Genomic DNA, 57,263 nt, shown 5'->3' on the forward strand with positions numbered 1-57,263 from the left:
GGGACCTCAGGGCAGGCACACCCCTTTGCCTAGGCAGAGGCATAAGGGGTTTATGGACTTTGAATGCCTTTCACCCCTGCCTAAACCTGTGTGGGCACATTTCAACACCATAGGCCCTCGTAAGCATAGTAAAACAAGGTATATACATGAAGCCTATTTTCAACTGCAACAACTAACAGGGAGTGGTAGATCAATGACATTTGACACTACCCTGCCCATTAAGTGGGGTCCTCACCCAAATCAGGGGCCTGAGAGCTGATGGCTCTACCCACTCCACCTAGCTACCCATGACAGGTGTCCAAGAATAAGCAGTGCCTCCCAATCCTTATAGCCAATGGCACTGGGTGCTCAAAGTCCAGCTGGAAAGCCACCCACCTACGCACTCTAAGGAACAGGGGCACTCCTTCCGCCCAGGCACTCAGGGACGGCTGTAGGTCTCCTACCTTGCTCAGCACATAACTCCCTACTGCTTCCAGATATCTGTGCCTGCTCCAATCATCCCTATATACCCTGCCCATATAGGACTGTAGGTGAGAGCATGCACCACACACTCGGTGACTGACAACCTGGACACCTGAGCTGAATCCACACAAGAAAAGTATACAGACTCATGGGTTCATATACCTAGTAGCAGCTCTAACCACCTGGTGTCAAGATGTAATAGTTTCAAAGACACCAATAATAAAAGTAACTCACACAACCAGCCAATTTGGCCATATTAAAACAAAACAAAACAAGAAGCTAGGACACAGTAAGCAAACATAAAAAAAGTTAAAATAATAATTTATTGATGGTTTGAAGACAACGGTTAGTATCAAATAACATAAAGAGGCAGACCAAGGTGTCTTCAACAAGTGATCAAAACAAAGAACCAGGAAACCTCCCAGAACAAGACAAGCTCTTGGAATTACCAGAGGTAGAATTCAAAAGATTAATATACAGAGCTCTTCAAGAGATCGGGAAGGAGATCAGGTAAAATGCAGATCAAGCAAAGGAACACACAGATAGAGCAATGGAGGAACTTAAGAAGGTTATACAAAAGCATAATAACAAACTTAACAGGCTGAAAGAATCCATAGAGAGAAAGCAAATAGAAATCCAAAAGATTAACAATTAAACTTCAGAATTAGAAAACTCTATAGAAAGTCATAGGAGTAGAACAGAGGTAATGGAAGTCAGGATTAGTGAGACTGAAGATAAAGCACTTGACACCAATTTATGGGAGGAAAAATCAAATAATTTTTTTTTTTTTAATGAAGAAATCCTAAGAATTATGTGGGACTCTACCAAGAGGACTATCCTACGAGTGATTGGAGTACCAGAATGGGGGAGGAAGGATAACAGAAAATACAGAGTGAATTGTTGAAGATTTGTTGGCAGAAAACTTGACTGATATTGTGAAAGACCAGAAGATATCTATCCAGGAGCTCATCCACCCCCAAAGAGGGTAGATTCCAAAGAAAGGCACCAATACATATTATAATCAAACTTGCCAAAACCAAAGATTAAGAGAGAATTTTAAGAGCAGCTAGGGATAAACAGAAAGTCATCTACAAAGGAGAGTCAATAAGACTAAGCTGGGACTACTCAGCAGACACCATGCAGGCAAGAAGGCAATGGGATTATATACATAAAAACTTGAAGGAAAAAATTGCCAGCCAAGAATTACATATCCAGCAAAACTGTCTCTCAAATATGATGGTGAAATCTGGGCATTTCCAGCTAAACAGAAGTTAAGGGAATTTGCAAAAACCAAACAAAAATTTCAAGAAGTACCACAGGGAGTCCTCCACTTAGAGAATCAGTAATATCAGATAACAACAAAGGCTAAAGAGAGAAGAGACTAACCAGATATCAACTCAGATATAGGAGGAACAAAAATAAGTCAAAGCTAAAACACGGAAACAGAGAAACAGAGCCATCAATATATAAAAGATGACAACTTTAAACCACAAAAGAGGGACCAAGTAATGTACTCATAGAACTTTCACATGTACAGGAAGTTAAGGTGATATCAAGAACTAAAAGATTTGTTTAAAGTTAGAAAAATAGAGGTAAATTTTAAGGTAACCACAAAGGAAACTAACAATCCCACACATCGAAAGAAAAAACAAGAAAAATATAAAGACTCAGCAAATACAAAATCAACAACAACGAAAGGGAAGGAAAGAAAATATGCAAAGAAAAAGGACTTAGAACAGAAAATTAAGTGGAATGAAGAAACTGCCAATAACACAAAAAAAGATATCAAAATGACAGCACTCAACTCATACCTATTAAAAATTACACTGACTGAAATTGGACTAAATGTACCAATAAAGACACAGAGAGTGGCAGAATGGACTAAAAAAATCCATTTATATGCTGCCTACAACAGACACGCCTTAGACTTAAATACGCAAACAAACTAAACTGAAAGGATGGGAAAAAAAATCAAGTGAGCAACAATCAAAATAGAGAAGCAGTGGCAATATTAATCACTGACAAAAAAGACTTGAAAGCAAACCCACCACAAAGCATAAGCCAGGACACTGTATAGTGAATAAAAGGTCAAGAGTAGGAGGACATACCCATGGCAAATATTAATGCACCCCACAACAGGGCTCCAAAATACATAAAACAAACTCTAACAGCCTTGAAAAGAGAAATACACAGCTCCACAATAATAGTAGGAGACCACAACACATCACTTTCAGTGAAGGACAGAAGATCCGGAAAAAGGCTCAATAAAGACAGATCTAAATGCCACAATCAACCAGCTTGATTTCACAGACATATAAAGAACACTCCACCCAATGGCAGCCAAGTATACTTTCTTTTCCAATGCACATGGAACATTCTCCAGGATAGACCACCTATTAGGACATAAAGCAAGCCTTAACAGGATCCAAAACATTGAAATTTTATAAGCCAACTTTTCTGAACATAAAACCATAGAAGTAAAATTCAGTAACAGAAAAAATCGAGTAAATAGAAACTGAAGAACACCTTGCTCAAACACCACTGAGTTATAGAAGAAATCAAGGTCACAATAAAGAAATTCATAGAATCAAAGGAAAATGAAAACAGATCCTACCAGAACCTTTGGGATACAACAAAAGCAGTGCTCAGAGGTCAATTTGAGAAATAAATGCACACATCCAAAAAGTAAGAAGGGACAAAATCAAAATATTTACTCTACAATTCAAACAAATAGAAAGCAGCAAAAGAAGCCCTCAGGCACCAGAAGAAAGGAAATAACAAAAATTAGAGCAGAAATTAATGAAATAGAGAAGAGAAAAACAATTCAAAGAGTTAAGAAAACTGAAAGATAGTTCTTCAAAAAGATAAATAACGTCGATAAGCCACTGACCAAAGCGATAAAAGGAAAACAGTAGAGGAAGCAAATAAGCTGAAAAAGGAATGAGATGGGCCATATCACAACAGACTCAACTGAAATTAAAAGAACCATAAGAAAATACTATGAAATATTTTACTCCAACAAATTTGGAAACCTCAATAAAGTGGACAAATTTCTAGAAACAGAGTACCTACATAAACTAACACAAACAGAGGTAGAACCTCTAAATAAACGTAAAACAAAAGAGATTAAAGACGTAATTTTAAAAAGTTCCAAACAACAACAACGAAAAAGACCTGGCACAGAGAGCTTCACTGAAGAATTCTACCAAACTTTCAGTGAAGAGTTAACACCAGTACTACTAAAGGTATTTCAGAGCATAAAAGAGGACAGAATATTCCCAAAATCATTCTGTAAAGCCAGCAGAACCCTGACACCAAAACTAGGTAAAGACACCGCAAAAAAGAAAATTACAGACCAATATCTTTCATGAACATAGACGCAAATATGCTCAACAAAATTCTAGCTAATAGAATTCAATAACATACCCAAAAAATAATTTGCCATGACCAAGTGGGTTTCATACCAGGTATTCATGGATGGTTCAACATTAGAAAACAACATAATTCATCACATAAATAAAACAAAAGACAAGAACACATAATCTTATCAATTGATGCAGAAAAGGCATTTGACGATGCAAAAACCCATTCATGATAAAAAAAAAATCTCAGCAAAATAGGAATAGAAAGGAATTTCTTAACATAATATAGGACATTATACAAAGCCAACACCTTAACTAGAGAGAGCCTGAAAGCATTCCTTTGACAAAGGAACCAGACAAGGATTCCCTTTATCACCACTTCTATTCAATATTGTGCTAGACGTTCTATCCAGAGCAATAAGGCAAGAAACAGAAATAAAGGGCATCCAAATTGGTAAGTAAGAAGTATAAATATCCCTATTTGCTATGATCTCACCATAGAAAATCCCAAAGAATCCCTAAGAAAGCTACTGGAACTAGAAGATTTCAGAAAAGTATCGGGATACAAGATAAAAAAAAAAAAATCAGTTGGATTCCTCTTAAAAAAATAAAAGAGAACGCCAAAGAGGAAATTGACAAATCAATACCATTTACAATAGCCCCCAAGAAGATAAAATACTTAGGAATAAATCTACCCAGAGATGTAAAAGTCCTACACAAAGAAAATTACAAGACAGTACTGCAAGAAATCAAGAGACCTACGTAAGTGGAAAAACATTTTGATCATAGATACAAAGACTCAGCATTGTGAAAAGTTCAGTTCTATCCAAAGCGATCTACAATACAATGCAACCCCGATCCAAATTCCAAGAACATTTTTTAAGAAGATGGGGAAGAAAATCACCAACTTCCCATGTAAAGGAAAGAGGCCCTGGATAAGTAAAGCATAACTGAAGTAGAACAAAGTGGGAGGCCTCATACTACCTGATTTTTGAACCTATTATACCACCACAGTAGTCAAAACAGCCTGGTAGTGTTACAAAAACAGATACATAGACCAATGGAACAGAAATGAGAATCCAGACTTAAATTCATCCACCTATGAGCAGCTGATATTTGACAAAGGCCCAAATTCTATTAAATAGGGAAAACACACTCTCTTTAACAAATGGTGTGGACATAACTGGATATCCACTTGCAAAAAAAATTAGACAATGCCCATACCCCACGCCATGCACAAAAACTAACAAAAAATGGATCAAAGGCCTAAATACAAAATCTAAAGTGATAAAAATCATGGAAGAAAAAATAGGGACAATGCTAGGAGCCCTAATACCTGCCATAAACAGAATGCAAAACATTAACAATGCACAAACACCAGAACGGAAACCAGATAACTGGGAGTCCCTAAATATGAAACACTTATGCTCGTCAAAAGATGTCACCAAAAGGGTAAAAAGATAACCTACCGACTAATCTTTAAAATCTACAAGATACTATAAAACCTCAACAACAAAAAGAAAATCTGATTTTTAAAAAAGGGGCAAAGGATATGAACAGACACTTCACAAAAGAAGACATTTAGTCGACTACCAGATAAATGAAAGAATGCTCAGGATCATTAGCCTTTAGCGAAATGCAAATCAAAACTACAATAGTATACTGTCTCACCCCAACAAGGCTGGCATTAACCCCCAAAACACAAAATAATAAATGTTGGAGAGATTGTAGAAAGACTAGAACACTTATACACTGCTGGTGGCAATGTAAAATGGTACACGCACTTTGGAAATCCATTTGGTGCTTCCTTTAAAAGGTAAAAATAGAAGTACCATATGATCCAGGAATCCCACCCCTTTGAGTATATCCTAGAGAGAGAAGAGCCATCACATGAATAAATACAAGCACACCAATGTTCATTGCAGCACTGTTCACAATAACAAAAAGATGGAAACAACCTAGGTGCCCATCAACAGATTAATGCATAAAAAATTATGGTACATACATACAATGGAATACTATGCAACAATAGACCAATGATGAATCCGCAAAATATCTTACAACATGGAAGAATATGGAAAATATTTTCCTAAGTGAAAGTCACTAGCAAAAAGGATAAATATCGTATGACCAATAATATAAGAACTCAAGAAATGGTTTAAACACAGATGAAAATATTCTTTGATGGTCACAGTATGGGGAGGGAGGGAGGGAGAAGGGAATTCACCAACTAGATATTAGACAAGAATTGTCTTAGGTGAAGGGAAGGACAGAACACAATACAGGGGAAGCCAGAACAACTGGCCTAAATCCAAAGGTAAGAAGTTTCCTGAACACAACCGAACACTTTAAGGGAAAGAGTAGCAGGGGTGGGGGTTTGTTGACCATGATTTCCAGAGACATCTAGGTCAATTGGCATAAGGAAGTTTGTTGAGAAAATATTCTGCATCCCACTTTGGTGAGTGGCATCTGGGGTCTTAAAAGCTTGTGAGTGGCCATCTAAGATGCATCATTTGGTCCCAAATCACGTGGAGCAAAAGAGAATGAAGAACACCAAAGACACGAGGAAGATATTAGCCCAAGAGACAGAAAGGGCTGCATAAACCAGACTCCATCAGCCTATAGACCAGAAGAACTAGATGGTGCCTGATTATCACCGATGATCACCCTGACAGGGAACACAACAGAGAGTCCCTGATGGAGCAGGAGAAAAGTTTGGTGCGGAACTCCAATTCATGTAAAAAGACCCCACTTAATGGCCTGACTGAGACTGAAGGAACCCTCGAAGACGTGGCCCCCAGATGCTCAGTTAACCCAGAACTAAAACCATTCCAAAGCCAACTCTTCAGACAGAGACTGGAGTAAAAACATAAAATAAGACTTGAGGAGAGTGTGCTTCTTAGTCCAAGCAGATACACAAGACTAAATGGGTGGCTTCTGTCCGGAGGCAGGATGAGAAGGCAGAAAGGGACAGGAGCTGGCTGGAGGGACACAGGAAACCAGGGGTGGAAATGGTGAGTGTGCTGTCACACTACAGGGATTGAAACTAGTGTCACAGAACAATATGTGTATAAATTTTTGTATGAGAAATTAGCTTGAGCTGTAAACTCTTACCTAAAGCACAATAAAAAAAAAAAAAAAGAAGAAGAGGTAATTAATTACAGCTAAGTCTCCTTAAAGCAAATATTAAAGCAGCTTCTTCAGCACAAGACATGCTTGGGCCATATGAAGGTTTTGATACATAGAAAGGCAAGAAGAAGTGAAGAAAACAAAATTAGTGAATATATCTAAATGAGTATGGACTATATATTGACTGGATAATATCCAGGATAAAACATAAGTATATAGATTCCAATTTGAAAATGCATATTTGTATTAGAATACAGAAGCCCTGGTGGCACAGCCTTTAAGAGATCCACCGCTAACCAAAAGTTTGGCAGTTCGAATCCAACAGCTGCTCCTTGGAAACCCTTTAGGGCAGTTCTACTCTGTTGCTATGAATCAGAGTTGACTCAGTGACACGTGTACTGGTACAGGACTACAAAGGAGCAAATGTAGCAACAAGGACTAAGTAAAAGTAGAAAGTAATTGGATCCTCTCATTGTTTGAGAAATTATAAAAATAATAATTTGTTAGAATTTAACGAGTAAAATGTGAGTGTTGTAAAATGTAGAGCACCACTACAAGAATAGTTAAAACACATTGAAATAAAAAGCTTTAGAGAGAAAAGTGGAACAATAAAAATATATATAATAAAAATATAATAAAACAAGGAAAAAGTAATGTATATTTACAGCTACAAACAAAAGAAAATAGTCAACAGTAGAGTACAATCTGAATTAAATACTTTTTAAATATAAATAAATTTTGAATTCAAACACTGATTTTTAAGTCCATGCAGAAGACTTTTCCCAAAATACACTATACACTTATATTTCAAATAATATAAATATAAAATGTATAGAACTGTGTTGTTGATGAAGTAGTCCCTAGGCAAATCACCAGGTGACACTTGAAATTAATTGAATTAAATTCAACACTGTTAGAATGCATTAAAAATAAGCATTAGCTAATTTAATGAGGAATACCTTAAATATATGCATAAAGGAAAGATGAAAGTAAAAAGATTAAAAAGAAAGACCACGCAACACAAACCAGTCGAAAAATGCTACAGTTAAAGGGCTGTGATTATAAGGCCAGAAGTATGACTGGAAATAAAGAGGCATGTTTCACAATGATAACCTGTCCAAACCATTAATAACATAGTGTTTAAAATTTATATATACTTAATAACACAGGCGGATCACAGAAATTAAAGGAGAAATGAACAATCATAAAACGAAATTTAAATACTCCCACTGCTTATCAAAAAAAGCAGATCTAACATTAAGGCTATGGAAGGACTTAAACCAGACAATTAACAACACTTACACATACATGGACACAATACATACAAGTACAGAATTCACAGAATTTGAAAGTCCACATAGAACTTTTCCAAAAAAATGCTATGTATTCATATTTCAAAGGATATAAATATAAAAATGTATAGAATGGTGTTGTTGATGCAGTAGTTCCTAGCCAGTTTATCAAGTGGTCACATGAAATGTGATACTCAAATTTAAATTTAAATTAACTAAAAGCACATGAAATTTAAAATTCAGTTCCTCATTCACAAAACCATTTTAACCACAGATTTAGAAAGTTTCCAGCATCACGGCAAGTTTTCTAACCACAGTGTACTTAAAATAGAAATCAGCTACAAAATTTTGAAAATCCTTATGATTTTTCATTCAACAATATATTATAATTACATATGGGTCAAAGGAGTGATCACAGTGCATATTCATAATCTTTATATGCATTAAAATAAAAATGAACACATCAAAATTGTCTTGTAAAATTGATTGCCTTAAATATATACATTAGAAGAGAAGAAAGCATAAAATCAATCACCTTAGCATGTATCCAAAAAGCTAGAAATTGAAAAGCAAATTATATCAAAATGTGGTAGAAGGGAGAAAACAAAAAAAGTGGAAATAAATGAAAAAGTATGAAAATTACAATAGAGGGGCTCAGCAAGAGAAGTTTTTTACATTGAAAAGACATTAAAATTTATACGAGACTGTCAAGGAAAAAAGTGGAGAAAATTCAAATTACATAAGGATATTAAATAGATAAAAAAATACTATGAATATATTTTAATGTTTATATGAAATAGAGAATTTTTAGAAACTGAAAATTGCCAAAACACAGTATGACAAATAGAAAATTGAATACTCCTACATACATATATTAATGTGTATATGTATGTAGGAGTATTAATATTAACCCCTACGTGTCTATCAGTTTGTCATACTGTGGGGGCTTTTGTGTTGCTGTGATGCTGGGAGCTATGACACTGGTATTCAGATACCAGCAGGGTCACCCATGGAGGACCGGTTTCAGCTGAGCTTCGAGACTAAGGCAGGCTAGGAAGAAGGACCCGGCAGTCTACTTCTGAAAAGCATTAGCCAGTGAAAACCTTATGAGTAGCAGCGGAACATTGTCTGATGTAGTGCTGGAAGATGAGCCCCCCAGGTTGGAAGTCACTCCAAAGATGACTGGGGAAGAGCTGCCTCCTCAAAGTAGAGTTGACCTTAATGACGTGGATGGAATAAAGCTTTTGGGACCTTCATTTGCTGATGTGGCACGACTCAAAATGAGAAGAAATAGCTGCAAACATCCATTAAAAATCAGAACCTGGAATGTACAAAGTATGAATCAAGGAAAATTGGAAATCATGAAAATGAAATGGAATGCATAAACATCGATATCCTAGGCATTAGTGAGCTGAAATGGACTGGTATTGGCCATTTTGAATCAGACAGTCATATAGTCTACTATACTGGGAATGACAACTCGAACAGGAATGGTGTTGCATTCACTGTCAAAAAGAACATTTCAAGATCTATCATGAAGTACAACGCTGTCAGTGATAGGATAATATCCGTACACCTACAAGGAAAACCAGTTAATATGACCATTATTCAAATTTACGCACCAACCACTAGGGCCAAAGATGAAGAAATAGAAGATTTTTATCAGCTGCTGCAGTCTGAAATTGACTGAACATGCAATCAAGATGCATCGATAATTACTGGCGATTGGAATGCGAAAGTTGGAAACAAAGAAGAAGGATCAGTAGTTGGAAAATATGGCCTTGGTGATAGAAACAATACCGGAGATCGAATGATAGAATTTTGCCAGACCAACGACTTTTTATTCCAAATACCTTCTTTCACCAACATTAATGGTGACTATATACACATGGGCCTCACCAGATGGAACACACAGAAATCAAATTGACAACATCTGTGGAAAGAGATGATGGAAAAGCTCAATATCATCAGTCAGAACAAGGCCAGGGGCCGACTGTGGAACAGACCACCAACTGCTCCTATGCAAGTTCATGCTGAAACAAGAAAATCAGAGCAAGTCCAAGAGAGCCAAAATATGACCTTAAGTATATCCCACCTGAATTTAGAGACCATCTCAAGAATAGATTTGACACATTGAATGCTAATGACCAAAGACCAGATGAGTTGTGGAATGACATCAAGGACATCATCCATGAAGAAAGCAACAGGTCACTGAAAAGAAAGAAAAGACCAAGATGGATGTCAGAGGAGACTCTGAAACTTGCTGTTGAGCGTCAAGCAGCTAAAGCAAAAGGAAAAATCGATGAAGTAAAAGAACTGAAGAGAAGATTTCAAAGGGCTTCTCGAGAAGACAAAGTAAAGTATTATAATGACATGTGCAAACAGCTGGAGATGAAAACCAAAAGGAAAAAACAAGCTCAGCGTTTCTCAAGCGGAAAAAACTAAAGAAATAATTCAAGCCTCGAGTTACAATAGTGAAGGATTCCATGGGGAAAATATTAAACGATGCAGGAAGCATCAAAAGAAGATGGAAGGAATACACAGAGTCATTATACCAAAAAGAATTAGTCGATATTCAACCATTTCAAGAGGTGGCATATGATCAGGAAGTGATGGTACTGAAGGAAGAAGTCCAAGCTGCTTTGAAGGCACTGGCGAAAAACAAGGCTCCAGGAATTGATGGAATATCAGTTGAGATGTTTCAACAAACAGATGCAGCACTGGAGGTGCTCACTTCTCTAGTCCAAGAAATATGGAAGACAGCTTCCTGGCCAACTGACTGGAAGAGATCCATATTTATGCCTATTCCCATGAAAGGTGATCCAACTGAATGTGGAAATTATAGAACAATATCATTAATATCACACGGAAGCAAAATTTTGCTGAAGATCATTCAAAAACGGCTGCAGCAGTTTATTGACAGGAAACTGCCAGAAATTCAGGTTGGATTCAGAAGAGGACGTGGAACCAGGGATATCATTGCTGATGTCAGATGGATCCTGGCTGAAAGCAGAGAATATCAGAAGGATGTTTACCTGTGTTTTATTGACTATGCAAAGACATTCGACTGTGTGGATCATAACAAACTATGAATATCACTGCGAAGAATGGGAATTCCAGAACACTTAATTGTGCTCATGAGGAACCTTTACATAGATCAAGAGGCAGTTGTTCGGACAGAACAAGGGGATACTGATTGGCTTAAAGTCAGGAAAGGTGTGCGTCAGGATTGTATTCTTTCACCATACCAATTTAATCTGTATGCCGAACAAATAATCCAAGAAGCTGGACCCTATGAAGAAGAACGGAGCATCAGGATTGGAGGAAGACTCATTAACAACCTGTGTTATGCAGGTGACACAACCTTGCTTGCTGAAAGTGAAGAGGACTTGAAGCACTTACTAATGAAGATCAAAGACCACAGCCTTCACTATGGATTACACCTCAACATAAAGAAAACAAAAATCCTCACAACTGGGCCAATGAGCAACATCATGATAAATGGAGAAAAGATTGAAGTTGTCAAGGATTTCATTTTCCTTGGATCCACAATCAACAGCCACGGAAGCAGCAGTCAAGAAATCAAAAGATGCATTGCATTGGGCCAATCTGCTGCAAAGGACCTCTTCAAAGTGTTGAAGAGCATAGTCACCCTGAAGACTAACGTACGCCTGACCCAAGCCATGGTATTTTCACTCACATCATATGCAGGTGAAAGCTGGACAATGAATAAGGAGGACCGAAGAAGAGTTGACGCCTTTGAATTGTGGTGGCAAAGAATATTGAATATCCCACGGACTGCCAAAAAAACGAACGAATCTGTCTGGGAAGAAGTGTGGCCAGAATGGTCCTTAGAGTCAAGGATGGTGAGACAGCGTCTTAAATACTTTGGACATGTTGTCAGGAGCCATCAGTCCCTGGAGAAGGACATCATGCGGGGCAGAGTACAGGGTCAGCGTAAAAGAAGAAGACCCCCAACGAGGTGGATTGACACAGAGGCTGCAACAATGAGCTCAAGCATAACAATGATTGTAAGGATGGCTCAGGACCGGGCAGCGTTTCGTTCTGTTGTGCATAGGGTGGCTAGGAGTCGGAACCGACTCTACGGCGCCAACAACAACAACGTATATTAAAGGTTCTTTCTGGGTAATGCAAAAGATTAAGCATTGGACCACTAGACAAATGGTTGGAGTTTCAAACTCACCCACAGGTGCCTCGAAAGACAGGCCTGGCGATGTGCTTCTGAATGGTCACAGCCTTGAAAACTCTACGGAGCAGTTCTGCTCTGCACACATGAGGGCGCCATGAGTCAGAATCTATTCGATGAAAACTAGCAACACATGTATTAAAAAAAATTAAGTCTTTATTACGCACTTTCTAACAAAAAAAATCTACAAGCTTAGTAGCGAACAGTAACATTTAAGAATATAATTGTGCTCCTATATAAAAACTAGGTAATAGAAAAAGTGGAATGCTTCCCTACAGAACTTTGATAGAAAAACCAGTCAAGAGCACGGCAATAAAAGGAAACTCAAATGAATTTCTCTTGCGATCAATGAAGGAAAAAAAATTCTTATACTAAATATAATGTGTGCAATAATTTAAAAAAAAAAAAGGACACTACGGCATGATAATAGAGCTTTATTTCAGAAATATAAGACTGATTTAACATTTGAGAAAACATACATGCAAGTTACTTCATAAACATTACACAGAAAAACATACAATAATCTCCTCCCTATAGATGCAAAAATGATAGAAATGCAACATTCATTTATTTGAAAAAAAAACTGTAAGGAAAATAGAATTACAAGGAAACTGCTTTGATCTGAAAAAGGTATGCTGGAAAAAACTCACAACATTTAATGAATGAAATGTTAAAATCTTTTCCTCTAAAATTGTTAATTATACATATAGAACCATTACTGTAGCCTCTGTTCATAATTGAAAATAAAATAATGAGTAGAAATAATGCAAGAAAAAAGTCATTACATTCAGAAGAAACAAAGTGATTATTTACAGATGAAATAGCTGTTTGTGTCAAAAGTCCAGAATCATTATGTATAAAATGATAGAAATAATACATAAAATTGGCAAAGTCAGGATATAAGATCAATATGCAAATATCAATTGTCCTTCCATTTTCAGTAACAAAAAATTATGAAATGAAATTTAAAATAAGGATGCCATTGACAAAAGCATAGAATATGAAATACTTATATTTCTGTAAGATTCAAGGTAGAAAAACTGTAAAATATAATAGACTTTGAAAAAAACCTACACAAACAGAGGGATACACCATGTTATTGATTAGAAAGTCAATACTGTAAGGATGCCAAATCATTACAAATAATTTCATGACAAAGTCCTATACAAAATCCCAGCAGAATTATTAACAGCTTTTTGAGGTATAATTCACATGGTATAAAATGTACCCATTTAAAGTGCATAATTCAGTGCGTTTTACTATACTTACAGAGTTTGCAGTCATCACCACTATCTAATTTTAGAAAAATGTCAACACTCCAAAAAGCAATTTTGTAACCATTAGTACTCACTCTTCACTTCTGCCTCCCCTTGGTCCTTGGCAACCTCTAGCCCACTTTCTGTCCCTATGAATTTGCCTCCTGTGGCAAATTCGATAATATAATATGTGTTTTTTTGTGATTGCCTTCTTTCACTTGTGTTATGGCTTGAATTGTGTCCCTGCTAAAGAAATATTCAAGGCCTAACTTCTAGTACTTCTGAATGTGATCTCGTTTGGAAATAGAGCCTTTGATGATGTTATCAGTTAAACTAATTCATAGTCATAGGAGAGGTGGGTGGATCCTAATCCCATCTGAGTGCTCTATTAAAGAGAACAGGCTCAGAAAGACAGAGGAAGGAGGGCATGTGACCCTGTGGTGTAAGCCAAGGAACACCTGGAGCTACCAGAAGCCAGGAGAGAGGCGAGGAACAGATACTCCCCCAAAGCTTCAGAAGGAATCGGCATGGCCATCATCCTTATCTCAGACTTCCAGTCTTCAGAACTCTGAGACAATAAATTTCCCTTCATGTAAGTTGCTTATGGCAACCCTTGGTTCAGTCATGTTATCACATGTATCAATACTACATTCTTTTTTGGCCAAATAATATTCCGTTCTATGGATATACCTCATTTTTTAACCATTCATGAGTTGATGGGATATTTGGGTGGTTTCCAATCTTTGGCTATAAATAGTCATGCAAAAGTTTCTGTATGGACATATGTTTTCAATTCTCTTGAGTATATACCTAGGAAGAAATTACTTGGGCATATGGCAACTCTAATGTTTAACATTTTGATGAATTTCCTGTTTTCCAAAGTGACTGTACCATTTTACACAACAGGATGGCTTTCCAGCAAAGCAATGGTTCCAATATCTGCATATGCTCACCAATGCTTGCTGTTGTCTGTCATTTTTATTTTAGTAATCCTATTAGATATGAGGAGACTTGGTGACAGAGTGATGGAGAGCTCCAATGTTAACCAAAACGTCAGTGGGTCGGCTCTACCAGCTGCTCCTTGGAAACCCTGTGGGGCAGTTCTACTCTGTCCTATAGGGTCACTGTGAGCTGGAACTGACTGGACGGCAATGGGCTTGGTTTTCATTAGGTATGACTGATGTCTTCTTTTTTTTTGATTTGCATTTCCCTAATAATTAGTGATGTTGAGTATTTTTCCACGTGCTTATTAGCCATTTATATATATATTTTTGAAGAAATGTCTATTCAAAACCCATTTTTGCACTGAGTTATTAGTCTTTTTATTACTGAGTTTTTAAGAGTTCTTTTAATAGTCTGCATACAACTTCCTTATCATTTATCTGATTTGGAAATATTTTATGTCATCCTATCAGTTGTCTTTTCAGTTCTGCAAGTATTCTTCAAACAACAATAATAATAATACTTTTGATGAAATCCAATTTATCTATTTTCTCTTTTAGCATTTGTGCTTCTAATGTAATATCTAAGAAACTAGTGCCCAACATGGAGTCACAAAGGTTCAGTTTGGTTATTTCTTCTAAACGGCTTATATAATTGGAACTTATATGTAGATCTATTACATATTTTGAGAAAAATTGTGTCCTTGGTGAGTTTTCTTTCATCATAGCAAGACAGATAACTGGCCACAGGGAAGTATATGGTGCTGTGTCTCCCATAGCCAGGATTCATCAATCCAGGAATCAAGGGATGAAAATGTTACCCCTAGTGACACAGTTACAAAATTTTTGCTTCCTCCCCCTGTGATCCTGTGCTCTGGGGGTCTAGAGGCGTTAGTTACAAAGGGAGAAATGGTCCCATCAGGAGACACACCACTGATTCCATTGAACTGGAAGTTAAGAATGCCACCTGGCCACATAGGGCTCCTCATCCCTCTGGATTAACAGGCAAAGAAGGGAGTTACTGTATTGGCAGGTGTGATTGATCCTGACTACCAAGAAGAAATCCATTATTACAAAAAGGAGGTAAAGAAGAGTATGTCTGGAATACAGGAGATCCCCTAGGATGTCTCTTAGTCCTTCCATGCCCTGTGATTAAAGTTAATGGAAAACTACAGCCACCCAATTCCAACATGACTGCTAATGGCCCAGACCCTTCAGGAATGAAGGTTTGGGTCACCCCGAAAGGCAAATATTCATGACCAGCTGAGGCACTTGTTAAGGATAAAAGGAATCCAAAATGGCTGGTGGTAGAAGGCAGTTCTAAATTCCAGTTACAACCACAAGAACTAGTTGCAGAAATGAGGAGTGTAATTGTGTATTCTTCTGTAATATGTATTCATCAAATGATTTATTTTCCTCATTTATAAAATATAAGGTATAAACAGGACTAGTGTGTTTTCAGTTGTAAGCATGTTAGTTGTATCACATTAGACACAAGTATGACTTTGTAATTGTCTTTATTTAAGATTGTGGTTTAAGGAGATATGTAGAGTTGTCAAGTCAGCAGGGATGGAGTCTCATGTTTAAGGTTCTGCATCGACTTGACTGGGCTATGATTCTCATTGGCTTGAAAGTTATGTAATGGTGTACTTTGTCAGTTATGTAATGAAGTAGTTATTGCTCATTTTGTTATACAATATAATCACCTCCATGTTGTGATGAGATATGATCAGCCAATCAGTTGTAAGGGGTGCAGCCTGCATTCAATATATGTGGATGTTCTGGCAAAGCTCAGTGGCTTTTGCTTGCTCTGAATACTCCATCATCTGACCTTCTATTCTTGGGAATTGAGCCAGTGGCCTGTCGTATGGCCTGCTGATTTGGGATTTCACAGCCTTTGCTGCCTGTGGGCCAGCAGCCTTCCATCTTACTTGCTAATCTTTGATTCACTAGCTTCTGCAGGCTATGAGCCAGCAGCCCGCAGTCTGACCTGTGGTCTTGGGGTCATCAGCCCCTGAATCTATGTGAGTCCAAAAAGCATCCAGCCTGAGGTCTGACCCAGGGATTGAGATTTGCCAGTGTCTACAATCGCATGGACTCTTTCCTTGAGATAAATCTCTCTCTTAATATATACATAACCAAAACCAAACCCATGCTGTCGAGTCGATTCCGACTCATAGTGACCCTATAGAACAGAGTAGAACCAACCCATAGAGTTTCCAAGGAGCGCCTGGTGTATTCGAGCTGCCAATGCTTTGGTTAGCAGCCGTAGCACTTAGCCACTATACCACCAGGGTTTCCTAATATATACATACACACACACATATATATATATTATTTTTTTATCTATATATGTGCATTGATCTCGTTTCTTTAGGTAACTAAAATACTAAGAAAAACTTTGACATGATTTTCATTAATTTCTTCATCTATAACAGATGCATGTGTCTTGGCTTTTGTGACAATGTTAATACATTAAACCTGCAAAAAAAAAAAAAAAGCCAGAACCTATGTAAGGGATTGAGAAGGAAAACTCAAATATTTTCCAATATATCAATTACTTCAGCCTAATAAATATTCTCTGAAAGCCAGAATCTGCAAGACAGGAACAGAATCAGAAAATCTTTGGTACTGCAACCCAAATATGAGGTAGTACAGATGCAAAAGTCAGAAACAATCCCGTGAAGTACAAGAGTCAGAGATGAAGGCTCAGTCTTCATTTCCTTTTGTGTTGTTACTATGCATGAGTGTGTACTGTACTTTGCTACTGTTCTCTGAGTATGTCTATTCTTTACAGTTTTCACTTTTCTGTTTATTTATTTATTTGCTTTTGCCTGTAAATTCTTTCCAGTAAAGAACCACATCTACAAGTTTGGAAGAAGGTAAGAGATACTAATAAATTCATTTATATTCATTAAAATCTAGCAAAACACACATTTCCCCTTGTCTTGAGAGGTTTTATTCTTCTTACCTCTAATTTTTAGTTTTTGCCTTAGCTGTTTGTAATTTTGATACATATTATTCCAATTTTCAAAATCCACTCTTCATTTCCCTGAAATTCTTTCCTTTAAAATTTCTTGTTTTCCAAAAAAAATAGAGAAGCATTTCCTCATTTAACACATTCAATATGTGTACAAAAGAAAAACATTCTTCTCATGCATTTTTTCTTAAATATTTTACCGAAGTCTGCTAGCTTTATTACATAATGATATTGATAGTTTTCTGTTTTGTTTGAGATATTCACATTTTTGAGAAAATAAGATCATAAATTCCTTAATTTTTGTAAGAACTTATTTCCTTTTTTGTTTTCTTAAAAAAAAAAAAAAAATTCTTTACAGCCATGGACAAGAGAGTGAAAAATTCATCTTTGAAATAAAGGTTTAATATTGCCAAAATGATAACCAAAGAGAACAACCACCATCAAGGAAGCCGTAAATAAGTTAAAGTGCAGCAAAATGAGAGTTTATTCAATTATGAAAGAAAAGGATAAAATAATTGAAAAATACATGATCAGCACCAACATAAATGCCAAGAAAGGAAGCAACTGAAATTATGCAGAAATCAACAAAACTGTTTTTGAGTGGTTTCTTGAAGCCTCTGCCAATAATGTTCCCATTTCAAGACATATCTTTCCAGCAAAAGGAAAGGAAACAACCAAATTTTCAAAGCTGATGGATTCTCATCATCTAACTGGTGGCGTCAGAGCTTAAAAATAATAATAAAAAAAAAAACATGGAGTCACCTGCAATGTATCTTTTTGGGAGCCAAAGAAGTTTGACATACAGAATCAGGATGTAATAAATGACATTTACACTGATGCTTCAGAAAATAGGGTAAGTGGCACACCTTACATTGGTGTTGACAAAGAAATTGCCACAGAAATGGATGACATAAACCTGCAAGAAATTGTGGACTCGCTGTCTAAAGATGATGATGATGAAGATAATGAAGACCTACCGTTAGAAGAGCCTGACCTTTAAGTCAAACAAGTTTTCAGCTATACAAAGGCTTTGAAGAAATTTGAAAAAGTTAAAAGAAACCAAGAGTTATTTGATAAGGCTATGGTCTGTTTTTATTTGTCTCAAAAATTTCATCGAAAAACCAAAACAAACTAAATAGTTGACATTACATGTTTTTACGCAACATCTTTGATTAGTATATGCACATATCTGTACATAATTTTAATAAAATCATAAAAATTTATTTAATTTCTGTTCCACTCCCATAAAATTGAAAAGATACACTTTCTGGGTGTTTACGAAGTTCTTGTTAAGTGCTGTGGAGTTGATTCTGACTCATAGTGAGCCCATGACCAACAGAACTAAACACCCCCGCTCCTGCACCATATTCACAATCCTTGCTATGTTTGAGCTCATTGTTGCAGCCACTGTGTCAATCCATCTTGTTGAAGGTCTTCCTCCTTTTCTCTGACCCTCTACCAGCATGATGTCCTTCTCCAGGGACTGATCCCTCCAGATAACATGTTCGAAGTATGTGAGATGAAAATTTGCCATCTTCAATTCTAAAGAGCAATCTGGCTGTGCTTCTTCCACGAGAGTGATAGGAAAGTGGTAAGACCATACCTTGTCAAAGGCAGAAATTTTGTGTCACTTGGAAAAACAGATGTCACTGTAAAAGAAGTGAGGTAGGAGTCCAACTTAATACTTTGTATGTGCGTATTCAATTGTACCACCACCATTTGTTGTTTAAAAAGCTATTCTTTCTCCATTGAATTGTCTTGTCACCTTGTTCTTTTTGAATGTTTGTTAGACTTCATCAGTGAACCCACCTGGATCTGGAGCTTGATTTGTGGAAAGCTTTTTAATTGCTAATTCATCATCTTTGCTTTTAACAGGTTTGTTCAGATTTTGTATTTCTTCTTCTGTCAGTTTCTGTAATTTGTGTCTTTCCAAGAATTTGTCTATTTCTTCTCAGTTATCAAATTGATTAGCATATTCCTGTTCACAGTATTCTCTTATAACCTTTTTTATTTCTATAAGGTGAACTATAATATCCACATTTTTATTCCTGACTTTTGTCATTTGAGGATTCTCTATTTTTCTTTCCACCAGTCTAGCTAAATATTGTCAGTATTGTTCATATTGTTAAGGTATCCACATTTTGGGTCATTTCTTTTCTGTATTGTTATTCTATTATCCATTTTATTTATTTCTACTCTAATCTTTTTTGTTTTCTTCAGATGCTTGCCTTGGGTTAGTTTTATTCTTTTTTTTTATACTTTCCTGTCCATATATGATAGATAGTTATAGATAGCTGCCATTGAGTGGACTGGGACTCATGGTGACCTTATGTACAGAACAAGCTTTCCTCAATCCTGCATTATTCTCAGGATTGCCAACAGTATGTTCAAGATCATTGTTGTTGCTACCATGCCAATCCTTCTCACTGAGGTGTCCCTTGCACTTACTAGGCCTCTGCTTCGCCAAACACATTCTCCTTTAGCAATAGATCTCACCTGATGATGTGTAGAAAGCAAGTGAGTTGGACAATAATGTTATGATCCATAAGGATTGCATTGGGTAATTTTCATAAATAGATCACAAGGTCTTTCTTCATAATCTGTCTTATTCTGAAAGTCCCACTGAAACCTGTCCACCATGGGTGACCCTGCTGATATTTGAAATATGAGGGGCATAGCTTCCAACATTATAGCAACACACAAGCCACCACAGTGTGACAAACTGACAGATGATGGCAAGTACATACATAACATGCAATAAATGTCATTAACTTTCCTTAAAGTGCATGTATCCTTGACATATCTGCCTGAATTAGTTCAATCAGGGTACTTTGTTGATACCTGTCTAAAACCACTTTATTGAAGAAACAGAGATTTGCGGAATGAAAGATGGAGGACAAACTGTTAGAGATTATGGCCTCTAGAGAATCAGGTTTGGTTGGATATTTGGAGGAAAAAGAACTAAGAAAAGGCACACATAACAAGAACTTAATTTGGTTAGGCTTTGATAATCATTAGGTATTATATTATTAATTCTTCATAGCAGCTGTTAGGTTGCTATAATTATAGTCATCATGTTACAGGTGATAGAACTGAAGCATAAAAATTTCAGATAAAAATCACTGATTACGTACATGCCAGTAGCTATTGTAAAGCATTTTTCAAATAACCTGTGAATAATACGCTATTTCTATTACATTTTACAAGAAAGAAGGCTGATTCGAAATCACTGTGTAACTAGATCACATAGCTAATAAGGTAGAATTAGAATTTATACCCAAGTTGTCTGGCTCCATTGCACATTGCTCATGTCATTAAACTTTATGTTATACCACTTCCTCCGCATCTGTACATTGATAAATGATACAAATGCATCCATCTGATACTCTTCATCACTATACAAGACTACCTTGCGGTATATTTTGGAATAAAGGAAAAAAAGAAAAAAAAAACCTAGGAAGAAAAATTAATAAAGTACCGAAAATCTTTATATTTCCCGAAGTTTTCTTCTGAAAATGAACTCCTGGTGGCTTGGCCATGTGACTTGTTTTGACAAGGATTGTGGATGAGGAAGTAAAAACAGGTGAGTTCTGTGCCCAGGCATTGAGAAGTACATTTCTGCTTGTCCCTCTGAGAACTGATGACCTCTGCTATGAGAAGGACGTGCACCCAAGTTCTGAGTCCATTGTTCTGAGAATAAGATACATGAAAAAATTGGAACTAATTTAGTGGACTGGAGCTAAACCCATCTAAGCCCAAACTATAACAATGAAATCCATCCAAACAACAAAAGGGTGAATGAGAAAATATTCTTATTTTTTTGAATCTCAGTGCAGTCTTGTGGTTCCTTATTATATACAACTTCAAAGATCTGATACAGCTACAGTTCATGTATTATGTAAAATGAAATTTAATCTATTTAGAGAGATAAATGTATATATTGGTTTATTTTTCTAATAATAGTCCATTATAAGCACCCTTCCTCTTTTAATTGAATGATGGTGGAAAGGTCTCTGAATGATTGATAAATTACTAGTCTATTTTGAATTCTCCAATAAGTAGCTGTTTAAATCAAACAAATGCTTTTATCCTTTTGATTCTTTTTTTCTCCATCATTTAACATTTTAGTTTTTCAGCAAATGTTTTTCTTAGCATGATGATAAAGTGTGAGAGGAAGAGAAAAGAGAATTGAATAAAATACCTTCGAAAATGTCTGCAATCCACTAAACAACAAACATGTGGCAATTATCAAAGAAGACTGGACATTACAGAAGGAAAATATCAATCTCTACCAAACATGGAACTAAGTAGTGATAATGTTGCTCTAAAATGGAATTTGGAGATATATGTTTGTTCTATTCTCTGAGAAAGTGGAGCAAATACAAAGGTCTGTTATACTGCAATTCTGTCGTGTGTCACAAGGGTGACTCTGTGCACCAATTAACAATTTATTCTCTCTCGTCTCTAAATCTATCCTATCCTTCTCCCTGTTTCATAATAATGAAGCTATATCTTATAAACTTTTCTCCCTTGCAGCTGGCATGATGTTAAGCTTTGTCAGTAGAAGCCATTGCGGAGACACTGCAGGAGGAAGGGCTCTTCTTCCTAGATTTGTGATGCTTCTTCTCCCTTTGCTCCCATGGTGGAGGCGGGGGCTATCAGCTAGATGCATGCAGGACATCTGTGATATTCACACGCCAGCAAGTTTTTGTTGCTTGTCTCAGTCATAGTACCATGACCCCAGCCTCTGCCCACTAGCTCTCTGGTAGGGGGTCTTTTGCTTGCCAGTCTGACTGAGAATCCATCCTCACCAATTCCAGCCTTCTGGCTTACACCTGTTCTGTCCCGGGAAAACCCAGTAAACACCTCTGCCATTCAGTGAGCTGCAGCCACAAAGGGTTGTTTTGAAGTCTGAAACCCAACTATCAAGCTTGTTCCTTCTTTGGGTATTCTCCCTCAGCACTAAGGTATTCTTTATAGTTTTCTTTTATCCCATTTTAGTTACCTATCCCCTACAAATAGTTAATAATTATTTACATAAACTTTCTCTGGTTTCTGTCTCCTAACTGGACTCAGATTTATACACCTTACCATTAGGGACGGTGTGTCCTCATTTTAAACAACCTCAAGGGCTAGGAGACACCAACTCAATTGAAAATTGAATTAATTTATTCATTTTATTGATGACATGAACATAACAGTTCTTGATAATACTGTGATTTGCAGTTTACACATAATTTCAACAAATAGCAGAAGCATAATAAAGTATAATATGTGCCTGTATATATGAGTAAAATAATTTAGTCACAAAAGGACAAACTTATGATCCTACTTATATGAAATATGTAGATTAGGCAAATGTATAAAGATCAGAATTGGTTAGTGGTTATAAAGTCAGGAGAGAAGGGAGAAAGGGGGGGGTTATTGCTTAGGAGATATTGAGCTTCTGTTAAAGGTGGTGGAAACACTTGGAAATGGAGAGTGGTGATGGATACACAACATGATGAACATAACTAATGTCACTAAATTGTACGTGTAAAAATGGCAAATTTCTTATTTTGTATATATATAATTTTTTAAGCTAATATGAATTAAAATTGTACTAAAAAAATTGTATGCCTGTAGAAGAATCTAGAAATATCCACTCATAGATAGGGAATAGCATCATACCAAACTTAGGGAAATGATCGTGCCTGGTGCTTACAAACATATGTTTTTAATTCTAAGCAGTATTCAGAAGAAATCTTGTTATGATAAGTATTAAAAAATGTGCAATTCTTGTCCCTCTCTGGAAATATTGAAATCCTGTAATACAGAGAATAACATTAGTTTTAAGAACAGATATATGTATATTTAAATATATATATGAAAATATTCATGGAGTTATCCTTTTTAATAATGTATTAATATTGATAATATATAACTTAATAATATAATATTTCAATATTAAATAATTTATGCAGACCTACAGTTGTATATCTAAACTTGAGTATTTCCTCTACTATTTGTCAATGAAAACTTAAATAATTGTAGTTTTATAATTGTTCATATATTGCTTATTCTCAAGTTATAAAATAGAGGAATTTCAAAACTCTTACAGTTTGGAGGAGAAAGTTGAATTGCCACTAAATTCCATCCATATTAAGACACCGAAATACCTCAGGAAATTCTAGGAGAAAACAATTTTAAGAGAAATCAAATATATTAAATTTTTTGGTGTATCAAATAAAGTGAATCCTTTCTTGCTATACAAAGCCCCTCAATTTGTTCACATAGTGAGTGTTTCACACCAGAAACTTTACAGACATTAATTGGTGTGACTGAGTAAAAGGATCAGATTGACAAAAACAATACTTCCAGGGCTCTGGAAATTCATCAAAGTCCAACAATAATTTGAAAAAGACTTATTCCTGGAAAGCTGGTAGATATTGAAGTAAGAATTGCACACATCTGCACTATTCCTGCCCAGGCTGCTCCCAATCCTTTCCCCACCCCAGCTAAGTGAGAACACTTTCAGATTTTACAGCATGGGGAAGCCTGCAAAAGTCAGCAGTGTGACTGCCAGAAGGGGCAGATTTGACTGCAGGCGAGAAGTGGGGATAAAAACCCACAGGATTTGCAGCTCGAAGTACTGAAATCTATAGCAAATGAATTAGTAAAACCCACAAATTCTCTAGCCTGAGTGTGGTCTTCATGCGAGTGAGCAGAGTACCAGCCATATTTTTTTTTCCCAGCCGTAAATTTAACACAAAGATCCTAAAAATGAGAGTCCAATACAAGAGATGACATTAGCTCTCTACACATTCTTGGCTAACTGAATAAATATTACATTTTCAAAGGACACCTAGAAGTTCCCAATAAAAAGTAAAAGCCGATGGAGACCTGAGAGCTTGCTGCAAAGTTATGAGCACTTCCCAACACATACACACAGATACACACACCATATCAAAAGACAGAGGAAGGAAGTTCTATAGAGCTGAAGTCTTTGAATATGACCTCTGCTTGAAGCATTGGCTAACAACAAAGCTATGCAGTCACAAGGAAAACTCCTAGGAAGCCAGGCTGAAAAATATAAATAAAACATAATAGAAAATTGGCAAAGGACTTGAATAGATATTTCATCAAAAAAGAAATACACAGAGGCGGGGCCAAGATGGCGGACTAGGTGGACGCTACCGCGGATCCCTCTTGCAACAAAGACTCAGAAAAACAAGGAAATCGATCACGTACATAACAATCTACGAACTCTGAACAACAAGCACAGACTTAGAGACGGAAAACGAACAAATACGGGCAGACAGCGACCGTTTTCAGAACCAGGAGCCAGCGTACCAGCCGACTACCTGGAAAATCTAGTTTCCCGGTGATGGCTCGGAGACAGCAGTCCATATCAAACCACATAAAGAAACAGACCATGACAGCATCTCCAACGCCATAAACAACAGAATCTAAATCTTTCCCAAATGAAGATACAATCCTGGAATTATCAGATACAGAATATAAAAAACTAATTTACAGAATGCTTAAAGATATCACAAATGAAATTAGGATAAATGCAGAAAAAGCCAAGGAACACACTGATAAAACTGTTGAAGAACTCAAAAAGATTATTCAAGAACATAATGGAAAAATTAACAAGTTGCAAGAATCCATAGAGAGACAGCATGTAGAAATCCAAAAGATTAACAATAAAATTACAGAATTTGACAACGCAATAGGAAGTCAGAGGAGCAGACTCGAGCAATTAGAATCTAGACTGGGACTTCTGGAGGACCAGGGAATTGACACCGATATAGCTGCAAAAAAAATCAGATAAAAGAATTAAAAAAAATGAAGAAACCGTAAGAATCATGTGGGACTCTATCAAGAAGGATAACTTGCGAGTGATTGGAGTCCCAGAACAGGGAGGGGGGACAGAAAACACAGAGAAAATAGTTGAAGAACTCCTGACACAAAACTTCCCTGACATCATGAAAGACGAAAGGATATCTATCCAAGATGCTCATCGAACCCCATTTAAGATTGATCCAAAAAGAAAAACACCAAGACATATTATCATCAAACTTGCCAAAACCAAAGACAAACAGAAAATTTTAAAAGCAGCCAGGGAGAAAAGAAAGGTTTCCTTCAAGGGAGAATCAATAAGAATATGTTCAGACTACTCAGCAGAAACCATGCAGGCAAGAAGGGAATGGGACGAAGTATACAGAGCACTGAAGGAGAAAAACTGCGAACCAAGGATCATAAATCCAGCAAAACTCTCTCTGAAATATGAAGGAGAAATTAAGATATTTACAGATAAACACTAGTTTAGAGAATTTGCAAAAACTAAACCAAGACTGCAAGAAATGCTGAAGGAGATTGTTTGGCCGGATGACCAATGATATCAAGTACCAGCACAATACAAGGTCACAAAACAGAACGTCCTGATATCAACGCAACTCAAATAGGGAAAGCACAAAAACAAACAAATTAAGACTAATTCTAAAAAATAAATAAATAAACAATATAATACACATAACAGGAAATCATGGAAATCAATAGATAAACGATCACAATAATCAAAAAGAGGGACTAAATATAGGAGGCATTGAACTGCCAGATGGAGAGTGATACAAGGCGATATAGAAGGATACAAGGTAGGTTTTTACTTAGAAAAATAGGGGTAAATAAAAAGGTAACAACAAAAAGGAATATCAATTCCATAACTCAAGAAAAAAGCCAAGAAAAACGTAACGACTCAACAAACACAAAGTTAAACATTATGAAAATGAAGATCTCACAAGCTACTAAGAAAAACGTCTCAGCACAAAAAACTATGTGGAAAAATGAAATGGCCAACAACACACATGAAAAGGCATCAAAATGACAGCACTAAAAACTTACTTATCTATAATTACGCTGAATGTAAAAGGACTAAATGCACCAATAAAGAGACAGAGAGTCACGGACTGGATAAAAAAACACGATCCATCTATATGCTGCCTACAAGAGACACACCTTAGACTTAGAGACACAAACAAACTAAAACTCAAAGGATGGAAAAAAATATATCAAGCAAACAATAAGCAAAAAATAAGAGGAGTAGCAATATTAATTTCTGATAAAATAGACTTTAGACTTAAATCCGCCACAAAGGATAAAGAAGGACACTATATAATGATAAAAGGGACAATTGATCAGGAAGACATAACCATATTAAATATTTATGCAACTAATGACAGGACTGCAAGATGCATAAATCAAATTTTAACAGAATTGAAAAGTGAGGTAGACACCTCCACGTATATAGTAGGAGACTTCAACACACCACTTTCGGAGAAGGACAGGACATCCAGTAAGAAGCTCAATAGAGACACGGAAGACCTACTTACAACAATCAAACAACTTGACCTCATTGACTTATGCAGAACTCTCCACCCAACTGCTGCAAAGTATACTTTTTTTTCTAGTGCACATGGAACATTCTCTAGAATAGACCACATATTAGGTCATAAAACAAACCTTTGCAGAATCCAAAACATCGAAATATTACAAAGCATCTTCTCAGACTACAAGGCAATGAAGCTAGAAATCAATAACAGAAAAACTAGGGAAAAGAAATCAAATACTTGGAAAATGAACAATACCCTCCTGAAAAAAGACTGGGGTATAGAAGACATCAAGGAGGGAATAAGGAAATTCTTAGAAAGCAACGAGAATGAAAATACTTCCTATCAAAACCTCTGGGACACAGCAAAAGCAGTGCTCAGAGGCCAATTTATATCGATAAATGCACACATACAAAAAGAAGAAAGAGCCAAAATCAGAGAACTGTCCCGACAACTTGAACAAATAGAAAGTGAGCAACAAAAGAACCCATCAGGCACCAGAAGAAAACAAATCATAAAAATTAGAGCTGAACTAAATGAATTAGAGAACAGAAAAACAATTGAAACAATTAACAAAGCCAAAAGCTGGTTCTTTGAAAAAATTAACAAAATTGATAAACCATTGGCTAGACTGACTAAAGAAAAACAGGAAAGGAAACAAATAACCCGAATAAGAAACAAGAAGGACCACATCACAACAGAACCAAATGAAATCAAAAGAATCATATCAGATTACTACATAAAATTGTACTCTAACAAATTTGAAAACCTAGAAGAAATGGATAAATTCTTGGAACAACACTACCTACCTAAACTAACACATTCAGAAGTAGAACAACTAAATAGACCCATAACAAAAAAAGAGATTGAAACGGTAATCAAAAAACTTCCAACATAAAAAAGTCCTGGCCCACACGGCTTCACTGCAGAGTTCTACCAAACCTTCAGAGAAGACTTAACACCACTACTACTGAAGGTATTTCAAAGTATAGAAAAAGATGGAATACTACCCAACTCATTCTATGAAGCTACCATCTCCCTGATACCAAAACCAGGTAAAGACATTACAAAAAAAGAAAATTTTAGACCTATATCCCTCATGAACATAGATGCAAAAATCCTCAACAAAATTCTAGCCAATAGAATCCAACAACACATCAAAAAAATAATACACCCTGATCAAGTGGGATTTATACCAGGTACACAAGGCTGGTTTAATATCAGAAAAACCATTAATGTAATCCATCACATAAATAAAACAAAAGACAAAAACCAAATGATCTTATCAATAGATGCAGAAAAGGCATTTGACAAAGTTCAACACCCATTTATGATAAAAACTCTTACCAAAATAGGAATTGAAGGAAAATTCCTCAACATAATAAAGGGCATATATGCAAAGCCAACGGCCAATATCACTCTAAATGGAGAGAACCTGAAAGGATTTCCCTTGAGAACGGGAACCAGACAAGGATGCCCTTTATCACCGCTCTTATTCAACATCGTACTTGAAGTCCTAGCCAGGGCAATTAGGCTAAACAAAGAAATAAAGTGTATCCAGATTGGTAAGGAGGAAGTAAAGCTATCACTATTTGCAGATGACATGATCGTATACACGGAAAACCCTAAGGAATCCTCCAGAAAACTACTGAAACTAATAGAAGAGTTTGGAAGAGTCTCAGGATATAAAACAAACATACAAAAATCACTTGGATTCCTCTACATCAACGAAAAGAACACCGAAGAGGAAATAACCAAATCAATACCATTCACAGTAGCCCCCAAGAAGATAAAATACTTAGGAATAAATCTTACCAAGGATGTAAAAGACCTATACAAAGAAAACTATAAGACTCTGCTATAAGAAATTCAAAAGGACATACTTAAGTGGAAAAACATACCCTGCTCATGGATAGGAAGACTTAACATAGTAAAAATGTCTATTCTACCAAAAGCCATTTATACATATAACGCACTTCCAATCCAAATACCAATGTCATACTTTAAGGGGATAGAGAAACAAATCACTAATTTCATATGGAAAGGAAAGAACCCCCGGATAAGTAAAGCAATACTGAAAAAGAAGAAGAAAGTGGGAGGTCTCACCCTACCTGATTTCAGAACCTATTATATAGCTACAGTAGTCAAAACAACCTGGTACTGGTACAACAACAGGCACATAGACCAATGGAACAGAATTGAGAACCCAGATATAAATCCATCCACGTATGAGCAGCTGATATTTGACAAAGGACCAGTGTCAGTCAATTGGGGAAATGATAGTCTTTTTAACAAATGGTGCTGGCATAACTGGATATCCATTTGCAAAAGAATGAAACAGGACCCATACCTCACACCATGCACAAAAACTAACTCCAAGTGGATCAAAGACCTAAACATAAAGACTAAAACGATAAAAATCATGGAAGAAAAAATAGGGACAACCCTAGGAGCCCTAATACAAGGCATAAACAGAATACAAAACATTACCAAAAATGATGAAGAGAAACCAGATAACTGGGAGCTCCTAAAAATCAAACACCTATGCTCATCTAAAGACTTCACCAAAAGAGTAAAAAGACCACCTACAGACTGGGAAAGAATATTCAGCTATGACATCTCAGACCAGCGCCTGATCTCTAAAATCTACATGATTCTGTCAAAACTCAACCACAAAAAGACAAACAACCCAATCAAGAAGTGGGCAAAGGATATGAACACACATTTCACTAAAGAAGATATTCAGGCAGCCAACAGATACATGAGAAAATGCTCTCGATCATTAGCCATTAGAGAAATGCAAATTAAAACTACGATGAGATTCCATCTGACTGGCATTAATTCAAAAAACACAAAATAATAAATGTTGGAGAGGCTGCGGAGAGATTGGAACTCTCATACACTGCTGGTGGGATTGTAAGATGGTACAACCACTTTGGAAATCCATCTGGCGTTATCTTAAACAGTTAGAAATAGAACTACCATACAACCCAGAAATCCCACTCCTCGGAATATACCCTAAAGATACAAGAGCCTTCACACAAACAGATATATGCACACCCATGTTTATTGCAGCTCTGTTTACAATAGCAAAAAGCTAGAAGCAACCAAGATGTCCATCAACGGACGAATGGGTAAATAAATTGTGGTATATTCACACAATGGAATACTATGCATCGATAAAGAACAGTGACGAATCACTGAAACATTTCATAACATGGAGGAATCTGGAAGGCATTATGCTGAGCGTAATGAGTCAGTTGCAAAAGGACAAATATTGTATAAGACCACTATTATAAGATCTTGAGAAATAGAAAAAACGGAGAAGAACACAGACTTATGTGGTTACAAAGGGGGGAGGGAGGGAGGGAGGGAGAGGGCTTTTTATTGATCAATCTGTAGATAAGAACTGCTTTGGGTGAAGGGAAAGACAACACTCAAAACAAGGAAGGTCAGCCTAATTGGACTGGATTAAAAGTAAAGAGGTTTCCGGGATAAAATGAAAGCTTCAAAGGTCAGCGAAGCAGGGGCTGGGGTCTGGGGAACTTGGTTTGAGGGGACTTCTAAGTCAATGGGCAAAACAATTCTATTATGAAAACACTCTGCATCCCACTTTGAATTGTGGCGCCTGGGGTCCTAAATGCCAACAAGCGGCCATCTAAAATACATTAATTGGTCTCAACCCACCTGGAGCAAAGGCAAAGGAAGAACACCAAGGTCACATGACAACTAAGAACCCAAGAGACAGAAAGGGCCACATGAACCAGAGACCTACATTATCGTGAGACCAGAAGAACTAGTTGGTGCCTGGCCACAATCGATGTCTGTCCTGTCAGGGAGCACAACAGACAACTCCTGAGGGAACAGGAGACCAATGGGATACAGACCCCAAATTCTCATTAAAAGACCACACCTAATGGTATGATTGCGACTAGAGGAATCCCAGAGACAATGCTCCCCAGAGCTTCTGATGGCACAGGACAGGAACCATCCCCGAAGACAACTCATCAGGCATGAAAAGGACTGGTCAGTGGGGGGGAGAGAGATGCTGATGAAGAGTGAGCTAATTAAATCAGGTGGACACTGGAGAGTGTGTTGGCAACTCTTAACTGGAGGGGGGATGGGAAGATAGGGAGAGAGGGAAGATGGCAAAATTGGCACGAAACGAGAGACTGTAAGGGCTGACTCAATAGGGGGAGAGCAAGTGGGAGAAGGGAGTAAGATGTACGTAAACCTACATGTGACAGACTGATTGGAATGGTAAATGTTCACTTGAAGCTTAATAAAAATTAAAAAAAAAAAAAAAGAAATACACTTTTTTTTCTAGCGCACATGGAACATTCTCTAGAATAGACCACATATTAGGTCATAAAACAAACCTTTGCAAAATCCAAAACATCGACATACTACAAAGCATCTTCTCAGACCACAAGGCCATAAAAGTGGAAATCAATAACAGAAAAATTAGGGAAGAGAAATCAAATACTTGGAAACTGAACAATACCCTCCTGAAAAAAGCCTGAGTTATAGAAGACATTAAGGAGGGAATAAGGAAATTCGTAGAATGCAACGAGAATGAAAATATTTCCTATCAAAACCTCCGGGATACAGCAAAAGCAGTGCTCAGAGGCCAATTTATATCGATAAATGCACACATACAAAAAGAAGAAAGAGCCAAAATCAGAGAACTGTCCCGACAACTTGAACAAATAGAAAGTGAGCAACAAAAGAATCCATCAGGCACCAGAAGAAAACAAATAATAAAACTTAGAGCTGAACTAAATGAAATAGAGAACAGAAAAACAATTGAAAGAATTAACAAAGCCAAAAGCTGGTTCTTTGAAAAAATTAACAAAATTGATAAACCATTGGCCAGACTGACTAAAGAAATACAGGAAAGGAAACAAATAACCCGAATTAGAAACGTGATGGGCCACATCACAACAGACCCAACTGAAATTAAAAGAATTATATCAGATTATTATGAAAAATTGTACTCTAACAAATTTGAAAACCTAGAAGAAATGGATGAATTCCTGGAAAAACACTACCTACCTAAACTAACACAATCCGAAGTAGAACAACTAATTAGACCCATAACAAAAAAAGAGATTGAAACGGTAATCAAAAAACTCTCAACAAAAAAAAAGCCCTGGCCCGGATGGCTTTACTGCAGAGTTCTACCAAACCTTCAGAGAAGAGTTAACACCACTACCACTAAAGGTATTTCAAAGCATAGGAAATGACGGAATACTACCCAACTCATTCTATGAATCCACCATTTCCCTGATACCAAAACCAGGTAAGGACATCACAAAAAAAGAAAATTACAGACCGATATCCCTCATGAACATAGATGCAAAAATCCTCAACAAAATTCTAGCCAATAGAATTCAACAACATATCAAAAAATTAATCCACCATGACCAAGTGGGATTTATAACAGGTATGCAAGGCTGGTTTAATATTAGAAAAATCATTAATGTAATCCACCGTATAAATAAAACAAAACAACAAAAACCACATGATCTTATCAATTGATGCAGAAAAGGCATTTGACAAAGTCCAACACCCATTTATGATAAAAACTCTCACCAAAATAGGAATTGAAGGAAAATTCCTCAACATAATAAAGGGCATCTATGCAAAGCCAACAGCCAACATCACTCTAAATGGAGAGAGCCTGAAAGCATTTCCCTTGAGAACAGGAACCAGACAAGGATGCCCTTTAACACCGCTCTTAGTCAACATTGTGCTAGAGATCCTAGCCGGAGCAATCGGGCTAGACAAAGAAATAAAGGGCATCCAGATTGGCAAGGAGGAAGTAAAATTATCTCTATTTGCAGATGACATGATCTTATACACAGAAAACCTGAAGGACTCCTCCAGAAAACTACTGAAACTAATAGAAGAGTTTGGCAGAGTCTCAGGTTATAAGATAAACATACAAAAATCACTTGGATTCCTCTACATCAACAAAAAGAACATCGAAGAGGAAATCACCAAATCAATACCATTCACAGGAGCCCCCAGGAAGATAAAATACTTAGGAATAAATCTTACCAAGGGTGTAAAAGACCTATACAAAGAAAACTACAAAGCTCTACTACAAGAACCTAAAAAGGACCTACTTAAGTGGAAAAACATACCTTGCTCATGGATAGGAAGACTTAACATAGTAAAAATGTCTATTCTACTAAAAGCCATCTATACATACAATGCACTTCCGATCCAAATTCCAATGTCATTTTTTAATGTGATGGAGAAACAAATCACCAACTTCATATGGAAGGGAAAGAAGCCTCGGAGAAGCAAAGCATTACTGAAAAAGAAGAAGAAAGTGGGAGGCCTCACTCTACCTGATTTTAGAACCTATTATACAGCCACAGTAGTCAAAACAGCCTGGTACTGGTACAACAAGAGGCACATAGACCAATGGAACAGAATTGAGAACCCAGATATAAATCCATCCACATATGAGCAGCTGATATTTGACAAAGGCCCAGTGTCTGTTAATTGGGGAAAAGATAGTCTTTTTAACAAATGGTGCTGGCATAACTGGATATCCATTTGCAAAAGAATGAAACAGGACCCATACCTCACACCATGCACAAAAACTAACTCCAAGTGGATCAAAGACCTAAACATAAAGACTAAAACGATAAAGATCATGGAAGAAAAAATAGGGACAACCTTAGGAGCCCTAATACAAGGCAAAAACAGAATACAAAACATTACCAAAAATGACGAAGAGAAACTAGATAACTGGGAGCTCCTAAAAATCAAACACCTATGCTCATCTAAAGACTTCACCAAAAGAGTAAAAAGACCACCTACAGACTGGGAAAGAATTTTCAGCTATGACATCTCTGACCAGCGCCTGATCTCTAAAATCTATATGATTCTGTCAAAACTCAACCACAAAAAGACAGACAACCCAATCAAGAAGTGGGCAAAGGATATGAACACGCACTTCACTAAAGAAGATATTCAGGCAGCTAACAGATACATGAGAAAATGCTCTCGATCATTAGCCATTAGAGAAATGCAAATTAAAACTACGATGAGATTCCATCTTACTCCAACAAGGCTGGCATTAATCCAAAAAACACAAAATAATCAATGTTGGACAGGCTGCGGAGAGATTGGAACTCTTATACACTGCTGGTGGGAATGTAAATTGGTACAACCATTTTGGAAATCTATCTGGCGTTATCTTAAACAGTTAGAAATAGAACTACCATACAACCCAGAAATCCCACTCCTCAGAATATACCCTAGAGAAATAAGAGCCTTCACAAGAACAGATATATGCGCACCCATGTTTATTGCAGCTCTGTTTACAATAGCAAAAAGCTGGAAGCAACCAAGGTGTCCATCAACGGATGAATGGGTAAATAAATTGTGGTATATTCACACAATGGAATACTACCCATCGATAAAGAACAGTGACGAATCTGTGAAACATTTCATAACATGGAGGAACCTGGAAGGCATTATGCTGAGCAAAATTAGTCAGAGGCAAAAGGACAAATATTGTATAAGACCACTATTATAAGATCTTGAGAATAGTATAAACTGAGAAGAACACATACTTTTGTGGTTACGAGGGAGGGAGGGAGGGAAGATGGGAGAGGGTTATTTACTGATTAGTTAGTAGATAAGAACTGCTTTAGGTGAAGGGAGGACAATACTCAATACATGGAAGGTCAGCTCAACTGGACTGGACCAAAAGCAAAGAAGTTTCCAGGATAAACCGAATGCTTCACAGGTCAGCGGAGCAAGGGCAGGTGTTTGGGGACCAAGGTTTAATACATTATTTCTATTACGTTTTACAGGAAAGAAGATGGATTCAAAACAACTATGTAACTAGGGCACATAGCTAATAGGGTAGAATTAGTATTTATACCCAGGTAGTCTGGCTCCATTGGACATTGCTCATGTCACTAAACGTTACACTATACTGCTTCTTCCCCACCTGAACTTTGATAAAGAATGCTCACAAACGCATCCATCTGATACTCTTCATCACTATATAAGACTACCTTGCAGTATATTTTGGAGTAAAGGTAGCAAAAACCTAGCAAGAAAAATTAATAAAGTACTGAAAATCTTTATATTTCACATTTTCTTATTTAAATACACTCCTGGTGGCTTGGCCATGTGACTTGTTTTGACAAGGATTTGGGGTGAGACAGTGAAAATATGTGAGTTCTGTGCCCAGGCATCGAGAAGTACATTTCTGCTTGCCCCTCTGAGAACTGACGACCTCTGCTATGAGAAGGGCGTGCACCCATATTCTGAGCCCACTGTTCTGAGAATAAGATATATAGAAAAATCTGAACTAAATTAGTGGACTGGAGCTAAACCCATCTAAGCGCAACGTATAACAACTGCAACCCATCCAGACAACAACTGGGTGAATGAGAAAATAATCTTAATTTCTTTTTTTGATTCTCAGTGCTATCTTGTGGTTGCTTATTATACAACTTCGATATCTGATACAGCTATAGTTCAGGGATTATATGGAATGAAATTTTAGTCTATATAAAGAGATAAATGTATATATTGGTTTATTTTGCTGATAATAGTCAGTGATAAGCACCCTTCCTCTTTTAATTGAATGATGGTGGAAAGGTCTCTGAATGATTGATAAATTACTAGTCTATTTTGAATCTTGCAAATAAGTAGCTGTTTATATCAAACAAACACTTTTATCCTTTTGATTCTTTTTTGTCTTCAACATTTAACATTTAAGTTTTTTATCAAAGCATTTTTCTTAGCCTGATGGTAAAGTGTGAGAGAAGGAGGAGGATAGAGAATTGAATAAAATACCTTCCAAAATGTCTGAAGTCCAGTAACAGAAACTGCAGACGTGTGACAATTATCAAGGGAGACTGGACATTACCCAAGGAAAATATCAATCTCTACAAAAAATGGAACTTAGTAGTGACAATGTTGCACTAAAATGGAATTTGGAGATACGCCTTGGTTCTATTCTCTGAGGGAGAGGAGGAAATACAAAGGTCCGTTACACTGCAATTCTGTCCTGTGTCACAATGGTGACTTTGTGTGCCAATTAACAATTTATTCTCTCTCATCTCCAAATCTATCCTATCCTTTGCTCTGTTTCATAATAATGAAGCTATATCCTATAAACTTTTCTCCCTTGCAGCTGGCATGATGTTAAGCTTTGTCAGCAGAAGCCATTGGAGAGACACTGCAGGAGGAAGGGCTCTTCTTCCTGGATTTGTGATGCTTCTTCTCCTTTTGCTCCTGTGGTGGGGGGTTGGGGCTGTCAGCTAGATGCATGCAGGACATGCGTGGTATTCAGCCATCAGCAAGTTTTTGTTGCCAGTCCCAGTCATAGTTCCTGTTCCCCTTCTGCTGCCCAAATGCTCTCTGGTAAGGGGGTCTTTCTGCTTGCCAGTCTGGCTGAGATTCCATCCTCACCAATTCCAGCCTTCTGGCTTGGACCTGTTCTGTCTGTCCCAGGACATCCCAGTGAACACCTCTGCCATTCAGTAAGCGGCAGCCACACAGTTTTGAAGTCTGAAACCCAACTATCGAGTTTGTTCCTTCTTTGGGTGTTCTCCCTCAGCATTAAGGTATTCTTCATAGTTTTCTTTTATCCCATCTTAGTTACCTATCCCGTACAAATAGTTAATAATTATTTACATGAACTTTCTCTGGTATCTGTCTCCTAACCGGGCTCTGATTTACACACCTTACCACTAGGGATGGTGTGTCCTCATTTTAAACAACTTCAAGGGCTAGGAGACACCAACTCATTTGAAAATTGAATGAATTTATTCATTTTATTGATGACATGAAAATAACAGCTCGTGATAATTTTGTGATTTGTAATTTATACATAATTTATTTAAACAAATAGCAGAAGCATAATAAATGTATAATATTTCTCTCTTCTGAGTAAAATAATTCAGTCACAAAAAGACAAACATATGATCCTACTTATATGATATATCTAGATTAGACAAATGTATAAAGATCAAAGTTGATTAGTGGTTATAAAGTCAAGAGGGAAGGGAGAAAAGGGGGGTTATTGTCTAGGAGACATTGAGCTTCTGCTAAGGGTGATGGAAACATGGGGCAACAGATAGTGGTGATGGATGCATAACATGATGAACGTAACTAATGTCACTAAATTGTACATGCAAAAATGTCAAAATGGCAAATTTCTTATTTTATATATATATAATTTTTTAAAGTTTATATAAATTAAAATTGTACTAAAAAACAATTGTATGGTTATAGAAGAAACTAGAAATACATGTTAATAGATGGGGAATAGCATCATACCTAACTTAGGGAAATGATCTTGCCTGGTGCTTACAAACATATGTTTTTAATTCTAAGCAGGATCCACAAGAAATCTTGTTACTGTAAATATTAAAATATGTGCAAATCTTGTCCTTCTCTGGACATATTGACATCCTGTAATACAGAGAATAAAATTATTTTTCAGAACAGATATATGCATATTTAAATATGTATGCAAATAATATTCATGGAGTTATCCTTTAATAATGTATTAGTATTGATAATATATAACTTAATAATACAATAAATATTTCAATCTTAAATCATTTATGTAGACCTACAGTTATATATGTGAACCTGAGTATTTCCTCTACTATTTGTCAATGAAGACTTAAATAATTATAGTTTTATAGTTGTTCATATATTGCTTTTTCTCAAGTTCTAAAATAGAGGAATTTCAAAACTCACACTTTGGAGGAGAAAGTTGAATTGCCACTAAAGTCAATCCATGTAAAGACACCGAAACGCCTCAGGAAATTCTAGAAGAAAACAATTTTAAGAGAAATCAAATATAAATTATAATACTAAATTTTTTGTTGTATCAAATAAAGTGTATCCTTTCTTACTGTACAGAGCCCCTCAATTTGCTCACCTAGTGAGTGTTTCACACCAGACACGTTACAGACGTTAATTAATGTGACTGAGTAAAGGAATCGATTGCCAGAAGAGTACTTTCAGGGCTCTAGAAATTAATCAAAGTCCAATAATAATTTGAAAAAGATTTATTCCTGGAAAGCTGGTAGATATTGAAGTAAGAATTGCACACATCTGCACTCTTCCTGCCCAGGCTGCCCCCAATCTCTTCCCCTCCCCAGCTCAGTGAGAACAACTACAGATTTTACAGCATGGGGCAGGCTGCAAAAGTCAGCAGTGTTACTGCCAGAAGGGGCAGATTTGACTGCAGGTGAGAGGTGGGGATAAAAAACCACAGGATTTGCATCTCAAAGTACTGAAATCTATGCCAAATTGAATGAGTAAAATCCACAAATTCTCTAGCCTGATTTTGTGGTCTCCCTGGGAGTGAGGAGAGTACCAGCCATAATTATTTTTTTCCCAACCATAAATTTAACACAAAGATCCTAAAAATGAGAGTTCAATAAAAGGGATGACATTAGCTCTGTACACATTCTTGGCTAACTGAATAAATATTACATTTTCAAGGGACACCTAGAAGTTCCCATTAAAAAGTAAAAGCCAGCGGAGTCCTGAGAACTTGCTACAAACTTACGAGCACTTCCCAATACACACACACACACAGACACACACACACCACATCAAATGACAAGGGGAGGAAGTCCTGTAGAGCTGAAGTCTTTGAATATGACCTCTACTTAAATCACTGGCTAACGACAAAGCTATGCAGTCACAAGGAAAACTGCTAGGAAGGCAGGCAAAAAAATAAAACGTAACAGAAAATCAGCAAAGGATTTGAATAGATATTTCATCAAAAAAAAAAATACAAATGGCCAACAAGTACATGAAAAGATATTCAAAGTCATTAGTCATTACAGAATGCAAATGAAAATTGCAACGTGCTATCACTTTACAACCCTAAGATGGTGCTGATTTAAACAACAATAACAACAGGTGTAGTTGAGGAGGTAGAAATATCAGAAATGTCATCCATTGCGGGTGGGATTATAAAAAGGTGTGGCCAAGGTAGAAAACAGTTTCATTGCTTACTCAATAATTTAAATATAGAATCACCATCCGATCCAGCAATTCCACTCCTAGGTACACACCCAAAACATTGATAGCGGGAACACAAACAGGTACTTGCACACCAATGTTCACTGCAGCACTATTCACAGTGTAGCCAAAAAACTGGGAACAAACTGAATGTCCATCAACAGATGAATGAATAAATAAAATAAGGTACATACATACAATGGAATATTACTCAGCCATAAAGAGAAATGAAGTCCTGTAACATGCTACAGCATGGATGAACTTTGAAAACATAATGCTGAATGAAATCAGAAAAGGAAAATATCGTATGATTACATTGCTGTGAAATTTCTAGCATAGGCAAGTGTGTAGAGACCAAAGCTTATTGTGGTTTATACGTGTAGAGGCAGGAGGAAGATAATGGAACAGGGGAACGCAATGCTCAGGGGACACTAAATTTCTGTTTAGGGTGATGAGGATATTTGAGAATGGATAATGGTGATGGTTAAACAACACAATAAACATAATTAACGTCACCAAGTTATACCCGTGAAGAATGTTGAATTGGCAAATGTTTTGTTACAAATATATTCACTCACACAAAAATATTGAAAGGAACTAGGGAGAAATCATGCATTATTACTGCTTCTCTTTCTCTGGTGGAACCCTGACTAAAATAATGAATTAAGCAAGATTGCTGAAAATAAGTTCAATAGACAAATATACATAAATTTATTGTGCTATATTAATGACATCAGAAAAAGAAAGATAAAAGATAAGCAGAGTTAAACTAAATAAAATTGTCCAAGACTTTAACCAAAAAATATAAAACTGTTTTGAGGACATAAACACAGGATTAAGGCATGCTAAGGATCCCTGGTGATGCAAGGGTTAAGCACTCCCCTACTAACTGAAAGGTCAGAAGTTCAACTTCACCAACAGCTCCACAAAAGACCTGGCAGTATACTCCCATAAAGATTACAGCCAAGGAAACCCTATGGGGCAGTTCTACTCTGCCCTGTGGGATAGCTATGAGTCGAATGGATTTGATGGCACACAAAAACAACACAGGCACGTTTAAGCATAATATTATATAGATATCAATTTTGAACAATTAATCTATTGATTAAATATAATTTCAATAAAGCCACCTCCTGGTTTTGTGAAAATATTTATAGAAGGACTAAAAGGGCCAGTGTAACAGGATACTCCTGAAGAAGACTGGGATGAAGTTATCTGTTGCACTGAATATCAAAGCTTAACATAAAGCTTTAGTAATATTTACCATGTGGTACTGGTGCAAGAAAAAAATAGAAAAACGGAACATGGTAGTCTCCCTAAATACATCAAATGTAGACACACCCATGAAATTGATTTATGACAAAGCTGGCAGAGTGAAGAATGGAGAAACAGTCATCTTTGGTAAAAGTTACACTTCATCAATTAAATAATGATGTAGAAAAGTATAAACTTCACTTTTACCTCACTTCATCCAAAACCCAGCATCACAAAAAATAAATTCCTAATAAATTGGTGATCAAAAAAAAAGAAAGAAAGAAAGAATTCCTATAAATAAATACAAGGGAATACCTTTATAGACTTTTAGTAATTTCTGAAATAGATCCAAAATGAGCACTTACACCCACAAAAATTCTGAATCGGACTATCATAACATTATTTTTTTTTTTTTTATCATTAATACGTTTTCACTTGCTTTGACTGTGTGGATCATATCAAACTATGGATAACACTGAGAAGAATGGGAATTCCAGAACGCTTAATTGTGCTCATGAGGAAACTTTACATAGATCAAGAGGCATAGATCAAGATCAGACAGAACAAGGGAATGCTGATTGGCTTAAAGTCAGGAAAGGTGTGTGTCAGGGTTGTATTCTTTCACCATACCTATTTAATCTGTATGCTGAACAAATAATCCCAGAAGATGGACTATATGAAGAAGAACGGGGCATCAGGATTGGAGGAAGACTCATTAACAACCTGCGTTATGCAGATGACATAACCTTGCTTGCTGAAAGTGAAGAGGACTTGAAGCGCTTACTAATGAATATTAAAGACCACAGCCTTCAGTATGGATTACACCTCAACATAAAGAAAACAAAAATCCTCACAACTGGACCAATGAGCAACATCATGATAAACAGAGAAAAGATTGAAGTTGTCAAGGATTTCATTGTCCTTGGATCCACAATCAACAGCCATGGAAGCAGCAGTCAAGAAATCAAAAGATGCATTGCATTCGGCCAATCTGCTGCAAAGGACCTCTTCTAAGTGTTGAAGAGCAAAGATGTCACCCTGAAGACTAAGGTGCACCTGACCCAAGCCATAGTATTTTCAATCACATCATATGTATGTGAAAGCTGGACAATGAATAAGGAAGACCAAAGAAGAGTTGACACCTTTGAATTGTGGTGTTGGCGAAGAATATTGAATATCCCATGGACTGCCAAAAGAACAAACAGATCTGTCTTAGAAGAAGTACAACCAGAATGCTCCTTAGAAGCAAGGATGGCAAGACTGCATCTTACATACTTGGACATGTTTTCAGGAAGGATCAGTCCCTGGAGAAGGACATCATGCTTGGCAGAGTACAGGGTAAGCAGAAAAGAAGAAGACCCTCAACGAGGTGGATTGACACAGTGGCTGCAACGATGAGCTCAAGCATAACAACGATTATAAGGATGGCTCAGGACTGGGCAGTGTTTCGTTCTGTTGTGCATAGGGTGGCTATGAGTCGGAACCGACTCTACAGCACCTAACAACAACACTGGTGCAAGAAAAAAATAGAAAAATGAGACACGGTAGTCTCCCTAAATACATCAAACGCAGATACACACACAGACACACATATGAAATTGATTTATGACAAAGGTGGCAGAGAGAAGAGTGGAGAAAAGGTCACCTTTGTTATAAGTTACACTTCATCAATAAAATAATGATGTAGAAAAGTATGAACCTCACTTCTTCCTCACTTCATCAAAAACACACACAAAAAAATTCCCAAGGAACTGTTGTATCTAAATGTAAAAGGTCAAGAAAAGAAATGAAGAAACAATTTCTACAAATAAATATAAGAGAATATCTTTACAGACTTGTAGTAATTTCTGAAATAGATCCAAAACAAGCAGTAACACCCACAAAAATGCTTAATTGGACTATGGTAACATTAACAAACGTTGTTTCATCAAAAGACTCAAAAGAAGCTATTTAAATCTCGTAACATCAAGAAAGAGCTCATATTCAAAACATGTTAACAACTTATTGGAAGGAAAAAAAACCACTTAGGAAAAATGGACAAGAAACATGAATAGGCACTTCACAAAGAGGTATCCTAATGCCAGCAGCACATAGAAATGTGTTCAATCTAACAGGAATCAGGAAAATGCACTATTCATATCATGATACTGCTATATAAGTGTAAAAATGTCCAATATTAAAATTCCTCATACTACTAAGTTTTGATGGTTATGAGGATAGAGGAACACATTCAGGTACTATTGAATAAAATGGGTACATGCACAAAAAACTAGGAAACTATAGAATAATTTTATAAATTTTGACATGTACGATACCTACGAGCCTGAAGCTGAATTCCTATACATACAGGTAATATGTGGACTAAATACATACACAAGGATGTACAGAGAATAATTATTCATAACAGACCAGTGTTAGAAGTAATCCAAATTTCCATGCACAGTATATAGTCACATAATATAGAAGTGAAAATTAACAAACAGTTAAATGCAACAATATAGATGAATTACATGAATGTGTTATAGGAGTGAAATGAAACAGACGAAAAAGAAAATGCATACTGTATGATTTCACTTACATAAAATTCAAAAACAAGCAAAGCTAATCTTTAGTAGTGCTTTAGGGAGGAGCGAGAAGTATTGAGAGCAGACACAGGAACATGGCTACTAAAAAAAAAAAATTTTTTTTTTTTTTTTTTAGGGACTAGAAATGTCTATTTCTTAAACTTATTGTAAATAAATAAAAAAAAAAAAACATCAAATTTGTTGCCATGGAATCGATTCTGATTCATGGAAACCTCACATTTTACAGACTGGAACTGAGTTCCACAGGTTTTCTTGGCTGTCTGTAATCTTTTTATTATTATTATTGTTATTAATATTATTATTATTAATTTTATTATGTTTTAAATGAACATTTTTAGCACATATTAATTTTTCATGCAATAATTTATACACAAATTGTTTTCTGACATTGGTTGCAATCCCCACAGTGTGTCAGCACTCTTCCCCTTTTCCTTTAAACCCTGGGTGCCCTGTGTTCGTTTGTCCAGGTTTCCTGTCCCTTCTTGCCTTCTAGTCTTTGCTTTTGTGCAAGTGTTGTCCATTTGGTCTCATATACTTGATTGAACTAAGAAACACATTCCTCACGTGTGTTATTGTTTGTTTTATAGGGTTGCTGTGACTCACAATCAACTCAATGGCAATGATTGATCTTTGGCTGAAAGGAGGACTTCAGGAGTGGCTTCAGTTCTGAGTTAGCAGAGTGTCCTGAGGCCACAGTCTCAGGGGTTCCTCCAGTCTCTGTCAGACCAGTAAATCTGGTCTTTTTCTGTGAATTTGAATTTTGTTCTACATTTCTGTCCTGCTCTGTCCGGAACTCTCTATTGTGATCCCTTTCAGAGTAGCTGGTGGTGGTAGCCTGGCACCATTTAATTCTGGGCTCAGACTGGTGGAGACGGTGGTTCATGTAGAAGCAGACTGCTAGATCTTCTTTCAGGGTAAGGCTGAATTGTTGACATTTTGTATAGCAGTGCAGTGCTTAAACACTGCACCACCAGGGCTGTTTACTAAGAGACCAAGTATTTTTTAAGTACATGGGTCATGCACTCCTCTAGAATTCCTGGTGGCTCAGTGGCTAAGCTCTAGGCTTATAATCGAAAGGTCAGCAGATAGAACACCCTATCCTGCTCTGTGGGAGAAATAATGTGGCAATCTGCTTCCATAAAAAATTTACAGCCTTGGAAACCATAGAAGTACGTTTGAGGGTAACTATTAATTGGAATCAACTTGATGGCAAAGGGTTATAATCACTTTCTTATCAATCTGAACAATTATGTATTTTATTTATTTATTTATTTATTTATTTATTTATTTATTTATTTATTTATTTATTTATTTATTTTACATATGATAAGATAAAAATAGCAAAGTTTATTTTAGAAGAAAAGGACTTACACAAGTATTGTTTTCCATGAGAAACAGTACTAAATAAGCAAATGTACATTAATAGCCTGACAAAATAAATAAAATATTGTAAAACCAAACAAAGGAATATTATATACTAAAATGTGCATGAATCCTACAAACATAATATTGACTGAAATAACCTTTCAATAAAATGTTTGAATAGCTTAAAAATCTTACCATGTCTTCTTCATTATCTCTGTGAAGCAGATTAGATGCATTGGAAGCACAGGCCATCCGACTCTCACTCCATGATTTTCTTTCACTACTAATGTAATAACAGCCGTTGGAATACATAAACCAGGCCTTTGGACAATGATGACAATGTCCTAAGAAAGATTTGAATTACTACCAAAATGATTTGAAATGACAAATAAATATTAATTGACATATTTGCACAGGTACAAACAAATATGTACATAATCAACATATGCACCTCCACACACTGGTACATGTAAAACAAAACACACAGTGCCATATATATATGCACAGAAAGTTAGCATTTCAACTCCTAAATTATGTGCCCAGGTAAGGCAAACAAAGAAAATGTACATGTACTGCCTTTATTTTGTTTTGGTGGGCATATATATATAATAATTTATAACTTTTAAAAGAATATTTTGTCTTATTGTTAAACAAGAAGGAATCCCTTTATATAATCTTTATTTATAAACATTTATTGCTCAATTTTATAGTTTATAAAAGTCTATTATTTTTGCATACCCTAATGTAGAAAAAAAATCTTTTTTAATGTAGAGACAAAATATAACCTGTATTTTTTTAATGTAGAGACAAAATATAATCTGTATTACTATCAGAACCTTAAAAAAATCATTACATATCTTTCTTGATTCTTATTATCAGAGAAGAATTATAATAACCAAAAAATTTACAGTAATTCTTATAAATATCCACCAGTCATCTGTCAGTTTGTCTTACTGTGGGGGTTTGCATGTTGCTGTGACGCTGGAAGCTATGCCACATGTATTTCAAATACAGGCAGGTTCTCCTCTGATGAAAAGGTTTCAGCAGAGCTTCCTTCCAGACTAAGACAGAATAGGAAGAAGCAACTGACAGTCTACTTCTGAGAAAATTAGCCAGTGAAAACCTTAGGAATGGCAGCAGAACATTATCTGATATACTACCAGAAGATGAGCCCCCTCAGGTTGGAAGGCACTCAAAATACGACTGGGGAAGAAATGCCTTCTCAAAGCAGAGTTGACGTTAATGGCATGGATAGAATCAAGCTTTCGGGACCTTCTCTCATTGATGCAACAAGACTCAAAATAAGAAGAAACAGCTACAAACATCCACTAATAATCAGAACCTGGAATGTACAAAGTATGAATCAAGGAAACCTGGATGTAGACAAAATGACATGGAAGGCATAAAGATCAATATCGTAGGCATTGGTGCTCTGAAATGCACTAATATTGGCCATTTTGAATCAGACAACCATAGGTCTACTATGCCTGGAATGACAAATTGAAGAGGCATTGCATTCATAGTCAAAAAGAATATTTCAAGATTTATCCTGAAGTACAACACTGTCAATGATAGTATAGTACAAGGAGGACCAATTACTATGGCTATTATTCAAATTTACACCCCAACCACTAATGCCAAAGATGACAAAACTGAAGATATTTACCAACTTCTGTAGTCTGAAATTGATCAAACATGCAATTAAGATGCGTGGATAATTATTGGCAATTAGAATGCAAATGTTGGAAACAAAGAAGAAGGATCTGTAGTTGGAAAATACAGCTTTGGTGATAGAAAGACCCCAGAGATTGCACGATAGAATTTTGCAAGACCAACAACTTCTTCACGTCAAATATATTTTTTCAACAACATAAATGGCAACTATACACATGGATCTCACTGGATGGAAAACACAGGAATCAAATCAACTACCTCTGTGGAAAGAGATGATGGAAAAGTGCAATATCATCATCAATATCACAAGGCCAGGAGTTGACAAGACAATCAACTGCTCCTTTGCAAGTTTAAGTTGAAACTGAAGAAAATTAAAACAAATCCATAAGAACAAAAATACAACCTTGAGTATATCCCACCTGGATTTGAAGACCATGTCAAGAATAGATTTGACAAATTGAACACTAATGATAGAGGACCAGATGAGTTGAGGGATGACATCAAGACATCATATATGATAAAAGCAAAAAAAAAAAGAAAAAAAGAAATTCCATTGCCATCTAGTCAATCCCAACTCATAGCCACCCTATATCAGAGTAGAACTTCCCATAGGGTTTCCAAGAAGTGGCTGGTGGATTTGAACTGCCGACCTTTTGGTTAGCAGATGAGCTCTTAACCACGGCACTACTAGGGCTCTGAAGCAAGCAAAGGATCACTAAAAAGACAGGAAAGAAAGAAAAGACAAAAATGGATGTCAGAGGAGACTCTGAAACTTGCTCTTGAACGTAGAATAGCTAACATGAATGGAATAAATAATGAAGTAAAAGAGATGAACAGAAGATTTCAAAGGGGAGGTTCAAGAAAAGAAAGTAAAGTATTATAATGAAATGTACAATGACCTGCAGTTAGAAAATGAAAGGGAAGAACACGCTCAGTATTTCTCAAGCTGAAACAACTGAAGAAAAAAACAACCATCAAGTAGCAATTTTGAAGGATTACATGAGCAAAAAATTGAATGACACAGTAAACCTTAGAAGAAGATGGAAGGAATACACAGTTATTGTACCAAAAAGACCTGGTTTACATTCAGCCATTTCAGCAAGTAGCATATGATCAAGAACCGATGGTATTGAAGGAAGAAGTCCAAGATGCACTGAAGGCATTGGCGAAAAACAAAGCTCCAGGAACTGATGGAATACCAATTGAGATGTTTCAATAAATGGATGCAGCGTTGGAAGCATTCACTCTTCTACGCCAAGAAATTTGGAAGACAGCTACCTGGCCAACCAAATGGGACAGAGCAATATGTGTGCCCATTCCAAAAAAAAGTCATCCAACGGAATGCAGAAATTATCAAACAAAATCATTAATATCACAAGCAAGTAAAATTTTGCTGAAGATCATTCAAAATCAGTTGCAGCAGTACATTCAACAGGGAACTGCCAGACATTCAAGCCAGATTCCAAAGAGGTCGTGGGAAAAAGAATATCATTGCTGAGGTCAGATGGATTCTAGACGAAAGTGGAGGATACCAGGATTATGTTTACTTTTGTTTTCTTAACTATGCAAAGGCATTCGACTGCTATGCAAAGGATCATAGCAAATTATGGATAACAATGGAAAGAATGAGAATTCCAGAACACTTAATTGTGCACATGTGGCACCTGTACGTAGACCAAGAGACAGTCACTCAAACAGGACAAGGGGATACTGCATGGTATAAAATCAAGAAAGGTGTGAGTCAAGCCTTTCACCATACTTATTTAATCTGTACGCTGAGCAAATAATCCAAGAAGCTGGACTATATGAAGAACATGGCATAAAGATTGGTGAAAGACTCACTAACAACCTGAGATATGCAGATGACACAACTTTGCTTGCTGAAAGTGAAGAGGTCTTGAAGCACTTACTGATACAGATCAAAGACCACAGCCTTCAGTATGGATTACACCTCAATATAAAGAAAACAAAAATTCTCACAACTGAACCAATAAGCAATATCATGATAAACAGAAAATATTGAAGTTGTCAAGGATTTCATTGTACTTGGATACACAATTAACACTCATGGAAACAGCAATCAAGAAATCAAAGTATTGCATTGGGTAAATCTGCTGCAAAAGACCCCTTTACAGTGTTGAAAAGCAAAGATGTCACTTTGAGGACTAAGGTGCACCTGACCTAAGCCATGATATTTTCAATCGTCTCACGTGAATGGGAAAGCTGCACAATGAATAAAGAAGGCGCAAGAAAAGTTGATGCTTTTGAATTCTGGTGTTGGCAAAGAATATTGAACATACCACAGACTGCCGAAAGAATGAACAAGTCTGTCTTGGAAGAAGTACAGCCAGAATGCCCCTTGGAAGTGAGGATGGCGATACTTGATCTCACATTCTTTGGGCATATTAACAGGAAGGACCAGTGTCTGGAGGACATCATATTTGGTAAAGCAGAGGGTCAGAGAAAAAGAGGAAGACCTTCTACGAGATGGATTGACACAGTGGCTGTAACAACAGGCTCAAGCATAACAGCGATTCTAAGGATGGCGCAGGAATGGGCAGTGTTTTGGTCTGTTGTACACATGGTCACTATGAGTTGACAGCACCTAACAACAGCTTATAAAGATTATTATGCTATAAATAAACCATAATAATTTTAGTTTCCTAATTTGAAATTTGGTGTGTTATTTTGAGCTAGAATAATGTGGAATAAAAATGACTTTATCAAAAATTAATAAGGTAATGAAAGTCTGTGAAAAATGTTTCAACAGCATAATGCGCCAAATTTTAATACCTGACATCGATTGAATTTTGTCCCCCCGAAAATATGTGTCAGCATTGTTAGACCATGACTCTCAGTATTGTGTGGTTGTCCTCCATTTTGTGATTGTAATTTTATGTTGAGAGGATTAGGGGGGGATTGTAACACCACCCTTACTCAGGTCACCTACCTGATCCAAGGTAAAGGGAATTTCCCTGGGGTGTGGCCTGCACCACCTTTTATCTCTCAAGAGATAAAAGGAAAGGGAAGCAAGCAGAGAGCTGGGGACACCATACTACCAAGAAAGCAGCACCAGAAGCACAGCGTGTCCTTTGGACCCAGGGTCCCTGAGCCTGAGAAGCTTATGACCAAAGGGAGATTGAGGTCAAGGTCCTTCCTCCAGAGAGAACAGAGAGAAAGTCTTCCCCTGGAGCTGACACCGTGAATTTGGACTTGTAACCTAGTAGACTGTGAGAAAATAAATTTCTCTTTTTTAAAGCCTTCCACTTGTGATATTTCTATTATAGCAGTACTAGATGAATAAAATAATACCTCTTACAGTATTTATCCATTTTCAAAAACTAGCTGGTATTGTTCAATAAATTATTTCAGTCTCCTTAGAAAGCTTTGGAGAAAATGTATATACATATACAAAAATACTCTCTATAGTCATTTACATATTTGTACATCATATTTATATTCTTTATATGTATATAGTATAAACACAGAGAGATATGTGTGTATAGATGTACAAAGATATTATTTTACATTTTTATTAATTTTTGAGGGATATAAATATCTTTCTCACTCAATATTACTTTTGCAGGAATTATACATGCTGAGGAAGTTAGGTCAATAATGTTTATATTTATATAAAATATCATTCTATGGATATACCACAAATTACCCATGTACTTATATTTATAGTTAATATTTTTAATTTTTTTTAATGTCAAAGAATTCTATAATGAATATCTTTCCACATGCCTTCTTATGACTCTCAGAAAGAAACTCCTTAAGATACATAATGATAATTCATATAGAAGGATAATTTGTAAAAAAAAAAAAAGGCTTATGTTTGATTTTACTGTTATTAAAATTTTACCAACAGTACATACGTCTACTTTTTATCTACACCTTTTGCTAACATTATTAAATTTTCAGATTTTCAAAAATCTATACCAACCTATGAGATTTGAAATGATTTGCCACTATATAACAAAAATATTTCCTAACTGTCAGTGAAAGTGAGCATCTTTTCACTTATTATATTTTGCATTTCAAATTTTGTGATTTTTTTTTTTCATTTATAGCCATTTCCCCCATCCTCACATTATGGGTTATTTTTTTTCTCTTTTTTTATTATTGATTTGAGTGTTATATTTCCATGTTCTGCATATTCATCTTTTGTTATTATACCCATTTAAATGTTTTCTCTCAAGTAGGGTTCATCTTTGACTTTGCTGATATATTTGACTTTTCTTTCCACCTCAGTGAAGTTTTAAAAAAATTTAATGAAGTCAAATTGACCTGTATCTTCGGTCTTTGCTATCTACTGCTGCTATAATGGAAATACCACAAGTGAGTGTCTCTAGCAAACAAAAAATTGCTTTCTAAAGGTTGTTGTTAGGTGCCATAGAGTCAAATCTGACTCAGAGTGACCCCATAGGACAGAGTAGAACTGCCCCATAGTTTTCGAAGGAGCGGCTGGTGAATTTGAACTGCCAACATTTTGGTTAGCAGCCAAGCTCTTAACCACTACACCACTAGGGCTCCTTCCCACAGTTAGGCAGCTTAAAGTCCAAATTCAGAGTGCTTGCTCTAGGGGAAGGCTTCCTCTCTCTGTCAACTCTGCAGAAGGTCCTTATCTCTTTTGAGCTTCTGCTCCTGGGAGATCCTCACATGCCTTGCCATTTTTCTTCCCCCGCCTCTGCTTCTCTGCTTGCTTGTTTAATTTCTTTCATATCTCAAAAGAGATCGGTTCAAAATACACCCTACATTAATCACGCTCCATTAAGATAACAGACGACTCATTCCCAAGTGGGATTATAACCGTGGGCATAGAGGTTAGGATTTACGACATATTTTGGGGAGGCACAATTCTATCCGTAACATCGTCTATATTATTTTATCTTATTTTTGTGTCATAGTACTTCTTTTCCAATTCCCACCTTACATGAGTATATTTTTCTTCTTTATTTTCTGATAGACATTTCTGAGAGAAAAAAAAATGTTGTAGGTAAACCAATCTTTGAGCAATGAACACGTTACTACAAAAATAATATGACTTAATATTTAAAAGCAAATTGCTTTTTAAAATAGAAATTTATTGGCATTTACTCATGAGAATAAATATGAACACACTTGCTTATGTATACAGATACACTCAAACACACACAAGTGAAAATAAAAAAATATATATTTATCTAAATCTTATTCCACTAGTGGTACACATAAGTGAATTTTCAAATGCTTAAAAAAAAAGTCCAGAATAAAGTAACAACACCATTTAACCAGAACAAAATTAGAAATATACAGTGGTGTAGCATATCATAGCATCTTCGGATTTAAGCCACTAGGTATATTGCTTAAAAGGAAACCCTGGTGGCGTGGTGGTTAAGGTCTATGGCTGCTAATCAAAATGTCGGCAGTTTGAATCCATCAGGCGCCCCTTAGAAACTCTGTGGGACAGTTCTACTCTGTCCTGTAGGGTCACTATGACTTGGAATTGACTTGATGGCAACAGGTTTGGATTTTTTGGTTTTATTGATTAAAAAAAAAATTATTTATACTTCTTTTCATCAATTACAAGCTTTAAACTTCAGATACTGACCATTTGTGAAAATACATCATTCATTCTCTGTTAGGTAATTTTCCTAACAATCTCTTTTTATTTCTAGAGACAAGCAGAATATGTTGAAACCACAAAAAAGAAAAAAACTTTTAGAGATATCACCTACCTTTCTGAGTTTTTATTATAAGGGAATTTTTTTGCTCCAGGATTAAAGTTTCTATAAGAATGAAAGTAACTCAGCATGATTATAATTGTACAACCATAATTATGACTTTTATTTTGAATTTGTACTAGTTCCTTCAGTGTCTATATTAATACTGGTAAATGTTAAGATTTTTTTAAACCAAGAAAAGCTAATAGTAAAAGTCTTTACAACCTAATATAAACAAACAGCAACCACAACCAAAACAACTCTTCTATCAGACGCCAGATTATGGCTTAACCTTTTCTTCATCCATCTGTTATTTATAACTATTTTATCTGTCTGTTAAAACAAAGCCTCAGGATAGTATATCAGATCTTTTTTCAGCATTTACATGGAAGCAATCAAAATGTTTTTTATAATATCATTGATAATTTTTATTGATTTAGAATACCCCTTCCATAATAATTCCACATTATAAGGTTTTTTTTTTTTATATTTACTAAGTTTAAGGTTATTAAATGCTCACATAAAAAAGAGAGAATGATTTGATGTAATATTAAGAGTAAAGAGATTTTCAGATCCTTATTCTATTGGCACAGTTTTGTTATGTTCGTTCTCTCATAGACTTAGGTACCAGGAATATTGATAAATCTTATGATAATCACTATGAACATTAATTTAAGAAGGATAATTCCCAGGACCTCAGCAATGAATCTCCATGGAGGCAACAGGGAATCTACAGAGATAGAAATGGAGAAAATGCGAAAGGTTTAAGACTGTCGGAGCCAATGGATTTTATGTGATTGTGTATGAAAAAAACCATATACATGAAAACTCAGCAAAATTTATGATACCACAAGAATACCCAAAATGATTGAAATAGTTGTCCCGGAAAACAAGACTCACAAACAAGGTCATCACATTTTTTTAAGAGAAAGTCTTACAGGTGTTTGTTACCTTATTACAATCTTTCTGCCTATTCAGCACAGTCAAGAAGTGTATGAGAGATGGTGCTTGGTCATGTACCATTTACCTGAATTCATTCTGTGCATAATAACATTATACTCATTTTTTTAATAACATTATACATAAAAAAAATTTTAATAGTATGTAATATTTTTAAAAGACCTAAAACCATAAGAAAATTCTGGATAAATGAATCATTTTCAAGATTTTTTATTTTACGATTTCACTTTAGGCTTGATTCATGAATAAAGTTTACTGTTTGTATTTTTATGCACTTGTTTAATTATCTAAGGACAATAATTTGAGCCTTTTATAAAAAATCTTCTAACACATGTGAACTTTGCTTTTGTCTCCAAGTTATAAGAATGGATGTCTCAGTTACTCGCTTTGAATTAATCGTATATTTATGCTAAAACTTTTGCCTACTTTATTACATTTAAAATAGATCATTAAATGAATTCAAATAAAAATAGATATGATAAAATTGCACTTACCTGATGTTAGCCTGATGGCCATGTGGTGGTTCTAAGGAGGAGGCTGTACGTCTATGATGACAAAGCCAGTGATGACTGGAATATTAAAAGGTACTAAGATAATGAATTCGAATTATCCTTTAGTTACCCTATAGGGGCATTTTAAAAACCTGCTTCCTTCAGGCTGCTTTTGAGTGTGTAGAAAAACCAAACCAAACTCGTTGCTGTCAAGTTGATTCCAACTCAAGTATATAGAGGATTCTGAAAACAGAAGAAAAAAAAAACAAAACCCACATTTCTAGACAAAGTTTCACCTAAGATTTTAACAGGAAATTATCACACTTTGAAAATTGTGAAGTAAATTTAACTCAACTGCTACATCAAACAGACTTTTGGTTATTTTTGATAATATTTCGTATAGATCACTTTATTTTTAAGTTTTTCTCCATGGAATATGTAATTTTAGAGAAAGAAAACTTTGTCCAATGATGTAGTTAAGTTGTTTTCCTCTCAACTATGCTGAAGCCTAGGACATGTTAAAAATATCCTCATAACTATGAGCTTCTATAAGGCTAGATTGTTAAAACTTGACCTTTTATATGCATTGCAATCATATACCTTTATATGCCAATATTATGGCCATTTCTATTAGTGTATGCAAATATTAATTCAATGAAATTATTATCAGACAGTAATTAATATTGTTTTTACAGGCTGCTTTGAGCGACTGCAACTTTTGCTACTTAATATTTGCTGGTACAAAACCACCCCTCTTCACAAATCTTTTTTTTTTTCCCCACTGTTATGAAAATTTGTGCTTTAATTTTTATTCACTTTATTAGCTGAATATATCTTCAGAAATTATTACAAAGAAAGAGACAATCTCTTAAGATATAGTCAGTAAATAAGAATGAAAAAAATATAATACAAATATTAAAATAATTATAACAGTGAAACAATTGTAACTACCTACTCAACGGCAACGGGTTAACAGGTACGCTCTGGGAAGTGTATACCCATTGCTGTCGAGTCGATTCCAACTCGTAACAACACTATAGGGCAGAGTAGAACTGCCCCATAAGGTTTCCAAGGAGCAGCTGGTGGATTTCAACTGCTGACCTTTGGTAGCAGTTGAGTCTTAACCACTACACCAGTATAAATAAAATTAGTCAATATAAACCCAGGAAGACATTATTGATTAAATAAAGACTCATTACATTATTTCTTTTGCTATCCATTAATTATGAAAAATGAGTAGTTTTTGCATAGATATGATACTTTTGAAAACAAGCTTAGGCCAAAAAGGAAATATTTTATGTCATCTAAGAAAATATGAGAAAGGAAGAAATTTTGCAAACCAAGAGCTCCAGTGCCACAGTCATTCCTCAGTTCTTATCTTTCCTGCAATCTATCTGTTCGGTTTCTTATTTCAATCTGTTTTTCTCAATGAGGTCGAATTCCAGACTTGTGGAAATCACAAATTTACATATTCCCCATGATAAAAAAAAAAAAAAATACTGTCTTAGAAATAATGAGCCTATTCCATTAGAACAAGTGTAAAATACCAAGATGAGAATCTAATTAGAGCAGCTTGGGTATTGTAATTATATCTGGCCTGTAAACTGTATGGCATCTATGACTGGCATAATTTATGTCACATTACCCTGTATATTACTGAAATAATAACTGTAGAATGGGAAATGAGTCTACTTAATAATGTGGAATCTTCTATTTGTAAAAATATGGAACCTACAGCGTAAGAGTGGTAGTGGGAGATTAATGATTTGAAGGAATATTCTGTGTTAAGAAGAAGAGAGAAAACCTGTAGACACAGCTTAACAAATCTCCACAATATTCTTTCCTGAGCTCTCCATTACATACTTTGCTTTTTGCTGCTTCAGGAATTACTACAATAAAGCAAGATATTCTCATGCATCACCTGGTTATATCAATATTAGTTTTACCTATAATGCCAGTAAATAATCCAACTAGTATTTTTTGTTAATAATACAAAGGTAAAGACACTGAAAGAAACAACTATTAAGTAAAAATCTAAATTCTTATTTAGAAAAGACCTGTTAAAATGAAAAGTAAAGCCACAGTTGGAAGAAAACATTAGCAAAACATCACAAAGGACTTATAGTTGGCATATATAAGAACATTTATAACTAATAATAGGAAGGTAGAAAAGTGATGAAAAATTAACAAAATGTTTGAACAGACACTTTACAACAGGACATCCATAAATGGCAAATAAGCACATACAAATTATTATCAGTGATAGTTATGAGGAAAATACAAATTCAAATTACAATTAGTTACCAGCACATACCTCCACGTGTCTCTCAGTTTTTTGTACTGTGGCGGCTTAGGTGTTGCTGTGATGCTGGAAGCTATGCCACCGGTATTCAAATACTGGCAGGGTCACCACGGAGGACAAGTTTCAGCTGAGCTTCCAGACTAAGACAGGCTAGGAAGAAGGACCCGGCAGTCTACTTCTGAAAAGCATTAGCCAGTGAAAACCTTACGAATAGCACTGGAACACTGTCTGATATAGTGCTGGAAGTTGAGCCCCCCAGGTAGGAAGGCACTCAAAAGATGACTGTGGAAAAGCTGACTCCTCAAAGCAGAGTCGACCTTAATGATGTGGATGGAGTAGAGCTTTCGGGACCTTCATTTGCTAATGTGGCACAACTCAAAATGAAAAGAAACAACTGCAAACATCCATTAATAATGGGAGCTAGGAAAATTGGAAATCATCAGAAATGAAATGGAATGCATAAACATCGATATCCTAGGCATTAGTGAGCTGAAATGGATTGGTATTGGCCATTTTGAATTGGACAATCATATAGTCTACTATGCTGGGAATGACGACTCGAAGAGGAACGGTGTTGCATTCATCGCCAAAAAGGACATTTCAAGATCTATCCTGAAGTACAACGCTGTCAGTGGTAGGATAATATCCATAAGCCCACAAGAAAGACCAGTTAATATGACTATTATTCAAATTTATGCACCAACCACTAGGGCCAAAGATGAAGAAATAGAAGATTTATTATCAGCTGCTGCAGTTTGAAATTGATTGAACATGCAATCAAAATGCATTGATAATTACTGGTGATTGGAATGTGAAAGTTGGAAACAAAGAAGAAGGATCAGTAGTTGGAAAATATGGCCTTGGTGATAGAAAAAATGCTGAAGATCAAATGATAAAATTTTGCAAGATGGCTGACTTCCTCATTGTAAACACCTTCTTTCACCAACATAAACGGCAAGTATACACATGGACCTTGCCAGATGGAACACACAGAAATCAAATTGACTACATCTGTGGAAAGAGACGATGGAAAAGCTCAATATCAACAGTCAGAACAAGGCCAGGGGCCAACTGTGGAACAGACCATCAATTGCTCATATGCAAGTTCAAGCTGAAACTGAAGAAAATCAGAGAACGTTCATGAGAGCCAAAATAGAACCTTGAGTATATCTCACCTGAATTTAGAGACCATCTGAAGAATAGATTTAACTCTTTGAACACTAGTGACTGAAGACCAGAGGAGTTGTGGAATGATATCAATGACATCATCCATGAAGAAAGCAAGAGGTCATTGAAAAGACAGGAAAGAAAGAAAGAAAAGACCAAGATGATGTCAGAGGAGACTCTGAAACTTGCCCTCAAACACTGAGCAGCTAAAGCAAAAGGAAGAATTGATAAAGTAAAAGAACTGAACAGAAGATTTCAAAGGGTGGCACGAGAAGACAAAGTAAAGTACTGTAATGACATGTGCAAAGAGCTGGAGATGAAATACCAAAAGGGAAGAACACACTCGGCGTTTCTCAAGCTGAAAGAACTGAAGAAAACATTCAAGCTTCTAGTTGCAATAGTGAAGGATTCTGTGGGGAAAATATCAAACGACACAGGAAGCATCAAAAGAAGATGGAAGGAATACACAGAGTCATTATACCAAAAAGAATTAGTCAATATTCAAACATTTCAAGAGGTGGCATATGATCAGGAACCAATGGTACTGAAGGAAAAAGTCCAAGCTGCTCTGAAGACATTGGCAAAAATCAAGGCTCCAGGAATGATGGGATATCAATTGAGATGTTTCAACAAACAGATGCAGTGCTGGAGGTGCTTACTCGTCTATGCCAAGAAATATGGAAGACAGCTTCCTGGCCAACCGACTGGAAGAGATCCATATTAATGC

The 57,263-nt window shown here is 36.1% G+C and overlaps 1 protein-coding gene across 1 annotated transcript; it reads right to left on the minus strand.

The window, feature by feature from the left end:
• Positions 1–23,737: 23,737 nt before the first annotated feature.
• Positions 23,738–53,092, minus strand: LOC126076252 (NKG2-A/NKG2-B type II integral membrane protein-like). The gene is made up of 7 exons (XM_049884829.1): positions 53,071–53,092; positions 52,245–52,346; positions 51,632–51,682; positions 44,433–44,581; positions 37,753–37,823; positions 37,324–37,458; positions 23,738–23,798 (listed from the first exon to the last, which is right to left on the minus strand). The coding sequence occupies exons 1-6, from the start codon at positions 53,090–53,092 to the stop codon at positions 37,329–37,331; spliced, it is 525 nt and encodes a 174-aa protein (XP_049740786.1). The 3' UTR covers positions 23,738–23,798; positions 37,324–37,328.
• Positions 53,093–57,263: the final 4,171 nt, after the last annotated feature.

Source organism: Elephas maximus, chromosome 4 (genome assembly GCF_024166365.1).
Source record: "Elephas maximus indicus isolate mEleMax1 chromosome 4, mEleMax1 primary haplotype, whole genome shotgun sequence".
NCBI lineage: Eukaryota > Metazoa > Chordata > Mammalia > Proboscidea > Elephantidae > Elephas > Elephas maximus.

Coding starts and splice junctions, on each gene's coding strand:
- LOC126076252 (XM_049884829.1), bottom strand. CDS start 53,092: ATGGCCATCAGGCTAACATCAG. Junction 37,824..44,432: donor GAGATAATGAAGAAGACATG/GTAAGATTTTTA, acceptor GTTTTCTTCTAG/AATTTCCTGAGGCGTTTCGG. Junction 37,459..37,752: donor TCAACTTTCTCCTCCAAAGT/GTGAGTTTTGAA, acceptor TCTGTATTACAG/GATGTCAATATGTCCAGAGA.